The sequence below is a fragment of the Mustelus asterias genome, chromosome 9, assembly GCF_964213995.1.
Source record: "Mustelus asterias chromosome 9, sMusAst1.hap1.1, whole genome shotgun sequence".
NCBI classification, from domain to species: Eukaryota; Metazoa; Chordata; class Chondrichthyes; order Carcharhiniformes; family Triakidae; genus Mustelus; species Mustelus asterias.
In genome coordinates this window covers 115472720-115544808 of record NC_135809.1, presented here as the reverse complement: position 1 = coordinate 115544808, position 72089 = coordinate 115472720, and positions in this window count along the sequence as shown.

Genomic DNA, 72089 nt, shown 5'->3' with positions numbered 1-72089 from the left:
TGGATTGCGGGAGGAAACCAGGGCACCCGGAGAAAACACACGCAGTCACGGGAAAATGTGCAAACTCCTCACAGTCAGTCACCTAAGGCTGGAATCGAACCCAGGTCCCTGGCGCTGTGAGACAGCAGTGCTAACCACTGTGCATATTATCAATAAATTGCCCAGCATGCACTTCCCACTGGAGCTGACCGTTACAGAGGCCTAATGTGAATTTCAGTTCCATTGCCTTCCCTCTGATTGGCTGGCATACACATTTATTCATTGTGATTCAGATTTATTGATAGTAGCTTATGCATATTAAAATTTCTGGGCCAAGAAACCTGCAAAGCAATTAAATCATTCAAAACCCTTCTCGGGGAGAGAATCAATTTGACAATTGTTTTCCTGAGTTTGCTGGCCAGAGATTGAAATAATGGTCATTTAAAAATTCAGAGTTGCATATTGCATTGCATGATTAAAATTAACTGTATATTCATCGATCTTGTCTGCAAATAAATGCTAACCTGTTTGCAGGAAGATCTCAGGCTCTCATGAGGAACTTAAGGTGCTGCAGTGTGACAGTGCACAGTTTCTTCACATTGCGCAGCAAGACTTATCTGTGCAAATATGGGAACGTTTAAGACTTATCTAGATAGCCATATGAACGGAGTGGGAATGGAGGGGTACAAAAGAATGGTCTAGTTTGGACCAGGGAGCAGCACGGGCTTGGAGGGCCGAAGGGCCTGTTCCTGTGCTGTATTGTTCTTTGTTCTTTGTTCTAAATGTTGGCCATATCTTGTTATGAGGCTGTGTTTCTTGTTGTATTTAAAAATGATCATCTCTTCAAATAGCCAAACAAAGTCGGAGCGTGGTTCAAGATGATTCATTGATAACTGTAGGGCTACGGCACTCTGATTCAGCCATTTCAACCAGTCAGAGTGCAGTATTCAGAAATACACAAGCAATTATAGTTTCAAATTTGATTACAAGTAATTAGCATTCACCAATAAAAGGATAGGAGGTTTCTCTATCCATTCATAGTTATTGATTAAGGTTTCATCATGCATAATGAGGCTATAGTATCCAATTATAACTTGTGCATATTATATCATTACAAAATGATAACCATATCTCTGAACATAAGATCATAAAGCCACAAGACATAGGGGCAAAATTAGGCCACTCGGCCCATTGAGTCTGCTCCGCCATTCAATTATGGCTGATATTTTTCTCATCCCCATTCTTTTGCCTTTTCCCCATAACCCCTGATCCCCTCATCAATCAAGGACCTATCTATCTATACCAATGGCATATTCCCTTTCCATTGTTCCTTGTTCTAATGGGTGAAGGAGAAAATCTTACAGAAAACCATATTTTACATCGTCAAACATATTTACATATTGGACTAATTGGCACCACTCATAACGGGCCAACAATGCAGAGGGGCACCCCCGGATGGATATTCGATCGGGTCCCCCCCTGTACAGCTGAGAGACTCACGAATTTCAGAAACTGCGGGAGATCCCTAATCTGCCTAGCAACAGCCTGTAGCTACATTTTAAACTGGTCAAGGACGATCAAGATCCCTATGAAACGAGACATAGAGTGGGTTATCAAAACCAAGCTATCACTGAAACATTACTAATTCGGCCAAGGCAGACATAAAAATCTGATAAACCAAGATATAAGAATAAAAGGTTAGAATGAAGTACTCCAGACATCCAACAAGACAGGATAACATTAACACTCAATCTCACAAGCAGGAAACACAGACACGGGACAATAGGATCAAATTCAAATAAGGGGACACATAGAGATGATAATGGGAAACGCATTTAGACACCGGGGCAGGACCAAGTAATCCCATTAACACGAACACACACCATACAAATGCAAATTGACAAGCCTCCCAGAGAACTTCCTGACCTGACAGACCACTTTATACATATTGTAAAAAGATGCATAATCAAATGTTCCCGCTCAAATTTGGAGCCCTATAAAGATCCAGGGCTGATGTAATCCAATTGAGATCAACGTGGCCAAGCCACTGTTTCTGAGCTGGCTACGGGGGTCTCCCTAGGATCCTAGTAAATTGTACAATAAAGACACGCTTTGAACCTTGATTTGCGACTCGGCTTCGATTCTGTGCTGGTAAGGGATTTTTCCCTACAACAAAATGGCGTAGTCACGGCAGGATTTGATATCTGACTTCTGACTGATGGCCACAGTTTGAAAGTCGGGATCAAATTTAAACGAATCTGATACAAATCCAGAGCAGTCAAAGGCGAGTGCAGGTCTCCGTTCAAAGTGAGGTACCTTTAAGGGTTAGGGTTTGTCTGTTTTAAGTATTGTTGTCTTGTAGAACTGTATAATCTTGCCTAAGTTTTTAAATTGAAACAGAAGTCCGCACTAAAGAGGTACAGGTCAGAACGACCGCGTGGAAGAAGGTAAGTAACTTTTAACTTTAATAGGAGTAAAGGACCAGAGGTAAAGATAACAGGTTTTGGGCTATTTGATAACAGGAATTAAGACTAATATAAAGATAAGTACCGCATGCAGAACTAATTGGTGTAACTAACCCAGGATTGTAAATGAAACCACTGTCTGTGCCAAGGCAATAGGACAAGGGAGTGCTTGACTCAAGGTGCCCTACCCTAAACTGGACGTTAAGAGGAGAAATCTCCCACGCTAAGGTTGGGTTTTGAAGCGGGCGCTAAGAGGCACAGGCACTCAGGGTGCAAGGCACGGACAGTGTAAATCGGGTAACAACACTGACTCTGAAGGGACGAACAACCTCAGAGTCGATACAGTTACTAACTATAACAGGGGCTTTGATAACAGAGTACAGGTGTGTAAGTGTTGAGGAAAAGTGGACCCGATCCATCCTGACCAAGAGACACGACGACGGAGGATCCATTAGGGACCCGGGCGGAGTTTGATAACCTTGTTCGTCTGTAGGGAACACCACAGCCCATAGCAGGATACCCGGTTTTGGGGGGTAACGGATCAACCCTGCTAGTGGGGGTGGTGGCCGAGCGGGAGGCGTTGTACTTAGAGGGGCTGGGAACAGGGGCGGACAAACCCACTAAACAACCAGCACACATCCCAATAAGACAACACAAAATAGTCCAAGCGTGAGGTGTCAGGAATAGTTGGGGGAGCCCAGGGGAAAGAGACCCACTGGAACCTCACTACGAGGCTCTACAGCAATACAGACGGTGCTGGGGCAGTATCAGTGACAGGAGTTGAGGCACTTTTACTGTAGCAGCCAGCATGCGGGGGTTGCAGGACTGCTAGACAGAAAAATGGCAGACCACGTTGTTAAGGGAGAAACTGCAGTAGCTCTCATTTTGAAGTATCTGTTAGCCAGAGAAGCGATTGTTGCAAAGATGAAACGGAATGGGTGGAACGCATCACAAACTTTAGAAGATCAAAGAAAGTGGGTAGACGGAGTTAAACGGGACAAAACAAAAGTAATGGGAGTAATATTAGTGACCCAGTTAGCTGGACTAATTGAGGAAGTAAATGCCTCTATGGAGGAGAGACACAAAGAGACAGAGCAAATTAAAGTATTACAGGAGAGAGTGAGGGAATTAGAATACAGAAACCACACTGCGGAGATAACGCAGAGATCAGAGGAAACGGACCCTCGGCGCCCATACGAGTCAGTGCAGAAACATACAGCCACTCCAGCATCAAAAGAAAACATAGACAATTATAATCTAGCGCCAGTCACGAGAGGAGGGACGTTAGCACAACCAAAGGCAACCTATAAGCCTTTTACGCCAGGGGAAAGGCAGCAGATGGATAGGAGAGATCTTAGTTTTTGTATTTCAGTGTGTTTGTGAGATCTGGTAGCTTGTCGAATGTAGGTGGTTGTTGTTGTAATTAGATTGAGAGCAGGGAGCTCTTTGTTCCTGTGGAATGTTTGCTACAGGCAGTAGGTGCAGTACATTGCACCTTGGTTTAGCCTCAGGGGGGCTGGGAGAGTGTTAAAACTGTAAAGATTCAAGTGATAGGATTTCTTGAATTTACTTCTGCTTTGAGTCAATTACAGTTTGGAAGAAAGAAGAATAAAAGCGATTGTCTTAATCAATGCTCAGTATTCTCTTTGAATGTTTTACACTCATCCCAGTCTGAAATGATAAGTTTGAATGAAAAAGGATGTACTGTGGAATGACTTTTGGAAGCTTCCATGTGTGTGTCTGTGTGTGTTTAAACAAAGTGGTTGCGTGGATGCTTTGTTGTTGTTTGTTTTAATGTTAAGAAAGGATTTAAACCTTGGAAGGAAGCATGTGCTCTTTCCTTTGTCTTGAAGTAGAAATTATAAGAGTTAGTTGAGGAGTTAAGAGAAGAAAATAAGTTATTTTGTGGAAAGGTAGAAAAGCAGGAACAAAAGACTGAGGTCTATGAATTAGTTTAAAGTGTATCAAGTCAGTGAAATACAGTATTAATCGCAGAATATCGCGATTTGCGAACGTCAGATAGTTTAGTATTCTGAACTAGTTTAAAATTATGTACTGCCGTCGGAATTTCATGAGCCATCAAGGTTCAAGGTTTGCCAAATATAAAAGCACTGCAAAGCTTAAAACCTAGCCAGTTAAGAAACCAAAATGTTCCTAATCAAATAACTGGTATGTATTGTACCTGCTTTGATTTTGATTCGGCGCCTGTTACTTTTCCTAGAGTGCGGGGGTTTCGATCTGGAGCTCAGTTTAAAAAAAGAAACGGCTTAAATTAAAAGGGTTTGGATATCACGGGTACGATGTGTAAAGTGGTATGATACAACTGCCGCTTGATTATTTTTATTATACAGTATAGCACTGCCATATAGACACAAGAATAACATCAAATCCTGAAAAGCCTTAACCAACTTTGTATGATATATTCATATACTATATTGGGCATGGATAAAGACATAATTATTTTGTGAAGTACTGTGGTGTAGCGCTTGCACGCAAACAAATGATCAAATTAGAGATAGTGTAAGAGTACTCATATAAAGATCGGAACTGTATGGCATGTGATTTTAATGGGGAAAGCGATGTCTTTTGATAAGATTACATACAAATGAATGGATGTCCAATTGCAGCCAAAAAAGGCCAGTACAAAGTGTTATTTAATTCACACTAAGCTTGCTATGGATGGGGGATGCCAATTCAAGTTGATTCGGACCAGGGAACACATTTCACAGGAAAGGTTCTGAAAAACATTTGCCAACTATTAGGAATAAAACAAAAATTTCACATCCCCTATCACCCACAAAGTTCCGGGATGGTGGAGAGGATGAATCGGACTCTAAAAATAACAATGGCAAAAGCAATGCAATCCTCAGGTAGAAATTGGACAGAAGTCCTACCTGCAGTTCTGATGAGGCTTAGGGCGACCACAAATCGAACTACCGGCTTGACTCCATACGAGCTGATGACCGGGCGAGCAATGCACTTACCCGAAAACATTATTACAGGCTGGACAGATGTGGGTCCGATAAAAGATAGGATCCGACAATACATCCGAGACCTTAGCACCCAATTGAAGGGGATGCGCCGGTCCGTAATTTCTAATCAGGCACAGGTCGACGCAGAGGGGGACTCAGAAATATTACCAGAAGTCCCAAAAGCCGGGAGCCGGGTATTAACAAAAGTGCTTCCTGCAAAACCAGGATTTGCCCCAAGATGGCACGGACCTTACGAGGTCATTATTAGCGGAGATACCTGTGCCTGTATAGATATAAGAGGACAGGGGGTCTGGAAACACTGGACCCAATTAAAACTATATGAGGACAAATAAACTAAAAAAAATACCGTTTTGCTCATTCAACTTCCACAGGAACCAGGACCAGATCCACTATCAAGACGTCGGAACCAACTACCTTTAATTTGATTGCCTGTTTATTTTTTGTATATACTGTAATTGTAAAATACTGTTGAAAAAAAAAAAGAGCGATATGGGAACAGGGACATATCTGATAATAACCCTGACCATTGTAAATACACTCCAGCATACGAGGGTTAGGGGAGCAGAACCACCAATCATGGAAGGAAACCTATTCCTGAGAACACACATCCAGATCTATGGGAATAGGACCGCTTGTTACCCCTCAGCGCGATCAGTAAACTCCCTATTCATAGCAACACCAGGGTGGCTCCCACAAGAGTTATTCACTATTGACACATCGGGGGCACCCTGCAAAGAACATATTGGGTACTTTAAGCAAGGGATACAAGGAAGGTGTGTAGAGCTCACTGAGCCGGGAATTCTAAGGGGGACGGGACCCCAACCGGAGGAGACACATGGGAACTACCCACAATGTTTTAAGGGAGAGGGATGGGGGTGCGTGCATGCCTTTGTCCCTAAAAATGATTCGTGCGCTGAGGCACATTGTGCTCTCCAGGAGTGCCGGGTCCGGGAAGGACACTTCACCTGTGACTGCAAGCAACAGAAATGCATTGCAGTCACCGCGGGTAGGCAGCTTATGTGTGGCAAGTGCAACGGCACCCACGTAAGCTCAGCCTCAGGGACATATCCATTTGATTCTCACCAAGAAGTACAATCAAGTGGACAGTCCAGGGGGAGGGAAGGTCCCACAAGATGGGGCCATGCGGTCAAACGACCCCGGGGTAATGCATGTTATCGGGTTAAAGACGGGTACGTGTTTTTATTTAAAAATATATATATGACGGCCACAGACAGGCCTCCAAGGTTCTTTTCCGTAGGGACAATCAGACCTCTCACGGTTCCATGCCCAAGTGAAGGGCATGTCCAGAAACGCATAGTGACCAGGGCCATCAGCGCAGAATTTTGCTCCGACTGGCAGGCCCCTGTCACACTAGGGTCTTCTTTAGGATATGGATTTCTGGGGACACTATCCCTGGGAGGCGCCGCAGGGGTGATCAGTGCCAGTAATAGGAACTTCTTCATATGTGGACTGACCATTTTAGGAAACAACACCCTACAAGCATTAGGCGCAAGTGACCAAGAACTCGCAGAACTCAGACTATACACACAACAAACGAGATATGCGGTGGACTATCAGCTAGCCAGACAAGGGGGGGTATGCACCATCATCAAGGAAAAATGCATCACATACGTACACGACGAGACACTAAACATAACAGCAGCCATGTCCGGGATACAAAAGCAATTGGATAACTTTAAACAGGGGTTAACAGGGACTGATGGGTGGTTAGGATGGCTGTTTAACACAGTTTGGGGAGCATATATTATGAAGGGATTAATCCTAGTAGTAGCCATCCTGTTCACACTCTGCCTTGGCCTAACCTGTATTAAAGTGATATGTGCAAATATTACATCAAGAATGCTACCCACTGCCAGTATCCAGATGCAAGAACTTAACAACGATACAGAAGAAGAGGAGCAACGACAAGGACAACAGCTGTACAAATCACTGTTCCTCTGAAGGTCGTCCATGGGGGGTCAGCCATGAATGGCACCCCCTGGACGAGAGGAGGGACTGAAGGAGAAAATCTTACAGAAAACCATATTTTACATCGTCAAACATATTTACATATTGGACTAATTGGCACCACTCATAACGGGCCAACAATGCAGAGGGGCACCCCCGGATGGATATTCGATCGGGTCCCCCCCTGTACAGCTGAGAGACTCACGAATTTCAGAAACTGCGGGAGATCCCTAATCTGCCTAGCAACAGCCTGTAGCTACATTTTAAACTGGTCAAGGACGATCAAGATCCCTATGAAACGAGACATAGAGTGGGTTATCAAAACCAAGCTATCACTGAAACATTACTAATTCGGCCAAGGCAGACATAAAAATCTGATAAACCAAGATATAAGAATAAAAGGTTAGAATGAAGTACTCCAGACATCCAACAAGACAGGATAACATTAACACTCAATCTCACAAGCAGGAAACACAGACACGGGACAATAGGATCAAATTCAAATAAGGGGACACATAGAGATGATAATGGGAAACGCATTTAGACACCGGGGCAGGACCAAGTAATCCCATTAACACGAACACACACCATACAAATGCAAATTGACAAGCCTCCCAGAGAACTTCCTGACCTGACAGACCACTTTATACATATTGTAAAAAGATGCATAATCAAATGTTCCCGCTCAAATTTGGAGCCCTATAAAGATCCAGGGCTGATGTAATCCAATTGAGATCAACGTGGCCAAGCCACTGTTTCTGAGCTGGCTACGGGGGTCTCCCTAGGATCCTAGTAAATTGTACAATAAAGACACGCTTTGAACCTTGATTTGCGACTCGGCTTCGATTCTGTGCTGGTAAGGGATTTTTCCCTACAACATGGGCAAACATGAGCTACAGCTGCACATCGTTCAATTAAATGGTCCTTGACCCTGATCTGGGTCTGCTTTAATCAAGACCTGTAGTTTTCACATAGCTTTCTCTATGTGACTGAGAGACAGCTTGCAGCTTATGTGATTTTTACTCTTGTGTAATTATTAACCCTTTCGTATCTACTTATGTTGCAATATGATTTCCGCGGTTTAAAGTATTTTCCAAATGATTCGAAAATCAATCACAGGATGAACTTTTCATATAAAATGTCAAGTGCTTCATTTTCAGAAAGCATAAGCCAACATCAACACGTCACGTTTATACAGTGCTTTTAATGCATAAAAACACCTCAAGTTGTTCAGGCCGAGCAAGTTAGGAAGAGAGAGAGAGACAGACGGACAAACAGCAACATAATAGTTAACATTTCAGTTCCAACAAAAGGTCATCAACCTGAAACATTGGCCAGAATTCTCTGGCGTTCATGTCCAGAGAGGATGGAGAATTTGGCGCCCAGACAAATCTTTGTTCACTGCAGCAGGACGGGAGAATCCCACTGGGATGAATGGCCGGAGGATCCCGTCCATTATCTCTGTTTCTTTCTCTGCAAACGTGCTGAGCACTTCCAGCATTTTCTGTTTTTATTTCAGATTCCCAGCATCTGCAGTATTTTGGTAGAAATATAAGGGGAGATGGATAAATGTAATTTATTTATTTAGAATTCCACATTCTTTTATGAGAGAGGGATTACTTAGAGTTTGAAAACAACTTTTGTTATTAAAGTACTTTAAGGTTTCTAACTGCCAATTTTCCAGCTTATTTTCTCATGCTGTAACACAATTCCTGCAGTTTTATTCCAAGTGAACTGCGACCAAATTTTGAAAGCTTTTCAAGTGAAAATTTCATAATGGTAGAAGTGAATGGTGGACAACTTCTTTCTACTTTCGGATGGATGAAGGGTATCAGAAGCAGAGGGGCCGACACCTCTCCAGTATCAGCAGCAACAGCGCTGTAGTGGATCGGAGGAGTACTGCGCCAGGAGGCCTGAGACTGAGGGCCCGATTTTACCATCAAGTTGCGCCCATTTTTGGGGTGCGAATACTTGGTAAAGTCGGGCGTGAGGTGAGTAGTGTGATCTGCGCCCGCCTCCATGCTGGTTTCCCCTTGACCAAGGCCTGAAAATGGCGATCAGGACCATGCCTGAAACGGGCGCAACAGCTATTTAAAGTATTTGTATGCATTTAAGGGTGCATGCCCAACCTTACCTGCATTTTCTCCTTTACCACCGCATTCGCCCATCCAGAATCGACGCGAAACAGACATGCTCCACAAAAGTCTGATTCTGGCCCTCCAGTTAGTGAGGAGGTAAGTGCCGATGGCTCTCTACTTGAGATCGGTGGGTGGGTGGGTGGGTGGGGGGGCGGGGGGGGGGCGGGGTTGGGGGGAAGGTAGGGTCCACTGCCACTCTGCCTGAGATCAGTGGGCATAGGAATGAGGGATCCTGAAGGAGATGCGAGTGGAGGAAGGGGAGGGGGGTTGTCTAGGTCCAGAGATCACCAAGCCTTAAGAGGAGATGGTGAATGCCCAGTCTGAATGGGGCTTATGATGGAGGTCCCTGCAACCCACTTACCACTCCAGATCTAACCTGGAATTTGGATTATCTCTGGCCTTCCCCCACAGAGCCTTAATCCTCCAGCTAGACTAAAAATTGAGACTGGGAGCGAAATGGCCCTAAGTGGCCATCAATTGGCCATTGAAGAGCCTCTCAACTGGGACAAGGGGCGGTTTCTCTTGGTGAGGCAGGGAATCTTCCATGGCTAATCCCCCTAACCTACACATCTTTGGACATCAAGGGGTAAATTTAGTATTGCCAATCCACTTAACATGCACATCGTTAGACTGTGGGAGGAAACAGGAGCATCCAAAGGAAACCCACCCCAGCAAGTAAACCTTGCCTGCCCCAGAGCAAACTCGCTGCGAGGTTGGGGACGAGCAGGAATCCGGAGGGAATCCCGTCCCTGCAATTTTACACTCTGCCCCTGCAGGTGGTGGGCGGGAGTGCAGAATTCAGCATTCGGTTTCCAATGGGGAAAGCAAGTCAGACACAAAAGAGAAAATGCTGGAAAATCTCAGCCGGTCTGGCAGCATCTGTAAGGAGAGAAAAGAGCTGACATTGAGTCCAGATGATCCTTTGTCAAAGCTGCCGGACCTGCTGAGATTTTCCAGCATTTTCTCTTTTGGTTTCAGATTCCAGCATCCGCAGTAATTTGCTTTTATTAAGTCAGACGCAATGCTGAAACATTTTTGAACAATTGTATTTCAGTTGAAAGTATTATCAGTTCCCATTCCAATTCTGCCTAACTCCAGGGCCATAGCAACTTGAATTTCTCGAGCACCTCCAATGTAATAAAACATCCCAACGTTCCTTCATGGGAATGTTATCAAACAACATTTGACACTGATCCATGGAGGGAGGTATTAGAAATGAGAACAGAAAATGCTCAGTCAGGCAGCATTTGTGAAGAGAGAAACAGCGCTGATGTTTCAGATCAATATTTTTTGTCTGGAAAAATGATGTGGAGATGCCGGCGTTGGACTCACCTGATGAAGGAACAGCGCTCCAAAATCTCATGACTCCAAATAAAACTGCTGGATTTTAACCTGGTATGTGAGACTTCTTACTGAACCTGGAAAAAGTTGGTGCTGTTGTGGGAGATGGTGGCATAATAGTAATGACGCAGCACTAGTAACCCAGAATCAAAGCATGGGTTCAAATCCCACCATGGCAGCTGGTGGAATTTGAATTCACTGAATAAAATATGGAATTGAAAACTAGCCTCAGTAATGGTTATCATGCAGCTCTTGATTTTTTAAAAATAAAAACCCATCTGTTGTATTGTTCCAGGAAGGAAGTCTGACATCTTTACCAAGTCTGGTCGACATGTGTCTTCAGACTCACAGCAATGTGGTCAATTCTTAACAGCCCTCTGAAAAGATTTAGCAAGCCATTCCACAGATCTACAGAATCCCTACAGTGCAGAAGGAGGCCACTCGGCCCACCGAGCCCACATCGACCCTCTGAAAGAGTGTCTCCCCCAGACCCATCGCCCTGCCCCATCCTCACAACACCCCGCCTCCACCAGGGATAATCCATCTAAAATCTTTAGACTGTGGGAGGAAATTGGAGCACCTGGAGGAAACTCACGCTGGCATGGGGAGAATGTGCTAACTCTACACAGACAGTTACCCAAGGCCAGAATCGAACCTGGGTCCCTGGTGCCACCTCTCCGCTCAAGGGCAATTGAGGATGGGCAACGAATAGAGAGACATGGGTCAAAAATTGAGAAATTGACTCGCTGGGATAGCACTATGGTCAGCATGGACCGGTTGGGCCGAAGGACCTATTTCCGAGCTGTATTTCTCCATGACTCTATGACTCTAATGCTGACCTTGTCAGTAACACCCACATTCCATGAAAAAAATAATAAAATATAACAGCTTTGAACAAATGCAGAGACAGGGAAAATGGGGAGGAGAAGAAAGAACAAAAGGGGAGACCTGTGATTGGGGAAGGCCAGGAATGATTAAATGACAAAATGCAAGATGGCAGAGCCTGAGTAAGGTTAATTATCAAATACAATTTGGTGCAGATGTTTCCCAACTCCTGGTGCCAATTAACACACATTTGTAATTTGCCATAAGTTCCCTGTTTGAGGTCAGCATAACCTCATATCCAGTGACATCTTCCTTCTCTAGTTCCTGACAGGATTTTTTTTTTACAGTTGGCATGTTGAAGTGTGACAGGGTGTTAATAGTCATACATTAGGCCTCAATATTTTAAGATGGCTAATAGGAAGTGTGTGGGACTTCAGCAGTGATCGGCTATAATCCAGTTACTGTAATTAGCCAACCCTGAATGGAAACAGTAACAACTTGCATTTATATAGTGCCTTTTGTGTAGTAAAAAAAATTCTGAAGCTCTTCAGAGGAGTACTATCAAAGAAAATCTGGCACTGAACCTCAATAGAATGATATTCTGATAGCTGATCAAAAACTCAAGTTAGAGGCTAATTCCCACCCTTGCTGCTGTTAAGACGTACCGTAACAGAGGAGAGAGAGGTAGAGAGCATTAGGGAGAGAATTCCAGAGCTCAGGGTCCAGGCAGCTGAAGGCATCATTATGATGAGATCATGGAGGGATTTGAAAAGAAGAGTTCAAATTTTAAAACATAAAAGTTACAAAATCTAAGCCATTGACAGCCCACGAGCCGATGTAGGTTGGCGAGCACAAATAATTTTAATTACATAGGTGGCATGGGATGATGACTCGGAATGGCCTCGTGGGCCCAACAAGCCTTTCCCCACTCATAAGGGCCGATTCTGAGCCCACACTCCATCTGCGGGCGGGAATGGTGGCGCACGCTCTAAATCCAGAAAGCGGGATTCATGCCGGCGCGTTTCCAAAGTCTGATCTTCCAAGCCGCTCGCTGGTGGAGTTGCGTGAAACATGTCGCGGGGACCCCAGGATGCTCATGTGAATACATTAGCATGCTATTAGTGAGCTCTCTCTCTGGCACTTTCCCCCCTCACCGCATATTCAGAGGGTCACGCTGGCACCATTTACACCAGGTTCACCTAGACGTGAACCTGTCATTGGGGTCTCCCCGGAGGTGTAAAGGTGAGTAGGAGCCCCCAGGGGAGAGGCTCATGGCCAAGCATAGGCCTGTCAATGCACCTTGACACTGCCCATTGGCACAGGTTGGCACTGCCAGCTTAGCTCCATGCCCATGTCATCCTGGCAGTGCTGACCTGGCTGTGCCAACTTGTGGCAAGGGGCGGGTCCCTATGGGAGCCCCGTAGTCTGGTGGGAGAGTGGGAGGGTTGGGGGGCAGATTCATTTAGATGTGGTTGTTGGCCAGGAGTGGACGGAGGAGCGAGGGAACCCAGCGATGGCCATTGGGGGGACTGGAAGGGGCCGATGATTGGGGGAGGGAAGTGGCTGATGATTGCGGAGAAAGGGGGGCAAAGGGTTGATGATGGGGGGAGAGGTGGGGGAGAGAAGTGTTGATTCCGATCAGGGATGTGGAGGGGATCCCCTGAAACCTCTATGATGGGCTGCGGTGGAGGTTTATTCCTATTATGATTGGGGCACCATCTTTAAAGATCTCAGTGCCACCGGGTTTTGTTAGTTTGTTGAGGCCCCGCTCCCCTGCAGAACAGTGTGAAACACAGCCCCTTGATTTTTCTTTAGGCAGAGTGTGGTAAGATCTGGAGAGAAAACCGCCGGCTGCTTTTCTCACTGGAAACAACACACTGCCATTTTGTGGTAAGCTTTCCCCCGCTATGCCTGGCATATTATGACTATGCACTTCATACACTTTGCCACCATGCCATCTCCTGGCAGAGGGGAAGAAAATGCAACAACAATAAGACTAGTAACAAAGGAATAAAGTTCCAAGGTTGCATCGCGAGTCATGTTGTGGTTGTCTTGATGTTAGAATCCAGCACTAACCATTTAATCTCCATCACTGGGATATATCATTGTGTCTGTCAGCCTAATTTATTTGGTAACTGAAAACTTTGATTTCCAGTCAGACATACAACAGCTGACAATATTCTCATTGTTCATTAGTTGAAAGCATAATGTGCACATGATAAGAAATTGCAGGGATTTTTTATTTTGTTGAATATATTTGTGATCTTTCTATTGTACCTCTTCAAATCAAATGGAAGAAGAAAACCTGCATTGTCCTGGATTCTTATATGCCCCATTACCATGACAACGCCACACTTGTTACAGCGGCAGTCGAAGACACAAGGTTGAATCCCTGCTCACAACCAAGATCCAAGGGATGAAGTGTGGCATGCTGACACCCTGGATGCTGCAACATACGTACACATGCATCTATCCTTGGCTCAGCCAGAGGCCATAGGTTCAAGTCCCAACCCAGTAACTTGAGCACAAAATCTAGGCTGATGCCACCAGAGCAGTACTTAGGGAGTGCTGCACTGTCAGAGGTTTGATCTTTCAGGCACCATATTAAACCTAGACCCTGCCTCCCCTCTCTCAGGTGATTATAAAGGATCCCGAAGTATCATATGAAGAAAAGCAGGGACCAATATTTGTCCTTCAACCAACATCACTAGAAAACAGATTGGCCAGAACTCTACCATCTTGTCCGTGTCAATTCCATGGCGGGCGAGAGTCCGACAAGGGAAATCTCCGTTGACCTCGGGTGGGAATTTCAGGTCTCGCCCGAGCGATGCCGTAAAATCCCGCCTATTATCTGGTCATTGACAAACTGCTGTTTGTGGGAGCTTACTAAGTGTGAATTAGTTATCACATTGTAATCGAGACTATATTTTAAAAAGTAATTAGTTAGTTGTGAAATGTTTTGGAACATCTATTCTATTATTCTTCTATCTTGATGGAGTGACAGGAGTTATATAATTCCAAAATGTTTTCTTTTTTAACTGAGACATAAACAACTTGTGACCCTATTCAAGTGGCTCAGAATGTTTTGCACAGTCGGACAGGATGCAGTGAGGTTAGTATATTAGAGATGATTTGAGATTCCTGTTGTAATAAGTCTTTGAAGGCAGAAGTCCCTTCACCAAAATCCATTTATTTACAATTCCAATAGCAGTACACAGAGTGCTATCAGTCAGCAGTCTACCTTCAGGAGTCCCAGATGAACTGACACTCCTGGTTAAATACAAGGAAAAGACTCCCTGATTGGCCCATCAATTGACTCCTTAATCAGGGTGTACATATTCCAATAGGCCAACCTCAATGGCCTGATTGAAGTCATTACGCCTGTACTATCTTTCCTCTTTGGGCGCATTTATACAACAACTTCAACAGCCAGCAAAACAAACCAAGCAGTTTCAGCTTTGGGTCCATGTTTGGACCAGCCTTGGGTCGTGGAGATTGGGTGTCAAGATCCAGTCCTCCAGTGTGAATCAGGCTGAGGCTTATTCCTCCAGGAAGTCTCACTTCATTTTGCCATGGTGTCAGATCAGGCACTGCCTGATCTTCTTAGAGATAGGATGTATGCGCATTTAGAAAGGAATAAACTCATTAACGATAGTCAGCATGGTTTTGTGAGAGGGAGGTCATGCCTCACTAACCTGGTGGTGTTTTTTGAAGAAGTGACCAAAATGGTTGACGAAGGAAGGGCCGTGGATGTTGTCTATATGGACTTTAGTAAAGCGTTTGACAAAGTCCCTCATGGTAGGCTAGTGAAAAAGGTTGGATCCCATGGGATAAAGGGGGAGGTGGCTAGATGGGTGGAGAACTGGCTTGGTCATAGAAGACAGAGGGTGGTAGTGGAAGGGTCTTTTTCCGGCTGGAGGCCTGTGACTAGTGGTGTACCGCAGGGCTCTGTATTGGGACCTCTGCTGTTTGTGATTTATATAAATGATCTGGAAGAAGGAGTAACTGGGGTGATCAGTAAGTTTGCGGACGACACAAAACTGGCAGGACTTGCAGATAGTGAGGAACATTGTCAGAGGCTACAGAAGGATATAGATAGGCTGGAAATTTGGGCAAGGAAATGGCAGATGGAGTTCAATCCTGATAAATGCGAAGTGATGCATTTTGGTGGGAATAATGTAGGGAGGAGCTACACGATAAATGGAAGAACCATAAAGGGTGTAGAGACGCAGAGGGACCTGGGTGTGCAAGTCCACAGATCTTTGAAGGTGACGTCACAGGTGGAGAAGGTGGTGAAGAAGGCATATGGCATGCTTGCCTTTATAGGACGGGGCATAGAGTATAAGAGTTGGGGTCTGACGTTGCAGTTGTATAGAACGTTGGTTCGGCCGCATTTGGAATACTGCGTCCAGTTCTGGTCGCCACACTACCAGAAGGACGTGGAGGCTTTGGAGAGAGTACAGAGGAGGTTTACCAGGATGTTGCCTGGTATGGAGGGGCTTGGTTATGAGGAGAGATTGGGGAAACTGGAGTTGTTCTCCTTGGAAAGACGGAGGATGAGGGGAGACTTAATAGAGGTGTATAAAATTATGAAAGGCATAGATAGGGTGAACGGTGGGAAGCTTTTCCCCGGGTCGGTGGTGACGTTCACGAGGGGTCATAGGTTCAAGGTGAAGGGGGGGAGGTTTAACACAGATATCAGAAGGACATATTTCACACAGAGGGTCGTGGGGGCCTGGAATGTGTTGCCGGGCAAGGTGGTGGAGGCGGACACACTGGGAACGTTTAAGACTTATCTAGACAGCTATATGAACGGAGTGGGAATGGAGGGATACAAAAGAGTGGTCTAGTTTGGACCAGGGAGCGGCGCGGGCTAATTGTTCCTTGTTTCTCGTTTCAAGGCTTCATTCTATGATCATCTTGCTGGTGCCAGTACAGAGCGAGACTGCGGATAGTTGGGAACCTGTCTCGGGGGCAGGGAATTCATATGGTGTTCGTGGAAGTGGAAATGACTAGGGTTGGGAAGCATTTTCCGATCGGGGCCATTGTGATCTCCTGGACTCGTTTCGATTGCCTCAGGGGGTCAGAGAGGAATTTCCCAGATTTTTTTTTTTTCCCCATATTGGCCCTGGGGTTTTTCACTCTGGGTTTTCGCCTCTCCCTGGAGATCACATGGTCTGGAATGGGGGGGTGGGGGTGAGTTAATAGGTTGTAATGAACAAAGCATCGTAGCTGTGAGGGACAGCTCGGTGGATAGGATATTGGTATGTAGATAGGCTGGAAAATTGGGCGGGGATCCTGGATTCAGGATTCAATCCTGGACCGGGGAGCGGCGCGGGCTTGGAGGGCCGAAGGGCCTGTTCCTGTGCTGTATTGTTCTTTGTTCTTTGTTGCCTCTGGATTCAGTCTGCATTTACATCACCTCTGCAGTTCAAAGTAAACCATCACCTTCTCAAAGACAATTCGGGATGGGTAATAAAAAAGCTGCGCTGGCCAGCAAGGCCACACCCCATTAAAGAATGAACAAAAACACTGCTGCAACTGCACCATTTGGTTATCTACAGCTTCATCTTTCATCCAGTTTAGCGAAGGTTGGGGCAATTCCTTATTCGGTTCACTAGTAGCACCTTACATTTATGGGCCCTAATTTTGGAGACAATAACAAATAGAAACAACTCCAACATCTATCTTGCTATTGTGTCCTTTCTCATCTCTTACCATTTTATTTGTGTGGCCACTTCTCAGTTTTCATCTGTTACCCCCCTCCCTACCCAGCTTGTTAGAATGTAACCAATGATAACATTGGAGCTGTTGTAGTGTGACCAATGTTAACATGCTGTAAGGGTCAGCTGACCCAGTAAACTATGTAACCAATGACAAAATCATGTGATGATCAGCTGACTCGGGTATGCGAATTGTTGGGGGAGCTTGGAATGGTCCAGAGTGAGGCTGCAAGTGTTGGAAGAATGAAGTTTTTTTAATTAAATCTTTTTCTTTGATTTATTTCATTTTTTGTTTCATTTTATTGCCTATAACTGAAGAGTAGCTTCTGCTGGATGAACACAGCTCACATCCTCCTTGTACTGAAGTTAAGACTTGCCTTAACATCTCCAGCTCAATCTGATCCAAGACCCTGAAAGCTACAGCCCCACAACCTCCCTGCATGCATCTTCCCCCTACAGCCTTTTGAGCTTTTGACACAAAAGCTTAGCTTTGCCTTGCTAACACCTTTTGATTCACCTAATTTTATCTCCAATTCTTTGAAGAAATGGTACTGCCTATTCTTTATGTATTAGAACGAGGGTTGCCAACTCCATTTGGATGTATTCCTGGAGGTATTTTGACATGACCTTTGCGCCGATGACGACCCCATTTTCTCGCTCCCATGATTGGTTGCCTGACATGTCCATCCTCGCACTGTCCCACCTTCCTGCACCAACTGGAAAGCAAAAAGATTCTCCCTTTACCCACGTGGAAGATTGTTGACAATCAATGACACCACCTCCAATTCCAACCTTTTTATAGTTTAATAAATGAAAGTGTTCAAAGAAAAACAAGGAAAACAGTTTTTTTTAATTGCCCAAGGAATTTATCTCCAGGATTGCAGGAAATGGTATCTCACAGATTCCTCCTTAATTCTTGGAAGCTCCAGGTAAATCTTCGGGAGCCAATCCCACATGTGATATCACCTCGGCTAATTGGTAAATATTTAAAAAGAGATTGTTTTTGCTCCCAGGTATTTAAGCTTCAACTTTAATCTGATTGCACAGCCTGTTCTTAGTGTTACTGCAGTGATAGCAAAAGAAGAATATGAAAAGGTAGCACTTTGACTATGGCGCTATTGATTAGTGACACCACATAACCACAGGCATGTCAGTCAGTAATTAATTAGACCTTACATAGAATTATAAGGTCTTTATTTTATGATAACTCAGTTCATCCTGCCCATCTTCTTTCATGCAGAATGCAGGTCCAATTTATACTCCAGATTAATATTACATTTTGGCAAACCCATGAACTGGAATAAATATCAATAAAAACAGAAGAAAGGATGAGTTGCAAGGTTACAACGCCAGAACAGATGAGACCAAGACGAGAAACCAGGAGAATGGAGTAGGCTCCTTACAGGGAGTGAGATTTGAGGAGGTTTAGCCAAGGTAGCTATGGGAGTTAGTGACCTTACGTTGAACATTTGTTGAAAGCTTAACCACATTCAACAGATAATCCTCTGCCATTTCCACTACCTCCATATAATGTCACCACCAAACCCTTTCCCCTTTCGGTATTCTGAAGGGATGGTTCCTCTGACACATCCTGGACCACTCCTCAATCATCCCCTACAATATGCCATTCCCTTTGCTCGCCACTTTTCTATGAAGGTGAAGGAGATATAATGCCCACCCTTTTACCTCCCCAAGGCCCCAACACACCTTTCAGGTGAAGCAGTGACTTACATGTACGTCTTTCAATTTAGTACACAGTATTTGCTGCTCACAAGGCGGTCCCCTCTACATTTGCGAGACTGGAGACAGTAGGTGGGTGAGTGAGACATAGGGCCCGATTTTACCAAATCTTCGCGCCCGTTTTCGGGCACGAAATCGCGGTAAAGTTGGGCATTGGGCCTATACCGCGATCTGCACCCGATTCCGAGCAGATCGCGGCTTTACCGACACCCGATTCGGGCCCAGGTCCGGCCCGCGCCCGAATTGGGCAGCCCGACGATTTAAATGCATTAGCATGCATTTAAATTGACTTAATGAACCGCGCGCCCAATCCTACCGCCAAATGCCACTTTACCGTCTTCTGGCCCGTTCCGGATCCGCGCTTTTAGTGACCTGCAGAATAAAAGTCCGAAGCGGATTTCTATTCTGCAGGGGAACCTCCTGATGCGCGACAATCAAGCACGAGGTACAAGGCTTCAGCTATTGAAGGCTTTTATTAGCAAACAATGGAACTAACTAACACGAGTACACCAATTCAGACTGGAGGGGTCCCGCCTGAGCAGAGGGTCTTATACCTCTCCCCAGGAGGCGGGGCCCGACCGGGATGTGCCATAACAACATCTACCACAGGTAAACACCCTAACCCAACAACATTATAACAACCCCCACAGTGGCAACACCCTAACTCAACAGTAACATAGGAATAACCCACAGTGGTAACCAACGATGGTTCACCACATTCACCCCTCCTTTAAAAACAAAGGCCGGCGGGGTGCGAAAACAGGTCACATATATACAAAATTCACAAGTCCAGACGGTCTGGAGGACCGCACCGTCGCTGTGATCTCCTCAACACCGGTTGCGACACCGGAGCAGGTGCTTGCGGTGGCGTTCTCTCCAAAACAGCGTCCGGCTGTCCCCTCGTGGACTCCCGGGCCGGTTGACCCTGGTGAGGCGATGGTGCAGGGGATCCTGGAACCTTCTGTGGTGGCGCCGATCTCCGAGTCTCAGGCAAGCTGTACATGGGAGTATAACTGTTATGCACTGGTCCCGGTGCTGACCGCGCCACGTCTGGGGAAGAAATAAGTGATAGGGGATTCGTGACAGGGGGTATGGGAGCGACAGGAGTTGCTACGTCCCCTGCGGGCGCCAGGTCTCGAATCGAGACTGTGTCCTCTCGCCCGTCAGGATATGCCACATAGGCATACTGAGGGTTGGCGTGGAGGAGTTGGACCGGTTCGACCAAGGGGTCGGACTTGCGGGCCCTCACATGTCGCCGCAGAAGGACGGGTCCTGGGTACGTCAACCAGGCTGGTAAGGAGATCCCCGAGGACGACTTCCGAGGGAATGAGAACATCCTCTCGTGGGGAGTAGCATTGGTTGCCGTACACAGGCGGGAGCGAATGGAATGAAGCGCATTTGGAAGGACCTCCTGCCAACGGGAGACTGGAAGGCCCCTGGATTTCAGCGCCAGTAGGACAGCCTTCCAGACTGTAGCATTCTCCCTCTCCACCTGTCCGTTACCCCTAGGGTTGTAGCTCGTGGTTCTACTAGAGGCAATCCCGTATGAGAGCAGGAATTGCCTCAAGTCGTTACTCATGAACGACGAGCCCCTGTCGCTATGTATGTAGCAGGGGTACCCGAACAGGGTAAAAAGATCACTGAATGCCTTAATCACTGTGGCAGTCGACGTGTCCGCACAGGGGACAACAAACGGGAACCGGGAGTATTCATCTATTATATTGAGAAAATAGACATTCCGGTCCGTTGAGGGAAGGGGGCCCTTAAAATCCACACTCAGCCTCTCGAAGGGGCGAGTGGCCTTGACCAATTGTGCCCGGTCCGGTCGATAAAAGTGCGGTTTGCATTCCGCGCAAATCCAACAGCTTCTTGTTACTGACCTGACATCCTCCACCGAGTAGGGCAGGTTGCGGGCTTTTACGAAGTGGTAGAGTCGGGTGACTCCAGGATGGCACAGGTCATTGTGGAGGGCCTTCAAGCGGTCCTCCTGCATGATGGCGCATGTTCCGCGCGAGAGGGCATCCGAGGGCTCATTGAGCTTCCCTGGACGATACATAATATCGTAATTATAGGTGGAGAGCTCAATTCTCCACCGCAAGATCTTATCATTCTTGATCTTGCCCCTCTGCGTGTTACTGAACATAAACGCCACGGATCGTTGATCCGTGATCAGGGTGAACCGCTTCCCCGCCAGGTAATGGCGCCAGTGTCTGATGGCCTCCACAATGGCCTGAGCCTCCTTCTCCACCGCTGAGTGCCGAATTTCGGGGCCTTGAAGGGTGCGGGAAAAAAACGCGACGGGCCTGCCTGCCTGGTTTAGTGTGGCGGCCAGGGCGAAATCAGATGCATCACTTTCCACCTGAAAAGGGATGGATTCATCCACCGCGTGCATCGTGGCTTTCGCAATGTCGCTTTTCAAAGCCTTGAAGGCCAATTGGGCCTCCGGCGTGAGTGGGAAGGTCGTGGACTTGATGAGCGGACGGGCTTTGTCCGCGTAGTTGGGGACCCACTGCGCATAATACGAAAAGAAGCCGAGGCATCTCCTCAGTGCTTTTGTGCTAGCGGGCAAGGGAAGTTCAGTAAGGGGGCGCATACGGTCTGGATCAGGGCCGATGACCCTGTTTTCCACCACGTATCCAAGGATAGCTAACCTGCGCGTACGGAATACGCACTTCTCCCTGTTATAGGTCAGATTCAGGCAAGATGCAGTGCGCAGAACGTTTTGGAGATTCGTGTCATGGTCCTGCTGGTCATGGCCGCAGATGGTGACGTTATCCCAGGTACGGGAAGGTAGCCCGCAACCCGTTCTGGTCCACCATTCGGTCCATAGCACGCTGGAAGACCGAGACCCCATTGGTGACACCAAATGGAACCCTAAGAAACTGGTATAGACGACCATCCGCCTCAAAAGCCGTGTATTGTCGGTCCTCTGGGCGGATGGGGAGTTGATGGTAGGCGGACTTAAGGTCTATGGTGGAGAACACCCGGTACTGCGCAATCTGATTGACCATATCAGATATGCGCGGGAGAGGATACGCATCCAGCTGCGTATAATGGTTAATGGTCTGACTGTAGTCGATGACCATCCGAGGTTTGTTCCCGCTTTTAACCACCACGACCTGTGCTCTCCACGGACTAGCACTGGGCTGTATGATCCCTTCTTTGAGGAGCCGCTGAACCTCAGATCTGATAAAGATCCGGTCTTCAGCGCTGTAACGCCTACTCTTAGTAGCGATGGGCTTGCAGCCTGGTACCAGATTCTTAAATAAAGAAGGTGTGGTGATTTTTAGTGTGGAGAGATTGCATGTGGGGCGCTTTGGGCAATTTGGAGGCTGCGGCTGATTCCCTACTGCCAGTGAAGGGAGTGGCCAACGGACTGTAGGATCACACTCTTCATGTGGACCATAAAGTTTAGTCCGAGGAGAATTGGCGCACAAAGGTGCGGTAACACAAGGAGCCTGTATCTCTCGTAAATTGTGCCCTGCACCTCTAGGGTTACCATACAACGTCCTTGGATCGGTACAGACCGGGACCGTGATGCCATGGAAATTGTCTGTTTGGCAGGTAGAACCCGGAGTCCACACCTTTTTGCAGTGTCAGGGTGAATAAAACTCTCGGTGCTCCCACTGTCAAACAGACAATACACAGTACGACCATTTACCTTGATGTTCATCATGGAACAGTCAAGCCTGTGATGCTTTGTCTGGTCCAGAGAGATCGACGCCACCGTTGGCCCCTGGGCGTCACTGCATGCAGCCGAGGTTGATACTGAGGACCCCTGCTGGTCGCTCCTAGTCGTCGTTGACCATGATGGCCGCCCCCATGAATCGCACATGGGTGAGGGCGCCAAGCGTAGCGACTCCTGGTGGTCTTCCTCCTCCTCCGTCAGCCACAATGGCGTCGTCCTGGGTTCGCACGTGGTCGGACCTCGTGGGTACTGCGACGCCGAAGGAGATTGTCTCCGCTCTGGAGGGTCACAGGCTGCACTGCCGTTCTTGGGCTTCGACCTGCAAACTTTAGCATAGTGCCCCTTTTTACCACACTGACTGCAGATCGCCATTTTTGCAGGACACTGTTGCCGTGGATGCTTGGCTCCGCCGCAAAAATAGCATCGCTGGCCGCCTGGAGCTGCCGCCGTCGTCGGATCGATATGGGAGCGCGAGCCCGTGGGGCGAGGAGGGATTTGTGCTTGCTCCTGCCACGTTGTCTCCACGTGGTCTTCGGGGTACAGAGCCAAGCTTTTCGACGCTGCCTCCAGCATCTCAGCCATCTCCATCGCTTGGGTCAAGTTGAGGTTCCCTTTCTCTAATAGCTTAAGCCGGATGTACGAGGACCCTACCCCTGCTACGAACGCATCTCGGGCGAGGTCGTACATATATTGCTCTGCCGACACATCTTTGCAGTCGCAGCCCCTGGCAAGCTGCAAGAGCTCATTGGCGTAGTCCTCCATGGTTTCGCCCGACTGCCGACGTCGTGTAGCGAGGAGGTAACGAGCGTGGATCTCGTTGGGTGGTCTCGTGTATCGTTTCTTCAAGAGCTCGATGGCCCTCGGGTAAGTGGTGGCCGCCCGAATCGCAAGATAGACCGTGTCGCTTACCCTCGCGTGGAGGACTTGGAGTTTGTCGTCGTCTGTAGTAACAGCTGCAGAGGCTGCCAGGTAGTCTTCGAAACACTTCCACCAGTGGTCGAAGGTGTTCGCGGCACCGACCGCACGTGGGTCCAGCGTCAGACGCTCTGGTTTTAGTATTTGTTCCATACTCCCTTTACTGTCGAGAGTTTTATGTTTGCTAATAAAATTGATGCGCGACAATCAAGCACGAGGTACAAGGCTTCAGCTATTGAAGGCTTTTATTAGCAAACAATGGAACTAACTAACACGAGTACACCAATTCAGACTGGAGGGGTCCCGCCTGAGCAGAGGGTCTTATACCTCTCCCCAGGAGGCGGGGCCCGACCGGGATGTGCCATAACAACATCTACCACAGGTAAACACCCTAACCCAACAACATTATAACAACCCCCACAGTGGCAACACCCTAACCCAACAGTAACATAGGAATAACCCCACAGTGGTAACCAACGATGGTTCACCACACCTCCGAAGCCCTCTCTGCCCTTGTGAAGTCACCATCCTCCTCAACCATCCTTCGCGGACCCCCCCCGCTAACCACCCCAGCAGACCCCCAACCCCCCTGGATCAGACCCCCTGGGAGGCAGGCCCCCCCCGGCAGAGCACACCCCCAACCTACCTCGACTGCTGGTCTCCCTCCACCATCCTTCCGTTAGCAAGATAAGCTGTATGTTCCTCAGCTAGATCCACTTTGGTCAACACAAAGATGGTCCTTCTGCCTTGTGGGTCCATCTGGCTCACCAAGTCAGTTACAATATTGCGTACAGCATCTACTGAACCATCTTGGATACAAAGGATAATGAATGGTACTGGTCGATCTTCCTGGTGCTATCAGCACTGTAACATCAGGAATGGCTGCCGACACCAAGGATATAATCTTTAGCATAAGCAAGGCTTACATGCAGAACCCTAATGCCATTATCCTTTGTATCCAAGATGGTTCAGTAGATGCTGAACGCAGTATTGTAACTGACTTGGTGAGCCAGATGGACCCGTCACACCCCCTCTCCTCCTCCCACCCCCCCTGCCCAGAGGGTGATCTGGGTCCCGCCCCCTCTCCTCCTCCCACCCCCACCCCCCCAAGATGATCTGGGTCAGAGTGCCGCTCTCTCTGCTTTTTTTCTCCCTGCCCGGACGCGCTACTTCGGATTTTTTTCGAACTGCGCATGCGCAGTTCAGAGCTCCGATTGGTCCAGCAGCGCTAAGCCCCGCCCACAGCGCGAATCGGACCGGAACCGGCAAAACGCGTATGGGCGTGCTGGGAAGAGGATTCCAGGCTCGGATCTATTTGACGCCCAGATTTGGCACTTAGACTCAATATGGTAAAACCAGGCCCATAGTCAGAGTGAGTATGTTTGGGAATTTGGAGCAGAGTGGGAATTCCGTGCAAGAGGCATAAGAGATGTTCATTTGTTTTTTTGCTTCCGAACTTTATCATCTTCAGAAAGATGTCTTGCCCTGCTACTGAAGTGGAGGCGACAAGGCAGACAGCTGATTGGTAGGTGGTGAGTAAATTGTTTTCTGCACTTTAAAGTTACATGAAGGAAAGTTGAAAGTTCAAGCTTTTTTATAAATAACTTAAATAATTTCCTATTTGCCATACATTTAAGGTAAGAGTCTTTTCACCGAAAGTCTGACTGGGAAACAAGGCCTGCAGCATATGGGAATCCTTAAACACTCCTTGCAGTCCGGGTGACCACATTTGCAGGAAGACTTGGTCAATTTGAAAGCCAGTTTAAAAATTTTTTTATTAGTGTCACAAGTAGGCCTACATTAACATCTGACAGGATTTATACTTTATGGATGCTCTTAGCATCTTTCTCAGCCTTTATCATCACCATTTACATTGTCTTTGTCCAATTACAACTCCCTCCCCACCCTCATTGTATAAATCTTGTCTCATTTGCTTTGCCTTCTGCTCTGATGAAACATTAGCTCTATTCTCTCTCCACAGATGCTGTCAGACCTACTCAGTCTCTCCAGCATTTCCTGTTTTTTGCCCCACATTCTTTCATTCCCCTAGCCCCTGAGGAACTATCAATATCGGCCTTGAATATCGTCAACGACCGTGCATTCAATGCTGCCTGGGGAAGACAATTTCTAACAATCACAACCCTCTGAGTGAAGAAATTTCTCCTAATCTTGGTCCGAAATGTCTGCCCTTGTGTGGAGACTGTGACCCCATGTTCTAGGCTCCCCAGCCAAGTGAAACAGCCTCTCAGCATCTACCCTTGCGGAACCTTTGAATTAATCCACACATTTCAATGAGATCATCTCTCATTCTTCCAAAACTAAAGGGAATACAGGTCAATTCTACTGAATTTCAATAAAGTAACCTTTGTTCTTGCCAGGTAGTTGCAAGGCTGCAATAAAAAGTACCATGGAATGAATGAGAGAATCATGTACCTCATCAAAAATAGGTGTGCTCTGTGGGTTATAGTGCATAGCTGATGGAGTGTGGCAGTCAGATCACTGAATTAAATATTTCCTATACTTTCTGTGATGAATTATGTTTCAGACCTAAGGATATGTGGAGTTCTTTGAACTTCAATACTTCAAAATAAAAACTCTCTGAATAATTTAGAAAGATATAGCATGTCTAAGACAAAATCTCATCAATTGGAGTTTCAATTTGGAATTACATAGGCCAACAGAATGTATATTGTAGTTCCACTGAAATGAAGTGTTTTCTTCAAGCATACAGCATAAATATCACTTGGTAATATTAGCATACGGAGTTGTGTGATTCTTCATTTCTCTGTTTTAATGCAGCTGTTAACTAAGTTATTTCAATGTCTTAATACCTCCATTATTTTGAAACTGCGTTTTATTGTCCCAAAGCTTCAGGTTAGATTGAGGAAATATTTTGGGGAAGATTCTCCAACCCTTTCAGTTGGCCGCCATGAATCCCAATGTTCTGGTGAATGGGGCGACGGCCGAAAACCGGGATTCCCGTTGGGTGAGTGGGCTCTCAAGATTCACCTGGCCTGTCCCGCTGGCCCTGAAACTGTAGCTGCGATTCTCCCATCGCGACCCACAACTTTCCTGGCGGGTCGTGGTGGGAGTTGCGAATTGCCAGCCTTGGACCGGGATTTGCGCATGCTCTGGGAACACCTACGCATCTCCCAGAGCCGGCAAACAGTCGCCGGTCAGACCACACTGGAAACCGGAAGACAGATAAGTCATTGAATCTTTTAAAAATGTATTTTAAATATGTTTTGAATCTAATTATCAGGGACTTTCCGGTCCCGATTGAATCTCCCGCCTTGCCAGGAGTACTTCATTCTAGCGGGGTTTACACTTGCTCCCCATGTTCGGTGAACTCGCGGGACACCCGGGGAACGAAGGAGGGGGCAATTGGGGCCCCTCAGGGTGTCAGGCAGCAGGGAGGTAGTGCCCCCTGGGCGTGAGCACCCTGGCAGTGCCAGCCTGTGCCCCCTAGCACTGCCCAAGGGGCAAAGTGCGCATGTCCAAGGGGACCTTGGCAGTGCCCACTGGACATCGGGCAGTGCCAAGGGGGTGGGGCCTATTTTGGGCAGGGCCTAGGGACAATTGGTGGGGTTGGGGGGTCCCGCTGTCACTGCAGACAGGATTAGTCTGGGATGGAGGGAGGGCGGCGAGTGGGGCGGGCCGGGGGGTTGGGGGGGATGGGTGTGGTCTGCCGGGGCGGGGCCTACCTCCGGGTAGGGGATCTGACCCCGGGGGGGGGGGATCAGCGGGGAGTGAGGGGGGGGTCTGCTGGGGTGAGGGGGGTGTGTGGATCGCCGCTGCTGGGTGGAGTGGCTGGACATTGGGACGCTCCAGGACAGGGGGGTGGTCAGGGCTGACCCGGGAATTGTCGTGGTGGCCGTGATCGGGCCATGGGGGGTTTGGAGGACCAGCACTGCAGGGGTCCTGGGCTGGCCAGTGATCGAGCTGGCCAGCAAACGGGGAGATTGACAGATCGGGGCCACTGCGCATGCGCAGAGTTCCAGAACTGTCAGACTCCGGCGCGAATAGGCCCTGTCCCCCGGGGTTTTTAATGAGATTCCCGACTGGGGCCTCCGCAGTGCACAGAGTGCGGAGATTCGGGTGAGAACTGACAAGACAGTCAGGATCTAGAACAGTTTTCCTGCCAATTCAGTGCTTTTGAGAGAATCGCGGCCTGTGTTTCCATAATTATTCAAACCCGCTAATTTGAATGTCATTCGTGAGTTTGACAGGCCATTCACCAACCTCTCACTATTTACCCAACCTGCCAGCGGGAACGGCACCAGGCAGGCTTTACATGTGTTACCCACAAGTGGGGACCTGGTGTGCTGGACTTCGAGGGTCCAGGGAAGCACCATCAACCCCTCAGAAAAGAGGGAGATCCTCCCCCCTACCCACCACTCAATCATGGGTCACTCCTATCCCCCATGCACCCCTCACACCCACCATACAGGCATAAAGGTGACCCGACCCAAACCCCTCAGCTCCCTTCCCACTCACACCACCCATTCAGCCCCCTTCCCTCTCAGACCCTTATACTTCCTCCCTTCAGGCCAAGCACCTTGACAGTGCCAACAGTGCACTGCTCCCTGGCACCCTGGCACTGACACTCTGGCCTGGTGCCTTGAGCCAGAGGGGGCTCGAAGAGGTAAGCCAAATCGATGTTGCCCCTCTGCTGCTGCAAAGGAAAGGTCCCTCAAGGGTCCTGGGGATTGGGTGGGCCCAGGTTGTGGGCAAAGGTTGACTTAGAATCATCGAATCCGTACAGTCAGAAGGAGGCCATTTGGCCCATCGAGTCAACTCTGACTCTCCAACAGAGCATCTTACCCAGGCCCTATCCAATAACCTTTGACATTTACCCCATTAATTCCCCTAACCTATACATTTTTGGACATCAAGGGGCAATTTAACATGGCCAATCCATCTTGGACTGTGGGAGGAAACTGGAGCACCCAGAGGAAACCCGCACAGACACAGGGAGAATGTATAAACTGCACACAGACAGGTAGCTAAGGCTGGAATCGAACTGGGGTCCCTGGCACTGTGAGGTAGCAGTGCTAAGCACTGTGCCACCATGCCGCCCTAATTCATCGCTCTCCGCCAGGATGGGGGTGTTGTGGCTGGACTGCCCTTTTAGCAATCAACATTTAAGAGGCATTTGAATGGGTACATGAATAGGGAGGGAATAGAGGGAGATGGACCGAGTAAGGGCAGAAGGTTTCTTTTTTAGTTAGGGCATCATGATCAGTACAAGCTTGAAAGGCTGAAGGGCCTGTTCCTGCGCTGTTCTTTTCTTTGTTCTTTGTTCTTTGTATCCCTGGCAGCCCTGAAGATCACCCCTGGCATGGTGATTTCAGGCAGCTCCATGATCAATATCTGCATTCCTGCCTATCAGCTGTGCAAATTCTGAAGTGGCCAGGGAATTTTAACCTCTATGCCCCCCAGTCACCTAGCAGGATTTTAAATCACTGCAGCACTCCATTCTACAGCAGAGATTTTCCTTTCCCCCTGTCAGAAGCTGCAGGCCTGAGTAGACCCCCTTGAAGTCCTTTGACAGAGAGGAGATGTCAGTTTCACTGGGGGGGGGGGGGTTCCAGTCTGCCCAGCTGTGCATTCAGTCCAAATGTATGCACACAGCTTTGACTCGAAGATGCTGTGCCAAGCAAAAATAATTGAAACCCTCTCTGTTGCACTTCGATCTGTAACAAATTTAAGGCGCAGTACCTCGTAAAAGCTTCAGCTGCCAGATCAATGGATGCCAATCATCCTCCAGCCACCTGTGTTTATTTTGATTTCCCTTTACGGTTGACTGCGCCTCAAGTACGCCATTGATCCTGATCGCAATGGAGACAGGGTCTAATCCTGGTTGACCACAGGTCTCAATGTTTTAAGGTTGTAAAATTTCACGTGAAAGCGGAACAGAAATGACAGCATGTTTCCTATTCTTGCAGATCGGAGTTATGATGCACATCTTTAACGGAGTCTCTCGACCTTGAGCCATTACCTAGAGGCACCATTACCTTTGACTTGGCATCTAACATTGTTTTATGGACTTACACTCCGGCTTTAATAAACAAGAATACCAAAGCCTCGACCACCTTGAAGCTAGTCTTAATAATTTGACATCAAAGGTTTGGGTAAAACCATAAGGGAATTTAGCACAATGTTTTGCATTTGTGGATACTCGTTCACAGTCAAAGCTTTACTCCTTCTGGGCCTCACTTAGCAGCTGGGGCTGAAAACATTGATTCATCACATGCGACAGGACTGAAGTCAAAGATCTCCTATTCTTTCATTAACACCTCAAGATATTTGGTTCACTGTATTAATGAAATAACAGGGATTTGGGGCCTGTAGAATTTAATGGTGGTGGAGGGTGAAGTGCAGTTTATACTTTTTTTTTATTGATTCGTGGAATATGGTGTCGCTGGCTGGCCAGCATTTATTGCCCATCCCTATTGCCCGAGGGCAGTTGAGAGTCAACCACATTGCTGTGGCTCTGAGTCACATGTAGGCCAGACCAGGTAAGGACGGCAGATTTCCCTCCCGAAAGGACATTAGTGAACCAGATGGGTTTTTCTGACAATCGACAATGGTTTCACGGTTATCAGTAGGCGGCACGGTGACACAGTGGTTAGTACTGCTGCCTCACAGTGCCAGGGACCTGGGTTCGATTCCCGGCTTCGGTCACTGTCTGTGTGGAGTTTGCATGTTCTCCCCGTGTCTGCGTGGGTTTCTTCCGGGTGCTTTGGTTTCCTCCCACATTCTGAAAGACATGCTGGTTAGGTGCATTGACCTGAACTGACGCTGTGGCGACAAGGGGAATTTCACAGTCGCTTCATTACAATGTTAATGTAAGCCTTATTTGTGACTAATAAATAAATCAACTTTAATTCCAGATTTTCTTTATTGAATTCAAATTTCACCATCTGCCGCGTTGGATTCGAACACAGGTTCCCAGAACATTAGCTGAGTTTCAGCATTAATAGTCTAGGGAGAATACCACTAGTCTATCGCCTCCCCTAAATGGAAAAAGATTGGAGGAGAGTGGGTATTTAACTTGATCCTTGCCCAGTATTGGATTATAGGTGCCATCCATTTGAAAATGATGAACAGTGGGGGACAATCAGGCTTCGAGAGGCAACTCTCAGCTTTGGGCCTCAGGAATTCTGGTTGGCTTTGAGGAATTTAGAACTATTTATCAGAATCCATACAGTACAGAACATAGAACATTACAGCGCAGAACAGGCCCTTCGGCCCACGATGTTGCACCGACCAGTTAAAAAAAAAACTGTGACCCTCCAACCTAAACCAATTTCTTTTTGTCCATGAACCTATCTACGGATCTCTTAAACGCCCCCAAACTAGGCGCATTTACTACTGATGCTGGCAGGGCATTCCAATCCCTCACCACCCTCTGGGTAAAGAACCTACCCCTGACATCGGTTCTATAACTACCCCCCCTCAATTTAAAGCCATGCCCCCTCGTGCTGGATTTCTCCATCAGAGGAAAAAGGCTATCACTATCCACCCTATCTAAACCTCTAATCATCTTATATGTTTCAATAAGATCCCCTCTTAGCCGCCGCCTTTCCAGCGAAAACAATCCCAAATCCCTCAGCCTCTCCTCATAGGATCTCCCCTCCATACCAGGCAACATCCTGGTAAACCTCCTCTGCACCCTCTCCAAAGCCTCCACATCCTTCCTGTAATGTGGGGACCAGAACTGCACACAGTACTCCAAGTGCGGCCGCACCAGAGTTGTGTACAGTTGCAACATAACGCTACGACTCCTAAATTCAATCCCCCTACCAATAAACGCCAAGACACCATATGCCTTCTTAACAACCTTATCTACTTGATTCCCAACTTTCAGGGATCTATGCACACATACACCTAGATCCCTCTGCTCCTCCACACTATTCAAAGTCCTCCCGTTAGCCCTATACTCAACACATCTGTTATTCCTACCAAAGTGAATTACCTCACACTTCTCCGCATTAAACTCCATCCGCCACCTCTCGGCCCAACTTTGCAACCTGTCTAAGTCTTCCTGCAAACTACGACACCCTTCCTCACTGTCTACCACACCACCGACTTTGGTGTCATCAGCAAATTTGCTAATCCACCCAACTATACCCTCATCCAGATCATTAATAAATATTACAAACAGCAGTGGCCCCAAAACAGATCCCTGAGGTACACCACTTGTAACCGCACTCCATGATGAATATTTACTATCAACCACCACCCTCTGTTTCCTATCCGCTAGCCAATTCCTGATCCAATTTCCTAGATCACCCCCAATCCCATACATCTGCATTTTCTGCAGAAGCCTACCATGGTGAACCTTATCAAACGCCTTACTAAAATCCATATATACCACGTCCACTGCCTTGCCCCCATCCACCTCCTTGGTCACTTTCTCAAAAAACTCAATAAGGTTAGTAAGGCACGACCTACCTGCCACAAAACCATGCTGACTATCACCTATCAATTCATTACTCTCCAAATAACTATAAATCCTATCCCTTATAATTTTTTCCAACATCTTGCCGACAACAGAAGTGAGACTCACCGGTCTATAATTCCCGGGGAAGTCTCTGTTCCCCTTCTTAAACAATGGGACAACATTCGCTAACCTCCAATCTTCTGGTACTATACCAGAGGCCAACGACGACCTGAAGATCAGAGCCAGAGGCTCTGCAATCACTTCTCTTGCCTCCCAGAGAATCCTTGGATAAATCCCATCCGGACCAGGGGATTTATCTATTTTCAGACCCTCCAGAATATCCTGCACATCCTCCTTATCAACTGTAATACTGTCTATTCTACTCCCTTGCAACCCAGTGTCCTCCTCAGCTATATTCATGTCCCCTTGCGTGAACACCGAAGAGAAATATTGGTTCAATGCTTCACCAATCTCCTCCGGTTCCACACATAACTTCCCTCTGCCATCTATAACTGGCCCTAAACTTGCCCTAACCAACCTTCTGTTCTTGACATACCTATAGAACGCCTTAGGATTCTCTTTAACCCTATCCGCCAAAGTCTTCTCATGTCCCCTTTTAGCCCTTCTAAGCTCGCTCTTCAACTCCCTCTTAGCCAATCTAAAGCTTTCTAGTGCACTACCCGAGTGCTCACGTCTCATCCGAACATAAGCCTCCTTTTTCTTTTTAACCAACAAAGAAACTTTTTTGGTGCACCACGGTTCCCTAGCCCTACCAATTCCTCCTTGCCTGACAGGGACATACCTATCACAGACTCGCAGTAGCTGCTCCTTGAAAAAACTCCACATGTCGGACGTTCCCAGTCCCTGTAATCTCCTAGTCCAACCTATGTTTCCTAATTCTCTCCTAATAGCCTCATAATTACCCTTCCCCCAGCTAAAACCACTGGCCCGAGGTTCATGCCTATCCCTTTCCATCACTAAGGTGAACGTAACCGAATTGTGGTCACTATCACCAAAATGCACACCAACTTCCAAGTCTAGCACCTGGTCTGGCTCATTTCCCAGCACCAGATCCAATATAGCCTCACCTCTAGTTGGCCTGTCTACATACTGAGTCAAAAAACCTTCCTGCACGCTTTGAACAAAAACTGACCCCTCTAACGAGCTAGAGCTATAACAATTCCAGTCAATATTAGTCAAGTTAAAATCCCCCATAACAATTGCCCTATTACTTTCACTCCTAAGCAGGATTGACTCCGCAATCCTTTCCTCAACCTCTCTAGAACTTTTAGGAGGTCTATAAAAGACTCCCAACAGGGTGACCTCTCCTCTCCTATTTCTAATCTCCGCCCATACTACCTCAACAGATAAGTCCTCATCAAACCTCCTCTCTGACACTGTGATACAATCTCTGACCAATAATGCTACCCCTCCCCCTCTTCTACCTCCTTCCCTACTTCGACTAAAACATTTGAACCCCGGGACCTGCAGCATCCATTCCTGCCCCTGCTCTATCCATGTCTCTGAAATAGCCACAACATCGAAGTCCCAGGTACTGATCCACGCTGCAAGTTCACCCACTTTATTGCGAATACTCCTGGCATTGAAGTATACACATTTCAAACCCTGCTCCACCCCACCTCTGCAATGCCGTGCATTGCAGTCCCCATCCATGCATCCCTCACTTTCAGCCCCACTACTCAGGATCCCTCCCCCCCCCCGAATCAGTTTAAACCTCCCTGCATGGCCTTAGCAAATTTACCCCCCAGGATATTGGTCCCCTTCTGATTAAGGTGTAGACCATCCTTCTCATAGAGGTCACACCTTCCCCAGTACGAGCCCCAATTGCTTAAGTACCTGAACCCCTCCCTCCTGCACCATCCCCTCAGCCATGAATTCAAACCTTCCCTCTCCCTATTCCTCTCTAAACTATCCCGTGGTACAGGCAAGAGTCCAGAGATAACCACTCTGTCAGTCTTGGCCTTTAGTTTCCACCCCAACTCCATAAATCCCTGCCTAATATCCCCTTCCCCTATCCTCCCTATGTCGTGTGTCCCCACATGTACAATAACTTGTGGTTTATCTCCCTCCCCCCTAAGAGTCCTGAATACCCTGTCAGACACATCCCGGACCCCAGCCCCTGGTAGGCAACACACCAACCCTGAGTCCCTACCTTTAGTTCCGACCCTCCTATCTGTCCCCTTAATTGTGGAGTCCCCAATCACAAGGCCCAGTCTTTTACAGCCCCTAACCACCTGAGCTTTCTCACTCGGCTCACCCCCAGAGATCTGCTCTCTATGCTCAGTTGATTCCTCCTCAACTGTAGCCTCCAGCACCGAAAACCTATTATGGAGGGGAACCGCCCCAGGGGATTGTCTTCCCGATTGCTTCTTACCCCTCCTCCTGGCATTGACCCAAGCCTCATTTCTAGGAGTTACTATTTCTCTATAACTCCTATCAACTTCCACCTCCGCCTCCCGAATTATGCGGAGTTCCTCTACCTCCCCCTCCAGCTCCTTTACACGCTCCTCCAGAAGCTGCAATCTAATGCACTTCTTACAACTAAAATCTCCTGAAACACTACTGGATTTCCTCACCACATACATCCCACAGGAGATGCAGCATACTGCCTGAACTGCCATCCCTAAAGCCATTACCAGCAAGAAAAAAAGAAAACAAAAAACTTCCCCACACTTATAATTAGGTTAGAGGAGGATGGAAGGGTGGGATCCTCTACCAGTGTAGAGGATCGGGTATCTCCTCTGCACCAATTTATAGGGCTAGGGGCCCGAGAGAAAAAAAAAACTACTACTGAGGGGGAACCTCCCAGGTAACTGACTTTTAAAGTTAAAATAAAAACCCTTCCCAGACTCCTTTGCTGCCCACTTCTAGTTTTCACTTTAAACTTGAAAAACTGCTGTTAAAGTCAAGGCCAAAAAAATACACACACTAGCTGACTAATTAAATAAATAAACAATTCAATTAATCCAATTAATCTCTTACCAGCACTGCTGCTTTTCAATCACCCCTCTCAGCTTGCTCCAGTGGATCAATGAGGGGGAACCTCCCAGGTAACTGACTTTTAAAGTTAAAATAAAAACCCTTCCCAGACTCCTTTGCTGCCCACTTCTAGTTTTCACTTTAAACTTGAAAAACTGCTGTTAAAGTCAAGGCCAAAAAAATACACACACTAGCTGACTAATTAAATAAATAAACAATTCAATTAATCCAATTAATCTCTTACCAGCACTGCTGCTTTTCAATCACCCCTCTCAGCTTGCTCCAGTGGATCAATGAGGGGGAACCTCCCAGGTAACTGACTTTTAAAGTTAAAATAAAAACCCTTCCCAGACTCCTTTGCTGCCCACTTCTAGTTTTCACTTTAAACTTGAAAAACTGCTGTTAAAGTAAAGGCCAAAAAAATACACACACTAGCTGACTAATTAAATAAATAAACAATTCAATTAATCCAATTAATCTCTTACCAGCACTGCTGCTTTTCAATCACCCCTCTCAGCTTGCTCCAGTGGATCAATGAGGGGGAACCTCCCAGGTAACTGACTTTTAAAGTTAAAATAAAAACCCTTCCCAGACTCCTTTGCTGCCCACTTCTAGTTTTCACTTTAAACTTGAAAAACTGCTGTTAAAGTAAAGGCCAAAAAAATACACACACTAGCTGACTAATTAAATAAATAAACAATTCAATTAATCCAATTAATCTCTTACCAGCACTGCTGCTTTTCAATCACCCCTCTCAGCTTGCTCCAGTGGATCAATGAGGGGGAACCTCCCAGGTAACTGACTTTTAAAGTTAAAATAAAAACCCTTCCCAGACTCCTTTGCTGCCCACTTCTAGTTTTCACTTTAAACTTGAAAAACTGCTGTTAAAGTCAAGGCCAAAAAAATACACACACTAGCTGACTAATTAAATAAATAAACAATTCAATTAATCCAATTAATCTCTTACCAGCACTGCTGCTTTTCAATCACCCCTCTCAGCTTGCTCCAGTGGATCAATGAGGGGGAACCTCCCAGGTAACTGACTTTTAAAGTTAAAATAAAAACCCTTCCCAGACTCCTTTGCTGCCCACTTCTAGTTTTCACTTTAAACTTGAAAAACTGCTGTTAAAGTCAAGGCCAAAAAAATACACACACTAGCTGACTAATTAAATAAATAAACAATTCAATTAATCCAATTAATCTCTTACCAGCACTGCTGCTTTTCAATCACCCCTCTCAGCTTGCTCCAGTGGATCAATGAGGGGGAACCTCCCAGGTAACTGACTTTTAAAGTTAAAATAAAAACCCTTCCCAGACTCCTTTGCTGCCCACTTCTAGTTTTCACTTTAAACTTGAAAAACTGCTGTTAAAGTAAAGGCCAAAAAAATACACACACTAGCTGACTAATTAAATAAATAAACAATTCAATTAATCCAATTAATCTCTTACCAGCACTGCTGCTTTTCAATCACCCCTCTCAGCTTGCTCCAGTGGATCAATGAGGGGGAACCTCCCAGGTAACTGACTTTTAAAGTTAAAATAAAAACCCTTCCCAGACTCCTTTGCTGCCCACTTCTAGTTTTCACTTTAAACTTGAAAAACTGCTGTTAAAGTAAAGGCCAAAAAAATACACACACTAGCTGACTAATTAAATAAATAAACAATTCAATTAATCCAATTAATCTCTTACCAGCACTGCTGCTTTTCAATCACCCCTCTCAGCTTGCTCCAGTGGATCAATGAGGGGGAACCTCCCAGGTAACTGACTTTTAAAGTTAAAATAAAAACCCTTCCCAGACTCCTTTGCTGCCCACTTCTAGTTTTCACTTTAAACTTGAAAAACTGCTGTTAAAGTAAAGGCCAAAAAAATACACACACTAGCTGACTAATTAAATAAATAAACAATTCAATTAATCCAATTAATCTCTTACCAGCACTGCTGCTTTTCAATCACCCCTCTCAGCTTGCTCCAGTGGATCAATGAGGGGGAACCTCCCAGGTAACTGACTTTTAAAGTTAAAATAAAAACCCTTCCCAGACTCCTTTGCTGCCCACTTCTAGTTTTCACTTTAAACTTGAAAAACTGCTGTTAAAGTCAAGGCCAAAAAAATACACACACTAGCTGACTAATTAAATAAATAAACAATTCAATTAATCCAATTAATCTCTTACCAGCACTGCTGCTTTTCAATCACCCCTCTCAGCTTGCTCCAGTGGATCAATGAGGGGGAACCTCCCAGGTAACTGACTTTTAAAGTTAAAATAAAAACCCTTCCCAGACTCCTTTGCTGCCCACTTCTAGTTTTCACTTTAAACTTGAAAAACTGCTGTTAAAGTCAAGGCCAAAAAAATACACACACTAGCTGACTAATTAAATAAATAAACAATTCAATTAATCCAATTAATCTCTTACCAGCACTGCTGCTTTTCAATCACCCCTCTCAGCTTGCTCCAGTGGATCAATGAGGGGGAACCTCCCAGGTAACTGACTTTTAAAGTTAAAATAAAAACCCTTCCCAGACTCCTTTGCTGCCCACTTCTAGTTTTCACTTTAAACTTGAAAAACTGCTGTTAAAGTAAAGGCCAAAAAAATACACACACTAGCTGACTAATTAAATAAATAAACAATTCAATTAATCCAATTAATCTCTTACCAGCACTGCTGCTTTTCAATCACCCCTCTCAGCTTGCTCCAGTGGATCAATGAGGGGGAACCTCCCAGGTAACTGACTTTTAAAGTTAAAATAAAAACCCTTCCCAGACTCCTTTGCTGCCCACTTCTAGTTTTCACTTTAAACTTGAAAAACTGCTGTTAAAGTCAAGGCCAAAAAAATACACACACTAGCTGACTAATTAAATAAATAAACAATTCAATTAATCCAATTAATCTCTTACCAGCACTGCTGCTTTTCAATCACCCCTCTCAGCTTGCTCCAGTGGATCAATGAGGGGGAACCTCCCAGGTAACTGACTTTTAAAGTTAAAATAAAAACCCTTCCCAGACTCCTTTGCTGCCCACTTCTAGTTTTCACTTTAAACTTGAAAAACTGCTGTTAAAGTCAAGGCCAAAAAAATACACACACTAGCTGACTAATTAAATAAATAAACAATTCAATTAATCCAATTAATCTCTTACCAGCACTGCTGCTTTTCAATCACCCCTCTCAGCTTGCTCCAGTGGATCAATGAGGGGGAACCTCCCAGGTAACTGACTTTTAAAGTTAAAATAAAAACCCTTCCCAGACTCCTTTGCTGCCCACTTCTAGTTTTCACTTTAAACTTGAAAAACTGCTGTTAAAGTAAAGGCCAAAAAAATACACACACTAGCTGACTAATTAAATAAATAAACAATTCAATTAATCCAATTAATCTCTTACCAGCACTGCTGCTTTTCAATCACCCCTCTCAGCTTGCTCCAGTGGATCAATGAGGGGGAACCTCCCAGGTAACTGACTTTTAAAGTTAAAATAAAAACCCTTCCCAGACTCCTTTGCTGCCCACTTCTAGTTTTCACTTTAAACTTGAAAAACTGCTGTTAAAGTCAAGGCCAAAAAAATACACACACTAGCTGACTAATTAAATAAATAAACAATTCAATTAATCCAATTAATCTCTTACCAGCACTGCTGCTTTTCAATCACCCCTCTCAGCTTGCTCCAGTGGATCAATGAGGAAGGGCAGAAGGAAGTCATTCAGCCCATCGAGTCTGTACCGACCACAATCCTATCCAGGCCCTAATCCCGTAACCCCACACATTTACCCTGCTAATCCCCCGATACTAAGGGTCAATTTAGCATGGCCAATCAACCTAACCTGCACACCTTTGGACTGAGGGAGGAAAAAGCACCCAAAATAAATCCACACAGACACAGGGAGAACGTGCAAACTCCACACAGACGGTGATCCAAGGAATTGAACCTGGGGCCCCTGGTGCTGTGAGGCAGCAGTGCTAACCACTGTGCCACCCAGAGATTTAATAGCATTAATGCAGAGGAATGGTTTCCTCTGGTGGGGGGAAATCTAAGGCAAGGGGGCATAAACTTAAATAATGTTAGAGCTAGACCATTTAAAAGTGAATCAGGAAGCACTCTTTCACACCCAAAGGGTAGTGGAAATCTGGAATTCTCTCCCCTGAAATGGCAATGAGTGCTATGGATCAACTGGAACTTTCAAGATTTGGATCCATAGGGCGCGATCTTACCTGCCGTTCACACCACGCTCTCACTGCAGCAAGGTCAAAGAATTTGACGGCCAACCAAATCTCCATTCACTGCGGCGGGATGGGAAAATCCCGCTGGCGTGAACGGTGGCAGGATTCCGGCCATAGATTTTGGTTGGAGGAGGGTTTCAAGGAACATGAGCAAAGGCGGGTAGAAGGAGTTAAGATAAAGATCAACCATGATCTCCCAGAATGGCTGAGCAAACTCAAGGGGCTGAATGACCTCCTCCTGTTCCTTTTGCTTTTTTATTAATGACTCGGTTATTTTCTACTTCATTTGCCCGTTCTTTCTCTCCAGGGCAGGAGTGCTTGTTTGGCTGTACTGATGTGTTGCCTTCAATAAAATGTAGATGAGGTTGACTATGACAGAGGGAGAGAGAAGGAAAGGCATAACACTGAAGAGAAATGCATCAATATTAATGATTACCTTGTCCATCCTTATAAACGTCAGAGTCATACTGAGAAATGTGAGTGAAATTTGAAGGGGAAAAAAAAATGATTCAACACCTAACCTACTTAAATTTAAAAATAGACCTGTTCGCTAGTTAGGGGAGATATTCTTAGACTCCTGGTTCAAACAGCAATGCGAGCATCATATGCAGGAACTGTATAGACCTATAATGATTGTTGTTGGTGTATTGTTCAAATCACTGTGCTGGAATTGTGGGTCATTGAAGGATTTTTGCATGGCATTGTGATAGCCTTCGCTTCCCTCGCCCACACCAGCCTGAAAGCTGCTTATGATATATCATCGGAGGTATTTTAATATTCTGCTTCTCTTTATGACTTTGAACTTGTTTGCAGAGCAGATGGGCTACTTGGGGTTTATAAATAGAAGCAGGAATATGAAGGCAAACAAAAGCACGCTCGAACTTTACAATTCACTGATTAGATCTCAGTCGGAGTATTGCGGGTAATTCTGGATGCCACACTTTAGGAATGATGTGGAGGCCTTAGAGAGGTCAGAGGGGGGTTTAACAGGATGTTACCAAGAAAAGAGAGCTTCAGTTATAAGACCATAAGACCATAAGACATAGGAACAAAGTTAGACCACTCGGCCCATCGAAATTGCTCCGCCATTCAATCCTGGCTGATATTTTTCTCATTCCCATTCTCCTGCCTTTTCCCCATAACCCCTGATCCCCTTATTAATCAAGAGCCTATCTATCTCTGTCTTAAAGACACTCAATGACCTCACCTCCACAGCCTTCTGCGACAAAGAGTTCCACAGATTCACCACTCTCTGGCTAAAGAAATTCTTCCTCATCTCTGTTTTAAAGGATTGTCCCTTTAGCCTGAGGTTGTGGCCTCTGGGTCTAATTTTTCCTTCAAGTGGAAACATCCTCTCCACGTCCACTCTATCCAGGCCTTGCAGTATCCTGTAAGTTTCAATAAGATCCCCCCTCATCCTTCTAAACTCCAACGAGTACAGACCCAGAGTCCTCAACCGTTCCTCATACGACAAGCTCTTCATTCCAGGGATCATTCTTGCGAACCTCCTCTGGACCCGTTCTAAGGCCAGCACATCCTTCTTTAGATAAGGGGCCCAAAACTGCTCACAATGTTCCAAATGGGGTCTGACCAGAGCCTTTTATGAGGCAAAGATGGAAAGGTGGAGGTTAAGAAGTGGCCTAACAGTGGTTTTCAGACAGATGTGGGATTTTACATGGAAATACAGAAACATAGAAGATAGGAGCAGGAGGAGGCCATTCGGCCCTTCGAGCCTGCTCCGCCATTCATTAAGATCATGGCTGATTATCCAACTCAATAGCCTAATCCTGCTTTTGTAGCATAGAAACATTTTAACAGAGAACCTTTGGTGACGGGGTCACAGATTTAAAACCAGTGGCAAAAACATCTAAACTGGAGAATAATTTTCAGAAAGATCTCAGGAACACACCATCTGAAAAGGTGCTGGAGCTTGATTCCATAAATAGTTTCAATAAGGTGTCTGGCAGTGACTTGATGATCAGGGAATGAAGGCGAAAGTCAATGGAAGAATTGGGAGAAATAGCAGTAAATGGGGGAAATTGAAGAAAGCACCAAGAATTGGGGGCTGGCTTTAGTATGTAAGAGTATTAGCAACAGGAGCAGGCCATTCAGCCCATCAAACCGGCACCGCAATTCAATAAGGGCATGATGATCTGGTTATGGCCTTAAATTCACATTCCTGCCAGTACCCCATAACCTTTGACTAAGAATCTGTCTAATTCAGCCTTGAATGTATTCAGTGATCCAGCTTTCAATGCTGTGACACTACTGTGCCTTAAAGAAAGGTATTTGAAGCATGTTCTCTGCAGTTATAAGAACATAAGAAATAGGCCATCCAGCCCCTCGAGCCTGCCTCGCCATTCAATAAGATCATGGCTGATCTGAAGTGGATCAGTTCCACTTACCCGCCTGATCCCCATAACCGCTAATTCCCTTACCGATCAGGAATCCATCTATCCGTGATTTAAGTTATAAGCCACCCTGATTTTTTTTCATTGTGGCACTGAGCTGCCTGAGTAGATGTCCTTTTTATTGCTGTTAAAATAATATAATGGGCTTTTGTTTATTTTTAATTTGGTCTAATGCAATGTCCTGGAGTTTGCAACCCTTTTGAACTGTCTGATTTGTGACTGATTGACAGGTCAAGGTCAGGTGGTTCCTTCACAGGGAAAATCCAAGAGTCACTTTCAGTTTAGTTAGAAGCTGTTTGGAATCCAGACTGAAAATAATGTTTGTGTCTCTCTCCCTGGTATTGGAAATTCTGTTGACCGCTGGCCAGTTGGAAGCAGCCTTTCTTGCCTCTATAGAGTGAAAATTTTGCTGTTGGTGGCTTGCGAGTTAGAGGCAAGTAGTGGCTCTATCTTTACCTCGAGGAGTGCTGGGAGCTCCAGGATGGGGAAGTCAGTATTTCAATTCTCCATCGAAAGGACTGATTCACAGCAAGTATTGCAAAGCTGCAACGTCCAGCATCACATGAGCATACTTATTTTCTGTGCTAAACCAAAACTGGGGTGGGAGTTAGTCAGGGTGGTTGTGTTGGAACAGTATTCATAGCTGTTAAGGTTTACACAATATCATGATTTATTTCTTGTTTGTAATTGGTAAATGTTATTACTAATTGTCTTATTATATATCAACTGTATTCTCAAATAAAGTTTGTTTGATAAAAACTCCCTAGTGGGTCATTTGGATCATACCTGGACTGAAACATCTTGTGGGCGATTCTCCCAAGAAAATTCTAAGTGTCGAATTAGCGTAAAACTGGAGTAAGTCACGCTGTTTTTTCAGCGGGAGTTTCAAAATGAATCTCCCACACTTTGTGCACTGCAGAGCGCACTAGTGTAAATCAGTCCAAAAATCAGTAGGAGGGGCCTAATTCCACTGGAAAGGCCGGCAGCATAGCGCTGAGTGCTCCACTGCGCATGCGCCACTCTGTCAGCTTTGAGAGCGGCGCATGCACAGTAATCTGCACTTCCGGCCTCCCGCGACCTCTGCATCACCAGAAGTACGGCACCCCCATGGCCGAATTGCTGGTCTGCAAACATGCCCGGGCAGCTACAACCGCCCCCCCACCCTCAGCCCGCTTCAATGCTCCCCCCACCCCCCGCAGCCCCGATCCCCTCCTGATCCCCCTAATTCCCCCTCCCGCCAGCAGCCCCAATCTCCTGATACCCCCTATCACCCCCGCCCCTCAGAGTCTCAACCACCCCCCCCCCCCGAAGCATCGATCCCCCTCTCTCAGCAGGCTGACCCCCCTACCCTGGCGGCCAGCCCCAATTGCTGACCTCCCTCCCCCTGTCAGTCAGCCCAAATGGCAGTCATGATGTGGATCTCCAAGAAGATCGCGCATATCGACACGGACATCGAGTCAGCCCAAATGCAGAGTGGCAGCGGGACCCCTCACCCCCACTGATCGCCCCCAGAGGCCCAGCCCCCTCTCAAGCCCCACCCCCTTTGCACTGCCCGATGCCTGATGGGCATTGTCAAGATGTCCTCTGGGCATTGGCATTTTGCCCCTTGGACAGTGCCAGAGAGCCCGGGTTGGCAGTACTAAGCTGGCAATGCCCAGGAGGCACCACTCCTCCAGCACCCGACACTCTAGGGGGCCTCGATTGCCCCCTTCACTCTAGTGGGGTCGGGTCGCCAGCTCTCCGCAAGTGGGGAAGTATTGTAAACCCTGATGGAGTGAAATGCTCCTGGCGGGGTGGGAGAGTCTAGCAGGCCTGGAGACTTCAGTCCCGGGCCTGCTAATGATATGTAGATATGTTACAATTCTCATTTAAATAAATTACACAGTTCTGCGCCGATTTCTGGCACGGAGCTGACAGTGCCGGAAATCCCGCTGCCGGAGACGTGTGAAGGCCGTGGTGCCCAGCGGGGAGCTCACAAAATGGCCTCCGCTAGAATCACCCCCCTTTATGCTTACCCGTGCCAAACTTCAAAGTGCGAAACTTATGATCTCGGCTGAGTCCATCAGACGCCTTGGAGTTTCTGACCTGGATTATAACACTGCCCTCCACTGAATCCAGTAGGGAATTCCAAAGAATTATGCCCCTCTGAGAGAAGAAATTGTCCAGCATCTCAGTCTTAAATTGGAGACCCCTTATTTTTAAACCTGCCACTTTGTTCTAGATTCTGTCCTGAAGGGAAACATCCTCCCGACATCAACCCTGTCAAACCCCTCAGAATCTTACATCTCTCAATAAAATCACCTCTCATTCTTCTAAACTCCAATGCCTATCGAACTGAGCTGCTTAATCTTTCCTCATAAGACAACCCCTGTCTCCCAGCAATCAGCCGAGTGAACCTTCCCTGAACTGCCTCCAATGCAATATCCTTCAAATAAACAGATCAAAACTGCAGGCAGTGCTCCTGGTGTGGTCTCACCAGTGACCTGTATGGTTGCAATAAGACTATCCCAATTTCATACTCCAACCTCCTTTCAGGCCGACATTCCCTTTGCCTTCCCAATTAATTGCAGTACCTGATTGCCAAGTTTATGTACGAGGACACCCAGATCCCTGCAGCATTCAACTGCCTCTCTTCATTCAAATAATCTTCTGCTCCTCTATTCAATTTGATTTTTCCCACCGCAGTGGTCAAACTCACATTTCCCCACATTGTATTCTCGCTTTGCCCATTTACTTAACCTATCTATAACCCCTTTGCAGGCCCTTTGGCTGAATTTTCACTCCCGGATTGGGAGCACATTCCGGAGTTTGGGGAGTTGAGGCAGGGTTGAATGGGAGTCAGGCCCGTTAACCCTGGAAACTGTCCGGAGGGGGCAGGGGAGCAGGTGCTCCATAGAGAGGAGTCCTTCATAGACACCACATCAAAAGTAATATATTGGCCGTGAAGCGATTTTGTGAGATCCTCAGGCTTCGAATGAGCTATAAATGCTGCAAGGAGAAACATTCTCCTGAACACTCTCTACTGTTTCACTTCTGTAGCATTAAATTCAGTGCAGAGCTGCACTTGTTTCCCTGGTTATGTGATTGGGGCATTCGTCTCGGGAGAATACGAACTAAGGCAAGTCAAATAAGAAGCATAGCTCGCTGTCAAAGACTGCGATAAGAATAACATTGGTAACCAAGAATAAAAGAGCTCTTTGGTTTAAAGAGAGGTATCAGGAGGCAATGCAAAGCGGGCAACAGAAGGGATTTACTGACTTTTGAAGTGATAGTTTGACTCAAATTAGCCAAAACAAGTGCATGAAACTTGCAGCAATGGTTCCCAGCAGAAGGGCTTTAAGAGCGCCAATCATGAAGTTTAGAAGGCCATTCCTGAGGGGCTCAGCAGCTCTCTGTTGGATTAGACTTTGTTACTGGCAGGTGAAAGTCTGCTGATGATGATGTTGCTTTGAAGGAACAGTTGAAAGTGACAGCGGATTGTTTCTGCCTCTGGCCAGATGCTACATCTTCAGATTTATCCTGTGTTAAGCCGATTCTCTTCTTATTAAACTCGGCTCATTGCAAAAAAAAAAACCCCCAGAATTGTCAAGAATAATAAAGCACGGGGAGTTTGCTGGCAGCCGGGTCGATAAACCGAGGATTTAATGTAATTGGTAAAAGAACCAGAGGGGGCGATAAGGATTTTTTTTTTCACACATTGTGTTATGAATTTCTTTTAAATCTGTTTATGAAATGGGAGCATCACTGGCAAGGCAAACATTCATAACCCGTCATAACTGCCCTTCACAAGGTGGCGGTGAACCTCTTTCTTGAACCGCTCCGGGCCATGTGGATAAGATACACCCACAGGAAGGCAGCTCAAGATTTTGACACAGAAACAGTGAGATAATGCAGATATGTTTCCAAGTCAGGATGATGTGAGGCTTGGATGCGGACTTGTAGGTGGTGGCATTCCCATACATCAGCTGCCCTCGTCCTTCTAGTTGGTAGAAGTCACAAGTTTGGAAGCTGCTGTCTAAAGAGCCCTGGGATATGGTGCACATTGCTGCCACTGCGCATTGTTGTGAAGGGAGCGAATGTTTAGGATTTTTAAGTTTATTTATTAGTGTCACAAGTGGGCTTACATTAACACTGCAATGAAGTTACTGTGAAAATCCTCCAGTTGCCACACTCCGACGCGTGTTCGGGTACACTGAGGGAGAATTTAGCATGGCCAATGCACCTAACCAGCACGTCTTTCAGACTGTGGGAGGAAACCGGAGCACCCGGAGGAAACCCACGCTGACATGGGGAGAACCTGCAGACTCTGCACAGACAGTGACCCAAGCCAAGAATTGGACCCGGGTCCCTGGTGCTGTGAGGCAGCAGTGCTCACCACTCTGCCACAATGCGGGTGGTGGATGGGAAGTCAATTTAGTAGGCTGCTTTGACTGCATGGTAGTGGGCTTCTTGAGAATTGCGAGAGGGTATTCCATCATTCTCACGACTTGTGCTTTGTTGATGGTGAACAAGCCTTGGGGAATCAGCAGGTGAGTTACTTACCTCAGAATTCCCAGCTTCCGATCTGCCTGTGTGGACACGGTACTTACATGGTTGGTCCAGTTCAGTTTCTGGTCAATGGTAAGCTCCGAGGATGTTGCTGGTGGAGTTCAGTGATGGTAATGCCATTGAACATCATGGGGAGATGGTGAGAGTCACTTTTAATGGAGATGATTATTGCCTGGCAAATGTGTGGCCCAAATGTTACATATCAGCTATCAGACCAAACCTGAATAGTGTCCAGGTTATTGTTTCACGTGGAGAGGAAATTTTAAGTATCTGAGAGCTGCAAATGGTACTGTGCACTGTTCCATCATCAGTGCAATAGGAAGTCTCACAACACTAGGTTAAAGTCCAACAGGTAACTGGTGTTGTGAGACTTCTTACTGTGTTTACCCCAGTCCAACGCCGGCATCTCCACATCATGGCAATCACCAGTGAGCATCCCAGCTTCTGACCTCAGGATGGGGGGATTGTCATCGATGAAGCAGCTGAAGAAGTTTGGGCTAAGGACACTGGTGGAGTTGAGATGACTGACCTCCAATAAGCACAACCATCTTCCTTTGTGCTTGGCATGATTTCCCCTTGATTCCCGGCTGACTTCAATTTTGCAAGGTTGCCTTAATTCCACACGCAATCAAATGCTGCCCTGATGGTAAGGACAGTCACTTTCACCTCATCTCTGGAATCCAGCTCTTTTGTCCATGTTTGGATTAAAGTTGTGATGAGTTTCAGGAGCCGTGTGGTCCTGGCAGAGCCCAAACTGAACATTGGTGAGCAGGCTTTTGCTGAACAAGCACCCTTGACACCTCAGTCAAAGACACCTTCCACCATTTTGCTGGTGAGTGAGAGTAGGCAGGTGGGCACATAATTGGCTGAGGTGCATTTGTCATGCATTACTTCAGACTGAACAAACCTAGCTGGACTCATTCTATATTATTGGGTAGATGCCAGTATTGCAGCTTTATTAGATAGAGGCATAGCTAGCTCTGGACATATCTTCAGTACTACAGCCAGGATTTTGTCAGGGCCAATAGCTTTTACAACATCCATTTCCTTCAGCTATTTTTTAATATTTTGTGCAATAAATTGATCTTGCTGAAGACCGGCATCTATGATGTGAGGGACCTCCAGAGGAGGCCGAGATGAATTACCCACTGCCTGAAGATGGTTGAAAATGTTTTAACTTTTTCTTTTGTATTGATATGATGGGCCTTCCATAAGATCAGAAGACCATAAGTTGTAGAAGCAGAATTAGGCCATTTGGCCCATTGAGTATGCTCTGCCATTCAATCCTGGCTGATTTGATTCTCATCCCCATTGTCCTGCCTTCTCCCTGTAACCCTTGATCTCCCTATCGATCAAGAACTTTTCTAGGCCTGTTTTAAAGACACTCAATGACCTGGCCACCACAGCCCTCTGTGGCAATGAGTTCCACAGGTTCACCACTCTCTGGCTGAAGAAATTCCTCCTCATCTCAGTTTTAAAGGAGCGTCCCTTCATTTTGAGGTTGTGTCCTCGAGTTCTAGTCTCTCCCACTAGTGGAAACATCCTCTCCATGTCCACTCTATCTCGGCCTCTCAGTATTCTGTAAGTTTCAATTAGATCCCCCCTCATCCTTCTGAACTCCATCGAATATAGACCCAGACTCCTCAACCACTTCTCATTCCCTTTTTGGTTGGCAACCGGTTGAGGTTGAATTGGACTGGCCACAGTCTCAATATCAAATCTGGCCTGGGTGTGATTTACGATCAAATATTTATGTCATCATTTACACTTCACAATATCATGTCATGCCACCCTGCCTCAGCTCACCTGCGACTGAAGCTGTCAACCATGCCTTTCTTATCTCTAGATTTGACTATTCCAATCCACTCCTGGCCAGCAGGCAGCATTCCACTCTCTGGAAACTACAGTCCATGCCTGAACTTGCGTCACTCCTCTACTTACTGACCTGCATTACCTCCTGGTTAAGAAACGCCTCAATTTTAAAATTCCCATCATTGTTTTCCAACCCATCATTGACCGCTTGAGATATGTGTCCCTTATTCTGGTCTCTTGCACATCTATGATTTCAATTACTCCACCTCTGCTGGCCATGGGGTGGCACAGTGGCACAGTGGTTAGTACTGCTGTTTCACCCTGCCTGAGACCTGGGTTCGATTCCCGGCTTGGATCACTGTCTGTGCAGAGTCTGCACATTCTCCCCATGTCTGCATGGGTTTCCTCATGGTGTTCCAGTTTCCTCACAAAAGACGTGTTGGTTAGGTTTGTTGGCCATGCTAAATTTTCCCTCCGTGTACCTGAACAGATGCCGGAGTGTGGTGACTAGGGGATTTTCACAATAACTTCATTGCAGTGTTAACGTAAGACTACTTGTGACACTAATAAATAAACTTTAGAACTTTAAATACCTTCAGCTACCTAAACTCTGGAACTTCCTCCCTGCAACTCTCTGCCTCTCTACCTCACTCTCCTCCTTTAAGGCAACCTACCTCTTTGACCAAAGTTTTGGTCACCAGGCCTAGTATTTCCTTGGCATTATGCTTTGTTTTATAATGTCCCTGTGAAGTGCCTTGGAACATTTTATTATCTCAAAGATGTGATATAAATACAATCTGTTGTTGCTGTAATTGGATTTCTTGCTGACGTTCTTACATTTATGACCTGGAGATGTGGCCTCTCGCGAGCAAGTGGAAACGCTTCCTCAATGTTTACCCAATTAACATCTTTCAGAATTGTAAAGACCTTTATCAGGCCACCCCTCAGCCTTTCCTTTTATGTTCACTCCTCCCATGTTATTGTTGCCTCTCAGTCCTTATTACTGAATTAACACTTAATAAATTTGCATGCCATGCATTTGTTGCTATTTGAGCAGAGGCTTTCACCCATGTTGGAATAACAATTATAGAAAATCATCAGATGTTTGTGTGTTTAATAATATTAGAAGCAGTCATTTCTGGGCCAGAATTTCATGCCCCCTTGCCAATGGGGTTTTTAGGTGGAGTTGGTGAGGGGGTGATTGGAGAGTGAAATTGAAAATTTAAAGTTTCTTTATTAGTGTCACAAATAGGCTTATATTAACCCTGCAATGAAGTTACTGTGACAATCCCCTAGTTGTCACACTCCAGCGCCTGTTCGGGTCCACTGAAGGAGAATTTAGCATGGCCAATGCATCTAACCAGCACATCTTTCGGACTGTGGGAGAAAACCAGAGCACCCGGAGGAAACCCACGCAGATACGGGGAGAATGTGCAAGCTCCGCACAGACAGTGACTCAAGCCGGGAATCGAGCCTGGATGCCTGGCGCTGTGAGGCAACAGTGCTAACCACTGTGCCACCGTGCCACCCCAGGTATAGGATTCCCTGTGGGTTCCCACCCACTTGACCACGTAGAGATTTTACATTGGGTCGGACAGGAAGCACGCTCTTGCCCAGATTTGGGCCCTTTAGTGAACAATTAATGACCTTGGTTTTAAGGCTGGTAAGATGACTTATCTGCTGTGGGATAGGCCAAAAAAAGAATGGGCCTAGATTTCAGGAGGGGAAGGGGCAGTGGGGACACCTCCATCAGAAGCCCTCTTCTGATTGTGAATGCCACCCACTCCACCCCCATTTAAGGTCCAGTGAAAGCTCAGGCATGTTGGTGCACTTCCCGAATGAGGGGCAGAAATCTGTCTGCAACCAGTTAATGTTCATTCGAGCTTGAAATAGCTGAAGTGAGTTCAGAATTAGTGGGAGACCCTTGAGGTGGAGGGAAGGGAGACCCTGGCTTCTGAAAAATTCAGGACCTCAGCTTAAAGGTAAAATACTTCCTGCATAAGTTTGTAGCTATGGTTCATTTAAGTTAGATGATTATGGGTTCATGCCACATTTAAGAGACTTGAGTACATATTTTAGATTGGCATTTCCAGTGCAGTATTAAGGGAATGCCACACTTCCTGAGATGCTGTCTTTTGGATGAGTCATCAAACTGAGGACTTGTTTAGTCGCTTCATCAAAGTTGGTCTTCCATTTATAGAATCCAGAGAATCCCTACAGTACAGAAGGAGGCCATTCGGCCCATCAAGTCTGCAACGACCCACTGATAGAGTCTCTTACCCAGTCTCTCTCCCCAACCCTACTTCCATTACCCCGCACATTCACCATGGTTAATCCCCCTAACCTACGCATCTTTGAGCACAAAGGAGGAATTTAGCATGGCCTATCCACCTAACTTGCACATCCTTGGACTGTGGGAGGAAACCAGAGCACCCGGAGGAAAGCCCACGGAGACATGGGAAGAATGTGCAAACTGCAGTACTTACTGATGATTATGTTGAGTGTTTCTCTGGCACATGTTTAAGAATACCTGAAATGAATAATGTTGTTCGAAATGCACGACAATGAACAATTTAACTTTGTTGAGAACACAAACTGCTGACACTCTCAAGACCACGGATTGCAATGGGATCCTGGAGATTACAGTATTCATGAGAACGATTGTACTTAATGAGGGATAAATGTGTGTAATTGATTTGATTGGAGAACTCTGAATGCTTTTGACAAAAGCTATTGGATGACTTATTGTCCGGCTCCTTCATGTTCAGAAAGAGATGGGAAAGCATGCTATCACTTTATCACATATACTGTGCCTCTAACGTTTGCCAACAGAATGGTGTCTTGGCTCATCTGCCCTGCAGACCACTGCTCCTTTTCATAGATAGAATCATAGAATCCTACAGTGCAGAAGGAATCTGCACTGCCCACAGTCCCACCCAAGCCCTATTCCTGTAACCCCATATATCAACCCTGCTAATTCCCTGACACTAAGGTCAATTTAGCATGGCCAATCCACGTAACCCGCACATCTTTGGAGTGTGGGAAGAAATCGGACCACCCGGAGGAAACCCACGCAGACACGGGGAGAATGTGCAAACTCCACATAGACAGTGACCCAAGCTGGGGATCGAACCTGAGTCCCTGGCGCTGTGAGGCAACAGTGCTAACCACTATGCCACCGTGCCGCCTCTTTTGTGTGAAGAGGGCCAGGCCTGATGCTATATATAAGACAAACGTCATTCCATTTAATTACATTGTGTATATGACATTATTGGAGCTTGCAAGAGGCACCAGTTGGTTTATTTAGCACCAGCAGCTGTTAAAGGACCATTAAAAAGGGAATTAGAACTGAGTTTGAGAACTGGCAGAAGCAAGGCTTCGGGGACAGAATCCTCCTTTCAATTTTCTCTCACCTGCTCCATGAAACAGATTCCTTGAAGTGCAAGGTTGTGCAAAACAAAAAATGCCAGTGGCAATCAGGAGTATCTGCACTGGGTTATTGCAGGTAGAGGTGCATGTGGCCACGTGCCTGGCACTAATAATGTGGTCATGATGTGGAGATGCTGGCGTTGGACTGGGATAAACACAGTAAGAAGTCTCACAACACCAGGTTAAAGTCCAACAGGTTTATTTGGTAGAAAAAGCCACTAGCTTTCGGACCGCTGCTCCTTCATCAGGTAAGTGAATGTGGTACCAGTGGTACCACTCTCGCCTCTGTGTCTTTTGGCTGAGGGAGCTCGACACGATCGGCGTTGCCAGGGGTGATTTAGCTGGTCTGCTAGCCACAGGCGCAAATCCTGTAATGGCCGCAAAATATCACGAGAGGCCAAAAACAGGATTTGTGCCAGAGAGATTTCAGAATACGACGGTCCCGGGCCCACCCCAATGACATGACCAGGTTTGCGCCCTGGAAAGGCAAGAACTTGATTTGAATGAATGCATTTCAATATTATTAGCGAAGTTAAAGTCATATCTTCAGACCTCATTGAATCTTCCTACCCACCAACGTAATGTCACGCGGGGTCAAATTGCTACGACTTTTTAAAACGGGAAGCAGGCACCATGGTCTCTGAGAGAGAGGAAGAATGTGAACCTCCCTCTCCACCTTGTACCAGGGACAGTATCTGCTGGCCTGCTGTAGACAAAGGGGTGGTTCAAGTGTATTGGGGAAGAGGTTTTGTGCTGAAGGTAGTGATCAGGGGCCTCCTCCGTGATGAGGGTCACGGGCAGTGGTTGGGGGCCTCCCCAGGGACGGGGGTCTCTTGGGTTGCGGTTGGGGGCCTCATCTGGGATAGGGGTCTTGGCTGGTGTGCCTTGTCCTGAAACCTTCAATCTGCCTTTCTTAAAAACTGTTCACAGCCCGGAATGAATGGAGAGAACAAAGAACAATACAGCACAGGAACAGGCCCTTCGGCCCTCCAAGCCCGCGCCGCTCCTTGGTCCAAACTAGACCATTCTTTTGTATCCCTCCATTCCCACTCCGTTCATATGGCTGTCTAGATAAGTCTTAAACGTTCCCAGTGTGTCCGCCTCCACCACCTTGCCTGGCAGCGGAGGCTCTCTGTAGCCTGTAGATTCTTCTGCAAAGAAATGAGAATGAGCATTTAGTTTACAGCTATCGGGGGGCATAGGGGTCTGGGCCATGTGAGGGAGCAGTGTACATGAGGTGGGCTGAAGGGAGTGATGAGGCTGAAGGAGGCTCTGCTGAAGGGGCTGGTTGGAGGAGATCTCCAAAGAGAAGGCAGGGCAGCAAGGAGCTTGGGTGGGGTGGAGGGAGGGTGGAAGCTGGTGACGGCTGGAGGGCAAATATGTAGAGATTATGCAGAGGCTGCTCCAGAGTGTTAAGTGTAAAAGTATGACAGCAATGCGATAAAGGGAAGCCTGAGCATCAATGGTGGCCTATCTCTGTCTCAGAGAGTAGTAGTGCCCTCTAACATTCCAGACACTCATGACTGTCAAACTAATCATGAGTTAAGCCATAAAAATGTCAGATGCCGACATTGTAAGAATTAAGGAGAGGGGTGAAAACCCATGTTTTAAGGATTAAAGGTTGGGTGAAGGGTATCGGGAGAGATTCGGGAGAGAACAACCCATTGCCTGCCACAGAGGATTCCATAGCCCTCAATATTTACATAGACATCCAGTTGAACCTGTGCATGAGGTATGGGTGACCATTGAAACAGCATGCTGGAACATCCTGTGATGTAGAGGTTAAAGGAGGGAACAACCAAATAGAACTCTGAAGGGGTGAGGGCATTGACCAGGGCCAGGCAAGTGATGAAGTTAGAAGGGCAACAGACACATGAATGCAGCCCAATCCGTCACGCAAACCAGCCTCCCATCCATTGACTCCATCCACACTTCCTGCTGCCTTGGAAAAGCAGCCAGCATTATCCAAGACCCCATGCACCCCAGACATGCTCTCTTCCACCTTCTTCCATCGCGGAAAGGATATAAAGGTCTGAGGTCAGTTACCAACCGACTCAAGAACAGTCTCTTCCCTGCTGCCATCAGATTTTTGAACTGACCTGCCATATATTACGCGATCTTTCTCTACATTCTAGCTGCTACTGTAAAACTACATTCTGCACCCTCTCCTTTCTTTCTCTCCGATGTACTCTATGAACAGTATGCTTTGTCTGTATAGCACGCAAGAAACAATACTTTTCACTGTATCACACGTGACAATAATATATCAAATCAAATCAAATGTGAGTGAGTGCTGGCCATCGATAGGGTGCAAGAGTGATAGATTCCAAGACCAGGAGGTCAGGTTGTGTAGGGTGGGTTGGAAGGCAATCGACTGGAACACCAACCTGACTGTCTCTCTCTCTCTCTCTATGGGGGCGATTCTCCCATCGGCCGATTCACAGGATTCCCGCGAGTGTTTGCGCCACACTTCTGGCAGTGTCTGCGTGGCGCCAGAAATCAGCTGGGAGGCGGGGGTAGCATTTAAATAGCAGTTAACATATTATGTAAATGCTATTAGCGGGCCCGGGACTGAATTCTCCGGGCCCGCAAGCATCTCCCACCCTGCCAGAGTCTTTCACTCCAGCGGGAAATACTATAGCTCCCCATTTTTGTGGAGCTAGCGGGGCGACCCCGCTGGAGTGAAGGGGGGGGGGACAATCGGGGCTCCCCAGGGGTCAGGCGGCAGGGGACTGGTGCCTCTGGGCATGGGCACCCTGGCAGTGACAGCCTGTGCCCCCTGCCAAGGAGCAAAGTGCCAATGCCCAAGGGGTTAGGGTTAGTAGTAGTTTTGATGTCCCCCCCCCACTGCACTACCAGCAATCCCTCACCACCCACCTCCCCCGCCACCGCTCCCCCCACCCACCCCCCCACCCCCTCTCCCTGGTTCGTACAGCTGGCACTGGCAGGAATCGCACAAATTTTCACTTTGAAATGACACTTCGCCATTTTTCCAAGATAATTCCACCCACCATCTTTCAGATGAGACATTAAACTAAGGCTCTATGTGGACATAACAGACCCAAAGACACCAGCTCCCTGGTGTCCTGGCTATTATTTACCCCTCCACCAAGGTCACTAAAAGAGATGATCTGGTCAATATCCCAGTGCTTTTTGTGGGATTTTGTATTGTGTAAATTGGCTGATGCATTTCCTACTTTATAACAATACTTAGAAAGTTTGGCTGTAAAATGCTTTGGGACATCTTGGAGTAGTGAGAGGTACTATATAAATGCAAATTTGATTGTTCTTTAATTACCTCATGTCTTTTCTTTGGCAGCAGTTAAAAAGAATGCCATTCTCTCTGGCGACTTCAATAACTCTATCTATGCAAAATGTTAGTTTCATCTTCCACTCACAGCCTCGTCTGCGCTTTATTGTTAACTGCAGATTCCTGTAATTCCAGTCATTTATCCTTAATGATCCTAGCTTTAAGCACTAGTTGAAACAGATAATCTTTCAGCACGTTTGCATGCTTTAAGAATGGAAATGGAATCCTCACCCTTGAGACATTTAGTTTATCTATACTCTCAGATAGTGCAATTTTAGATAAGCTGGGGTAAGGTGAACAATAATGTTCTAACACATTTTGGGACCAAGTCGGTGCCAGGGAGCATTTAGATTGCCAGTGGAAGGGTAGAATTTGTGGTGGAACCAAGAGTCAGAAGCTTTCCTTGCCTTCATCAGTCAGGGCATTGAGTATAAAAATTGGCAGGTCATGCTGCAACTGCAACTACAGAACCTTAATTAGGCCTCATTTAGAACATTATGTTCAATTCTGGTTGCCGCACTACCAGAAGAATGTGGATGCTTTGGAGGGGATAAAGAAGAGGTTCACCAGGATGATGCCTGGTCTGGAGGGTATTAGCTATGAGCAGAGGTTGGATAAACTCGGTTTGTTCTCACTGGAATGGCGGAGGTTGAGGGGTGACCTGATAGAGGTTTACAAGATTATGAGTGGCATGGACAGTGTGGATAGTCAGGTGCTCTTTCTAGTACTTGACTAGAAAAGTCAAGTACTAGGGGACATATGTTTATGGTGCATGGGGAAAAGTTTAGAGAACATGTGCGAGGCAAGTGTTTTACATAGTGGGTGGTAAATATCTGGAATGTACTGCTCGGGGAGGTGGTGGAAGCAGGTACGATAGCAGCATATAAGACATACAAATTCTAAACAAATATATGGATAGGATGGGAATGTAAGGATACGGCCTCTGTAAGTGCATAGGGTTTTACTTTAGGAAGGTGTTATGACCAGCGCAGGCTTGGGGGGGCCGAAGGGCCTGTTCCTGTGCTGTACTGTTCTTTGTTCTTTGTTTTTTGGCCATGTATCCTGGGCCCAAATTCTATTGCGAGTGGGGAGAGCGGGGAGAATCAAGTCTTACACTTACTTCCCTGTTTAACCATCCTGAAAACATCAGGATCTGGGGGAATATTAACCCAGGGCATTATTCCCCACAAGTTAAATGCATGGCTCAAGGATTGGTGCGAGAACAATAGATTTTGATTCATGGGACATTGGCACCACCACTGGGGAAAGTGGGTGCCGTACTGTTGGGATAGTCTTCACCAGAACCGTGCTGGGCCCAGTGCCCTAAAGTGGTAGAGGGGGCTTTTAACGAAACAGCAAGATCTGGTGAAGGAAGATGTGATGAATTAAAGAGAGGGGACTAGGCAAAAGAGCAAGTTAGCAATAATGGAATTGATAATGTGAGTGTGGCAGGAAGGGACAGAACAACATCAGCTGAGGTTATGAAAATAATAAAAAGACAGAATTTAAAGGCACTATGTCAGAATGCACACAGTATTCACAACAAGGGAGGTGATTGACTACACAAATTGAAGTAAACAGATAGGAGTTAATTGCCATCACTGAGATATAGCTTTTTAAAAATTCATTCAAGGGACGTGGGCGTTGCTGGCTAGGCCAGCATTTATTGCCTAAAGCTAATTGCCCTTGAGAAGGTGGTAATGAGCTGCTTTCTCAAGCCGCTGCTGTCCCTGAGCTGTAGTTACACCCACAGTACTGTTACAGAGGGAGTTGCAAGATTTTGATCCAGCGACAGTGAAGGAACAGTGTTATATTTCCAAGTCAGGATGGTGAGTAGTTTGGAGGGGAACCTCCAGGTGGTGGTGTTTTCAGATACCTCCTGCTCTTGCCCTTTTAGATTAGTAAGAAGTCTCACAACACCAGGTTAAAGTCCAACAAGTTTATTTGATATCACGAGCTTTCGGAACACTGCGAAAGCTCGTGATACCAAATAAACCTGTTGGACTTTAACCTGGTGTTGTGAAACTTCTTACTGTGCTTACCCCAGTCCAATGCTGGCATCTCCACATCATGGCCCTTCTAGATGGTAGTGGTTGGGGGTTTGGAAGGTGCTGCCTAAGGAACCTTGGTGAATTCTTGCAATGCATCTTGTAGATAGTGCACAGTGTTGCCACTGTTAGTGGTTGGTGGAGGGAGTGAATATTTGTGGGTGGGGTACCAATCAAGTGGGATGCTTTGTCCTGGATGGTGTCCGGCTTCTTGAGTATTGTTGGAGCTGCACACCTCCAGGCAAGGGGAGAGCATTCCATTACACTCTTGACTTGTCCTTTGTAGATGGCCAACAGGCTTTGGGGAATCAGGTGAGTTACTTGCTGTAGGATTCATATCCTCTGACCTGCTCTGGTAGCCACACTATTTATATAGCTAGTTAAGTTAAGATTCTGGTCAGTGGTAACTCCCCAGGATGTTAATAGTGGATGATTCAGCGATGGTAATGCCTTTGTGTGTCATGCGGTGATGGTTAGATTCTCTCTTGTTGGAGATGGTCTTTGCCTGGCACTTGTGTAGCGTGAATGTTACTTGTCACTTGCTGGCCCAAACCTGGATATTTTCCAGGTCTTGCCGCTCAACAGTATCTCAGGAGTTACAAATGGTGCTGAACATTGTGCAGTCATCAAGGAACATCCGCACTTCTGACCTTATGATGGAAGGAAAGAATTAGTTGAAGATGATTGAGCTTCTGACAGGGTGAAGGATGGCCAAAGCTGGGAACTGATTATTCAACCCTAATCAATATTTTGGAAGGATAGGCAAAAAGAAAAAGGAGATGGGGTACCATTATTAACAAAGGATGATATTAGTACATTAATAAGAGCAAATGTTAGAGCAGTAGACCAAGAGGTACATTCAAATTGGGTTAAGGTAAGAAAGAGGCAGAAAACATTGGTAGGAGTTACTTATAGGCTACCAAACAAGTAGTGGTATGTCTGGCATGGTATAAATCAGCAAATTAGAAGTGCACGTAACGAGGGTAATCATAGGGACTTCAATCTACATGTAATCTGAATAAGCCTAATTAGCACAAATGCTGTGAAGGGTGAATTTCTGGAATGTATACAAGATGGTTTACTAGAAAACAATGTTGAAGAACCAACTGGAAAGCAGGCTATTTTAGATCTAAAACTGTGCAATGAAAAAGGGCTGATTAATAATCTCATTGTAAATGCCTCTAGGGAAGGGTGATATAATATCTTATAGTTTTACTTTAAGCTTGAAAGTGGTCTCGTTCAAAGCAAAACTAGGGTCTTAAATCTATACAAAGGAAACTACAAAGATATGAGGGGCAAGTTGCCTGGTAAATTAGAAAACTTTATTAAAAGGTACAACAATAGACAGGCAATGGCTAGAATTTAAAGAATTAACGCTTTGCAAAAAACTTACTTTTGTGACACAAAACACCAAGAGGTAGGTGATCCAGCCATAGTGAGAGAGAAGTGTTGGTGTCCAAGGGGACTTGGGTGCCCAGTTTCATAAGTCACTGAAAGCTGTAATACAGGTGCATCCAGCACTTAGGATGGTAAATTATATCTTCGTCTTTATTGCAAGAGAATTTGAGTTCAGGAGTAAAGAAGACTTGTTGCAATTGTACGGAGGCTTGGAAAGACTGGACCTGGAGTATTAGGTATAGTTTTGGTCTCTTTACCAAAGGAAGGGTATACTTGCCAGAGAGGGATTGCAATAAAGGCTCACTGCACTGATGCTTGGAAAGGTGAGATAATTTTCTGAGGAGAGGTTGAGGAGATTGTGTCTGTATTTCCCATAATTCAGAAGGGTGAGAGGTGATCCTAGTGAAGAACACAAAATTCTTATAGGGCTCAACAGGGTAGATGCAGGAAGGATGATTCCCCTGGCTGGGTGGGGGTTGGTTTAGAATGAGGAGATGCAGGCCAGAATTTTCTGGCCATTCACACTGGCAGGATCTTCGGGTCCCGGCTGATGGTGCATCCCGCTGTGGGGCGGCGGCGGCGATGGGTTCGTTCAATGGGAAACCTCTTTGAAAATGGCGGGGACCAGAAGATTTTGTCACCAGCCAATGGTGGGCCACCTCCGCCGCTGTGATACATGCGGTGAGGAAAATCCTGCCCATAGTCTCAGCATCAGAGCTAGGCCATTTAGTGTTGAGATGAGAAGGAATTTCTTCATTCAGCGTTGTGAATCTTTGAAATTCTCTATCCAGCGTGGTGTGGAGACTCAGTCATTGTGTATATTCAAGACACAGATCGATAGCGTTTTGGAAAATAAATATATCAATGGATATGGGAATGGTGCGAGAAAGTGGCGTTGAGGTGGAAGATCAGCCATTATCGATTTGAATGGTGGGACCAGTTTGAAGGGCTGAATGGCCTACTTCAGCACGTTTTTCTTATGTTCCTATTTACCTAACCTGTGTTTATATTACGGGCTAGTTTATTCTCATATTCTATTTTTTACATTTCTATCATCTTTTTGCTGATCCTTTGCTGGTTTCTAAAGCACTCCCAATCTTCAGACTAGTTACTATGCTTTGCAACATTATGGATGCGATCTTACCAATCGTTCGCGCCCCACTGCCATTGCAGCGAGGACAGAGAATTTGTTCACTGCAGCAGGACTGGAGAATCCTGCTGGCGTGTATGGCCGGAAAATTCCGCCCTACATGCCTCTTCATTGACTTGAATACTATTTTTAACTTCATGAGTAAGCCACGAATGGTTCTTTCTTGCTGAGTTTCTGCTTTTCAATGGAATATATGCTTGATTCTTGAAATATTTCCCACTGTTTATTTACCACATTACCTTTTAGTCTATTTACTCAATCAACCTTAACCATTTTTCCCTTCATACCTATGTAACTGGCTTTGAAGGCGGTGTGCTGCAGAGACCTGCTAAGCCTCCTTTGACAGTGCATTCCAAACCTGCAAACTCTACCACCCAGGACAAGGGCAGCGGATGCATGTGAACACCACCACCTGCAAGTTTGCCCCAAGCCACACACCATTCCTGACTTTAGGAACTGCATGAGATCACCTCTTGTTCACAGTTTCTTCCCCATTGCTCAATCCAAATCCTGGAACACTCTTCCTCTTGGCACTATGTGTGTACCTGCACCAGATAAGACTGCAGCATTTCAAGAAGGTGGCTCACTGCCACCTTTTCAAGGACAATTAGGAATGGCCAACAAATATTCCCATTGCCAGCAATATCGCTGGCAAAATACCGCTCTCTGTGTGTCTCAAAATAATTTCCAAAGCATTGTAAATTTTGCATGATCGAGATCACAAGGATGAAAAGTGAAGGACTAAACAAAAAATTCAGATTACAAAAAATTAGCTAATTGATAGCAGCAAAAGCATTGAACCTGAAATAGAATGTTGGTGCATTCCTTAACGCATGCACAGTGCTGACTTATCAACTGAGTTAGCCTGGAATTTCAGGTTGTGACTGGCAGTGCTATTCAAGAAACAGCTCTAAAATTAAAATGTTATTGAGAAGTACTCTAACTGAGGGAATCTGTAATTCATTAACTGTGAAACTGTTTGGGATGGACTGCGTTATAGGAAGGCACCTTATCAATTCAAGCCATAGAGATTTTTAGAGATTTACAGCATGGAAACAGGCCCTTGGGCCCAACTTGTTCATGCTGCCCTTTTTTTTTAAACCCCTAAGCTAATCCTAATTGCCCGCATTTGGCCCATATCCCTCTATACCCATCTTACCCATGTAACTATCTAAATGCTTTTTAAAAGACAAAAATTATACCCACCTCTACTATTACCTCTGGCAGCTTGTTCCAGACACTCACTAGACACTTTTTTATCTCTCCCTTCTCACCTTAAACCTATGCCCTCTAGTTTTAGACTCCCCTACGTTTGGGAAAAGATATTTACTATCTAGCTGATCTGTGTCCCTTATTATTAAGATAATTAATATAAATTCATAAAGCTCCTATGTGAGTCACCTGGACACCTCAGCCAACCAGCTTTAAGATAGTTGTAGGATGGGAAATGAATAACTGGACTGCTTTGACTTCCATGAAAGATTACAGACCTGGAACATTAACTCTTTTCTCTCGCCACAGATGCTGCCTGGCCTGCTGAGTGTTTCCAGCACTTTACTTTTAATTTCAAATTTATAGCATCTACAGCATTTTGCTTTTGCTCCTTTGACTTCAGTTCCCTTACTGCCTGGAATACCCCAGGCCAGAGAGATAAAAATCACCTCTGAAGTTTTGTTGTAGATTTATAAGTCCTTCCTTCCTTTAATCCACAAAACCACTCGGCCCACGAATAATAGCTTGCTGAGGTATTTGATTTCAAGTTCAGTTTTAATGCTGGGAACAATTGATAGAGTGTACGGTGGTTGATAATTTCATGTTCAGAGAGTCATTAATTAAGAACACAAGGGCTGGGAGCCGGAATCGGCCACATGGCTCATCGAGTTTGCTCCACCAAGCAAGGAAATTCGGCATGTCCAGTATGACTCTCACCAATTTTTACAGATGCACCATAGAAAGCATCCTTTCCGGATGTATCACAGCTTGGTGTGGAGCCTGCTCCAACCAAGACCGCAAGAAAATACAAAGGGTCATCAACGTAACCCAGTCCATCACACAAACCAGCTTCCCATCCATTGACTCCATCTACACTTCCCACTGCCTCGGAGCATAATCAAGGACCCCACGCACCTTGGACATGCCCTCTTCCATCTTCTTCCATCGGGAAAAAGATCCAAAAATCTGAGATCACATACCAAGAACAGCTTCTTCCCTGCTGCCATCAGACTTTTGAATGAACCAACCGTATATCAAGCTGACCCTTCTCTATACCTTAGCTATGACTGTAATACTATATTCTGCCCCCTCTCCTTTCCTTCTCCCCTTTGTACTCTATGAATGGTATGCTTTGTCAGTATAGCACACAAGAAACAATACTTTTTACTGTATCCAATACATGTGACAATAATAATCAAATCAAATCAATAAGTTAATGGAATGAACTTTGTTCCATTTTTCCGCTAAACTATCATTTTCCTGGATGGTTTTGACAACGAAAATCGATCTGTAAAGATGCTCAGATATTGTTTTGTGACATGTTTGTTGTCACTGTTTGCAATTTACCACACTACCCATTTTTAAAATGGGCTTACTCTGCATAGACGAATTGGTATTGATGGATAATGGAGGCTGCTCTGAATTCCTTTGAATTATGTTTTGTTTGTTGGTGCTTTTCCATAAGCATTGTCTTTCAGTGTTTCAGTGTGTGACAGCTTTCCAGATACATTTCATGAAGTAGGTGCATGCCCTTTTAGACACCTCATTGACAAGATAATACAGCTCCTCATTTTACCCAACTAATGGCTGGTCGCCAAAGGTCGGCAGAGATAGTATCTGCCTGGCAGATGCAATAGCCTTTCACTGCAATACTCCTTGATATGTCACAACCTTTGATGTTGCAGAGCTTCCCCCTTAATGGAGAAGTCCTTTTTAAAAGCCTGTCAATAAGGTTCTACTTGTGTGCGCAAGTGAAGCACCATTGTCAAGGATAGAATTCATTAACAATAATGCAACCAAAAATATTAAAATGATTCTTGCACCCATTAGCTTGCATTGATGATGAGGTACTTACAGAACAACCACTTAGCTGGTTCAAAAAGACATCCCAACTTGTACAGAGTAACATATTGAAAGGTTTTATATTCTTTGTAATAAGTCTGCGTAGGCGGAAGTCCCTTCATTAAAATCCCTTTATTTACTACTCCAGCAGTAGTACAAAGAGTGCTAGCAGTTAGCAATCTACCTCTGGGGGTGTCAGAGGAACTGACACTCCCGGTTACGTACAAGGCAAAGATTCCATGATTGATCCATCAATTGGATCCTTAATCAGGTATTTCTTTTGATACCAACCAAGTAAACAAACTCAAATTAACTTAGGGACAAAGTAAAAGGGGCGGCTCCCCAAAAGGAAGGGGGAACAGCCCGAACCAAAAACAAAGTCGAAAGGAAACTTAAAACATCAAACCAAAAGATGATTATCAGGGTCGATAATACACCCCAGCCCCTGCGGTGCCCAACGGTCACGGAAGGTGTCAACCGCGCCCGTGGACACCGCATGCTCCCTCTCCAGAGACACCTGGCCGCGGATGTAGCCGCGGTAGAGGGGCAGACAGTCAGGATGGACGGCCCCGTCGATCGCCCGCTGCCTGGACCTATTGATGGCGTGTCTCGCCAGGCCCAGGAGCAGGTTAACGAGGAGGTCGGCATCCATCCTTAATCAGGTAGTTTATACTCCAGTAGGCCAACCTCAATGGCTTGATTGAAGTAATTACATTCTTGAATCATCAAAGTACCTGTTTTGATATCTGACTCTGGCAGTGAGACATTGGTTAAAACTGCTGACTGAATAATTCTTGGGATCCTTGTGTTGTTGGCAAATCAGATATTTATTGTCCATCATGTGTTTTGGTCTCTTTCTCTAAGAAAGGATATATTTGGGGGAGCGCAGTGAATATTCACCAGGCTGATACCTGGGATGGCAGGATTATTGTACCAGGAGAGATTGGGGTAAATGTTCCGGCCCTGCCCGCCGCGGGGATCATCATGGATGGGACGGTCAATTGGCCGGACACTTTAAAGGTCCGTTGACCTTTGGCGGGAATTTCCAGTCTCGGGCGGGTGCAACCGAAAAATCCCGCCCATTGTGTCAACTGGGCCTGTATTCGCTGGAATTTAGACGAATGAGAGAGGATGTCATTAAAACATAACATTTTGACAAGACTGAAGAGCCTGGATGCAGGGATGTTGGTTCCTCTGAGGGTCTCGAACATGGAGTCATACTCTCAGGATACGGGGTAGGCCATTTGGGACTGAGGTGAAGAGAAACTTCTTCACTCAGAGGGTGGTAAATCTATTGAATTCTCTCCCACAGAAGGTTGTGGAGCCCAAGTCACTGAATATGTTTTAGAAGGAAATAGATGGATTTCTAGACTCTAAAAACATCAAGAGGTACGGGGAGAGAGCAGGAGAATGGTGTTGAGGTAAAGGAACAGCCATGATCATATTAAATGGCAGTGCAGGCTTGAAGGGCTGAATGGCCTACTTCTGCTCTTATTTTCTGTGTTTCTATGTTTCCCCAAGTTGAATTGAGGCAGTGATGATGGATTTCCTTCTGGAAATCCGGATAACATTTCTGATATAACTGAGTGTCCACTTTAGAGAGCAGTTAAGTGTCAACCAACAAAAAGAGAAAATGTTGGAAAATCTCAGGAGGTCTGACAGCACCCCCACTTCTTGCCTTCAAACAACCACGCAACCTCAAACAGACCATTGTCCGCAGCAAACTACCCAGCCTTCAGGAGAACAGTGACCACGACACCACACAACCCTGCCACAGCAACCTCTGCAAGACGTGCCGGATCATCGACACGGATGCCATCATCTCACGTGAGAACACCATCTACCAGGTACACGGTACACACTCTTGCAACTCGGCCAACGTTGTCTACCTGATACGCTGCAAGAAAGGATGTTCCGAGACATGGTACATTGGGGAAACCATGCAGACGCTACGACAACGGATGAATGAACACCGCTCGACAATCACCAGGCAAGACTGTTCTCTTCCTGTGGGGGAGCACTTCAGCAGTCATGGGCATTCAGCCTTGGATCTTCAGGTAAGCGTTCTCCAAGGCGGCCTTCACGACACACGACAGCGCAAAGTCGCTGAGCAGAAACTGATAGCCAAGTTCCGCACACATGAGGACAGCCTAAACCGGGTTGTTGGATTTATGTCACATTATCAGTAACCCCCACAGCTTGCCTCCTGGACTTGCAGAATTTCACTAGCTGTTCTGTCTGGAGACAATACACATCTCTTTAACCTGTGTTGAATGCTCCCTCCACCCACATTGTCTGTACATTTAAGATCTGGCTGGCTGTAGAGATTCGCATTCTAATCAGTATTCTGTAACTTGATTTCTGTGTCTGTGCCCTGTTTGAGAGCAGATATCCACTCCATCTGACGAAGGAGCTGTGCTCCGAAAGCTTATGGTATTTGCTACCAAATAAACCTGTTGGACTTTAACCTGGTGTTGTGAGACTTCTTACTGTGCTTACCCCAGTCCAACGCTGGCATCTCCACATCATGAGCACCTGTGGAGAAAGAATGACGAGTCAGGATGACCCTTCGTGAGGGCTGTTTGTTTCAGATTCCAGCATCTGCAGTAGTTTGCTTTAACTACTTGTTAACCCTCTGTTGGTATGGGACGGGAATCACGCCTCAGTCGGATTGGGTCAGGACTGTTCTAATCATGGTTTTACAAAAGAGAAAACGTGCTTGACACATTTGTGAGAGTTTTTTGGGGATGTAACTGTAAAAGGAGCCAGTTGATATGGTGTGCTCGGATTCCCCAAAAAATTCATTAAGGTGCCACACAATAAATTAATGTGCAAGATAATAGCTCATTGAGTTGGAGGTAATATATTAACATGAATAGAAGATTAGTTAACAGAGAGTAGGAACAAATTAGGCATTTTAAGTTGGCTGGCTGTTACTAGTGGAATGCTGCAAAGACCAATGCTACAGCCTCAACTATTTACAATCTTTATTCATGGCTTAGATCAAGAGAGTAAGAAGTCTCACAACACCAGGTTAAAGTCCAACAGGTTTATTTGGTAGCAAATACCATAAGTTTTCGGAGCACTGCTCCTTCGCCAGATGGAGTGGAAATGTGCTCTCAAACAGTGCACAGAGACACAAAATCAAGTTACAGAATACTGATTAGAATGCGAATCCCTACAGCCAGCCAGGTCTTAAAGATACAGACAATGTGGGTGGAGGGAGCATTAAGCACAGGTTAAAGAGATGTGTATTGTCTCCAGACAGGACAGCCTGCAAGTCCAGGAGGCAAGCTGAGGGGGTTACTGATAATGTGACATAAATCCAACATCCCGGTTGAGGCCGTCCTCATGTGTGCGGAACTTGGCTATCAGTTTCTGCTCAGAGACTCTGCGCTGTCGTGTGTCGTGAAGGCCGCCTTGGAGAACGCTTACCTGAAGATCCGAGGCTGAATACCCGTGACTGCTGAAGTGCTCCCCCACAGGAAGAGAACAGTCTTGCCTGGTGATTGTCGAGCGGTGTTCATTCATCCGTTATGGTAGCGTCTGCATGGTTTCCCCAATGTACCATGCCTCGGGACATCCTTTCCTGCAGCGTATCAGATAGACAACGTTGGCTGAGTTGCAAGAGTAGGTACCGTGTACCTGGTAGATGGTGTTCTCACGTGAGATGATGGCATCCTTGTCGATGATCCGGCATGTCTTGCAGAGGTTGCTGTGGCAGGGTTGTGTGGTGTCGTGGTCACTGTTCTCCTGAAGGCTGGGTAGTTTGCTGCGGACAATGGTCTGTTTGAGGTTGCGCGGTTGTTTGAAGGCAAGAAGTGGGGGTGTGGGGATGGCCTTGGCGAGATGTTCGTCTTCATCAATGACATGTTGAATGCTCCGGAGGTGATGCCATAGCTTCTCTGTTCCGGGGAAGTACTGGACGACGAAGGGTACTCTGTCTACCGTGTCCCGTGTTTGTCTTCTGAGGAGGTCAGTGCGGTTTTTCGTTGTGGCACGTCGGAACTGTTGATTGATGAGTCGAGCGCTATATCCTGTTCTCATGAGGGCATCTTTCAGCGTCTGGAGGTGTCTGTTGCGATCCTCCTCATCTGAGCAGATCCTGTGTATCCGGAGGGCTTGTCCGTAGGGGATGGCTTCTTTAACGTGTTTCGGGTGGAAGTTGGAGAAGTGGAGCATAATGAGGTTATTAGATCAAGAGACCAAGAGTAATGTATCCAAGTTTGCTGATGATACATTACATGAGTATGTAAGTTGTGACATAAAGAGGTTGCAAAGAGATGTACACAGGCCAAGTGGGTGGGCAACAAGATGGCAAATTGAGTACAATGTGGGGAAGTATGAAATTATTAACTTTGATAGCAAGAAAAACAGAATATTTGTGAAAAGGTGTGAAACTTTTAAATTTTGATGTTCAAAATAGTTAGGTGCATTGACCCGAACAGGCACTGGACTGCGGCAACTAGGGGAAATTCACAGTAACTTCATTGCAGTGTTAATGTAAGCCTTACTTGTGACTAATAAATAAACTTTAACTTTTACTTTCAGAGAGACATGGGTGTACTCATACAAGAAACACAGCAAGTTAGCATATAACTGCAGCAAGCAATTAGGAAGATAAATGGCATTTTGCCCCTTAGTGTCCAAAGATATGTAGGTTAGGTGGATTAACCATAGTAAGTTTGTGGGGTTACAGAGATTGGGCGGGGGACAGGACCTGGTAAGGTTCTCTGTCACAGAAAATCGGTGCAGATTCAATGGGCCGAATGACGCCCTTCTGCACTGTAGCAATTCTATGATTCATAGATCTTCACTGTTCAAAGCAATTCATTTCTTATTCAACTCAGAACTGTTGGACTCCTTTCTTTATCAGCTTTTTCTTCTTCTGACAATGTCGAGGACTTTTAAGATTGAAGTTTGCAATTATCTAACCTCTACCTCTTGATTTGTGTGGTCCGCGCTGTGTTCAGTCTTGGTATTCTACAATATTAACCTTGGGTTTCTCCATTTAAAAAGCACTGATTATGAATGTCTTCCACAAAGAGAAGTCAATGCAACCAGTCATCACGATGGGCCACCTTTAACAAAACTATTGGATCAACACTGACTAGAAATTTAGCTTCAAGAGGACAGGTGAAGGGTGGGTAGACTTATTCACCCACCTGAACATCTTAACACCCAACACCACCATTGTTAATCTGAGAAAGTATAAACCCATAAATGGGAATGAATTGAAAAGCAGGAACTGTGTTCCTGACATTATGGACCATAGAAAGATAATGAGGATTTCACTGACTACAATGTGCATGTTTCTCCAGAAGTATTTTTTATTAAATCATCCTTGACATTTGATCTGTGTTATTCTTAAAAAAGTACTTATGAAGCAGCTCCTGTAATTTTTACAGCAATCGAACAGCTTCAGTGTCATTCTTATAAAATAAAATATTATTTTAGAATCGTAGAAGCCCTACAGTGCAGAAGGAGGCAATTTGGCCCATCGAGTCTGTACCTACAACAATCCCACCCAGGCCCTATCCCCGTCACCCCACATATTTATCCCACTAATCCCTCTAATTTATGCAACCCCAGACACTAAGGGGAAATCTGGCGCGGCCAATCAATGTAACTCGCACATCTTTGGACTGTGGGAGGAAACCAGATCACTCTGAGGAAACCTACACAGACACGGGGAGAATGTGCAAACTCCACACAGACAGTGACCCAAGCTGGGAATCGAACCCAGGTCTCTGGAGCTATGAGGCAGCAGAGCTAACTACTTTGCCACCGTGCCACTCCTGCCACCGTGCCGCCTTATTGCCATATTTTGCAGCAGTTAGACTTTGCTGTTCCAGACCAGGTTACTCTGTTAATAAGACAAACACGGACTTCCAGAAACAAGGGATGCTTTGTTTTGGTTTGTGAGATTTTGTGAACTCCGCGAACGAGATAATAGAGCAAAGGCAACACTAGGCAATTTTTCACTCTCAGAGCTTGGTCACAGAGTGCGAGGAATAAGCTTGTATCTCCAGCTTTGTAGAAGCTGTGAAGCAGCTAGAGTCAGTGCCAGAGTCAATGTGTGTCTCTGCCGGACCACAGCTGGATTGCAAAGAGCCCTTTCTAACTGCAAACTCTGACGAGCCAAAAGGTACGGGAGCAAAGCTTTTCCTCTCAGCAGATTAAAACTCTCTCCAGTTACCCTCCACTGACCTCTTTGTTGTGAATAGCAAAGGAAAAAGGAACAAGATGGAATGAGTGACCGGGTCTTCCAGGCAAGGTTTCCCTCGGTCATTCAGGGGTGGGGGAGTGCCCCTGGGGGAGCGCTTGACAGTGGAGTAAGATTTGAGGCCCTCTCATCAATTTCTGCCTGGATCAAAAGACTCTGTGCACATCAGCAGTCCTAGGTTTCCCAGTAACCCGATGGGAACTTAACCTTGTGTTTTGCTTTCATACATTAATTTCAATTGTATGCTACAAACATTTCTAGTAAGACCTAATAACGTATTTTATGGAGTCAGCCTAGATCATAAGCTTTGCACTTTGAATTTTTGCATGGGTAAGCATAAGATGTTTCACTCCAGGTATGCTTCAAATGACCCACTAGGAGCTTTTACCAAACAAAGGTTATTTAAGAATACAGTTAACATATAATAAGACAAGTAGCAATAACGTTTACCAATTATGAACAAGATAAAAACAATCACGATATTCTAAATGTACTGTTCCAACACAACAAACATTCTTACAAACATACACCCCCGTTTCCAGGCTTAACACAGAAAGTAAGTATGCTCACGTGATGCTGGATCTTGCAGCTTTGCAATACCTGCCGTGAATTTGTCCTTTGGAGGGAGAATTGAAACTGTGACTTCCCCTTCCTGTAGCTCCCAGCACACCTCGAGGTAGAGGTAGAACCATTGCTGGCCTCCAGTTTTTAGCCAGCAAACCACTTCAAAAGACAGAGGAACTCCTGGCCTCTCATTACTAGCTAGCCAGCCACCAAGAGCTAAATTTCCAATACCAGGCAGAGACCCAGAACCATACTGCTTGCAGTCTGGAGTCCAACAGCTTCTGCCTAGCCAGCAGACCTTCCAATATCAGGGGGAGAGACAAAAACACTGTTATCAGTCTGGAGTTCACACAGTTTCTAACTGACCAAACTGCAAGTGAATCCTTGGATTCCTCTGTGAATGAGCCAGCTGACCATGACCTGTCAATCAGTCTTTCCCCAAACATTTCAAAAGATTCGTAAAACTCGTAAAACTCCAGGACATTGCATTAGGCCCAAATTAAAAATAAACAAAAAGCCTATTATATGACTCCAGCAACAATAAAAGGACATTGGCTCAGACAGCTCTGGCCCATAACAAAAAAACAGGGTTGCTTACAAACTGAAGACAACATGATTAAAAATACACTTCTTCAAGGCATCATGGCATCACAGACTGTAACCATAGTAAATGTCAGTAGATGTGACATTTATGAGTATTTTATTCAACTGAAAAGAAAGGGACGTGCCGTGGAATTGCTTGTCTCAATGAAGTGTGCCGTGTTACTGATCTAGAACATGGAGCACGGAATTCTCCAACCTCGTCCGTGGCCAAGATTCTCCAGTCCCATCGCTGCGAATGGAGATTTGGCTGAGCGCCAAATTCTCCGTTCTTGCTGGCAGCAGGAACAGAGCGTCCAATATTGGAGAATTCTGGCCATGGTGTTGAATCAGGACTGAGATTAGGGTAAATTTCTTCCCTGGGAGAGTTGTGAATCTTTAGAATTATCTATCACAGAGGGTTGTGGGATGCTCCATGGTTGAGTCTAAACAAAGCTGAGACAGAAGGATTTTGCAAAGAAACAAGGGATATGGGGAGTGGGCAGAAAGAATTGGTAATATTCAACACTGGGGGTGGGATTTTCCAGCCGCGCTTGCCCCAAGACCAGAAAATCCCACCTGAGATCAATGGACCTTTGCACGTTCTGCAATCCCCATGGTGGGTGGGATAGCAAAATTCCATCCTGGGCATTTGATTGCAGATCAGCCATGATCTCATTGATAGGCCAAAGAGGCTCATGGGGACGAAACCGTCTCCTTCTATTCCTGAGTTCAAGCTCCAGGAATTATGGGGCCTATTGTGAAAACCTCGCTCTTTGAGACATTTTTGTGTTAGTTTTCACATTCTCAGAACAAGTATTGGGAAGGGGGTGGACACTGTCCGACTCTCCAACCGTCAGTGCTCAGAATCCATCACGACTGCACTGTGATGACGCCAAGGATGTGTTCTTAAATAAGTCAGCTGCCCTTGATTGAATGTTGACATTCCTCAGCCAAGTTCGGCCTCAGCACTTCGATGAGGTATAATTACTGTCTAATGTAGCACTCAGCAGAACTGTCATATATTCATAAATCTTCTCACTTCAAAAGTGACACCTTTTCGACTGAAGGACAGTACGTGTACTGGCAGAAAGAAAAGCAATTTGTTTCATTAGTGCATGTTACCATTGCAATTTGACTGGAAATTTTTGAAGTATTGATGGAGGGAATAAGTAAGAGTGATGTAGATGCCAGACAGGTTAGTTAGTTTAAGTTTATTTGTGAAAATCCCCTAGTCGTCACACACTGGCGTCTGTTCGGGTTTTAGCAGGGTCAATGTGCCTAACCAGCACATCTGACAGTGGGAGGAAACTGGAGCACCCCGAGGAAGCCCAGGCAGACACGGGGAGAACATGCAGACTCCGCACAGACAGTTACCCAAGTCGGGAATTGAATCCGGGTCCCTGGCAATGTGAGACAGCAGTGCTAACCACTGTGCCACTGTTAGATACAATTGAAAATAATCCAATATCATACTCCACCCCACATACATATATAGCATATTGGCCTATATCACGAGGGGGATAGAATATAAAAGCAGAGATGTCTTGCTGCATCTGTACAGGGCATTGGTGAGGCCGCAGCTGGAATACTGTGTGCAGTATTGGTCCCCTTATTTACGGAAGGATATATTGGCCTTGGAGGGAGTGCAGAGAAGGTTCACCAGGTTGATACCAGAGATGAGGGGTGTTGATTATGATGAGAGACTGAGCAGATTGGGTCTGTACTCGTTGGAATTTAGAAGGCAGAGGGGGGATCTTATAGAGACCTATAAGATAATGAAGGGGCTGGATCGGGTAGAGGTGGAGAGATTCTTTCCACTTAGAAAGGAAACTAGAACTAGAGGGCACAGCCTCAAAATAAAGGGGGGTCAGTTTAGGACAGAATTGAGGAGGAACTTCTTCTCTCAGAGGGTGGTGAATCTCTGGAATTCTCTGCCCACTGAAGTGGTGGAGGCTACCTCGTTGAATATGTTTAAATCACGGATAGATGGATTCCTGATCGGTAAGGGAATTAGGGGTTATAGGGATCAGGCGGGTAGGTGGAACTGATCCACTTCAGATCAGCCATGATCTTATTGAATGGCGGGGCAGGCTCAAGGGGCTAGGTGGCCTACTCCTGCTCCT